At 40.0% G+C, this 64,847-nt stretch overlaps 1 protein-coding gene across 1 annotated transcript; it reads right to left on the bottom strand.

The window, feature by feature from the left end:
* Positions 1-4,147: 4,147 nt before the first annotated feature.
* On the bottom strand, positions 4,148-49,288 carry LOC110175846 (insulin-like growth factor-binding protein 5). Its single transcript, XM_020942065.2, has 4 exons — positions 48,766-49,288; positions 6,564-6,772; positions 5,805-5,924; positions 4,148-5,006 (listed from the first exon to the last, which is right to left on the bottom strand). Exons 1-4 carry the CDS (start codon positions 49,097-49,099, stop codon positions 4,866-4,868), a joined length of 804 nt encoding a protein of 267 aa, XP_020797724.1. The 5' UTR covers positions 49,100-49,288; the 3' UTR covers positions 4,148-4,865.
* Between the last annotated feature and the right edge of the window lie 15,559 nt (positions 49,289-64,847).

The following is a 64,847-nucleotide window of genomic DNA, read 5'->3' as shown; positions in this document are numbered from 1 at the left end:
ATTTTGGTCTTAAAATGTTCTTATTAACCTGCTCTACATGATCCTGGTGTTTTTATTTCACTTTTTTGGCATAATTAAATTCCTTTTCCTAATATGGAACTGCCTCTAAATTCCCTCATATAACTGCTAGCACAGGGTGACAAGAATAAAAAAAAAAAAAAACAGAAAAAAAAACTGGGACATCCCTGTTTTTTTCATGGTTGGTAATAATAAAATTGTGAAACGAGTGTGTAATAAAGGAAAACTGTTATGCAGAGATTATTCAGGACTAACATGTGAGTCAGTATAGTCACATTTTCTTTATGTTTTGGTCGTTTTTACGTAGATTTTTGGCATTTTACCTAAACAAATGACAATTTATGCCTCTTTTTACTGGTGGCAGAGATCAAATTGGTCAAAAATAGGGACACCTGGTACATCTCTTGTAAAAAACTGGGACAAATCATTGGTTTTGGATAAATCCACTGGGACGGGGGACACAGGACTCAAAACTGAGACTGTCCCGGAGAAATAGGAATGTCTCGCCCCCCTACGCGGCACAGTGAGCTTCATTTGACTGTAGGCCAGACATGTCAAACTAAATTTGGCCCACGATATCATATTAAATATGTATTAGATGCTTGTTCTGAATTCACTGTTTAAGGAAAACTATTATTAAACATTTATTTGAATAAGAAAATGTTAATCGTTATATATCTCGAAAGAAGAGAAGAAGAGAAAACATGCAGATGTTGTTGAAATGTTTCAATAAATATTTAGTTTGGCCCACAACTTAGTCCCAGTTTTTAGTTTTGGCTTCTGTGAAATTGAGTTTGACACTCCTGCTGTAGGCAATCACTGAGGGTGAGGTTACATGTCCTGAGTCCACTTTTTTAGAACAGGATGAGACCTTTGTGTTAGAATATGAAAATTACAATCATAAAATCTATACACCACGTACTAGTATTTCATTAGTACCTTGCCGTCAGAGGGTGAAGATGTACCCATGTTGCTGCTGCCTCCTACTTAATGTGTAAGGATCTATTTATATCTGACAAGAATTTTCTCATTTTGCTTATCTGATATGATTATAAACGATAAACTTCTGTGCCGTCTTTATCATTATTATTAATTTGTACGACCATAGTATGACATTTATTTTACTATATCTAAATATTTGCAAAGGTCCTTGATCAATGTACATAAGATACTGTGTAATTTTTGAAACTATGTCATGATCAGGGTTGGGGTAATATATATTATATGTTTTTTCTTTTTCCCACGCCTTTTCGAGAAATGTGCTTTTCTGTTGTTTACAATGTATATATCTTGGCACAAACTCAAAATAAAAATCAAATCTCATGCATTTCAGAACATGTTGTAGATCTAAACTGACACACTTTTGCCACATTTCAAATTATTATTCCATTTTCTATTTTCGCGTAACTTCTGGTAATACCAAGCCCAGGTCATAACCACATTTTCGAACACTGTTGTGCGTCGGTTTCAAGAGTAACTGAGATAAGTGCAAGCAGCTTTTTCGAAAGTGGAGTTTGGTGTTGAAAAAGAGGGGCTAAAGAAATCCACAACCGGTCGCCATCTTGGATCCAATCGACATCCAACGGGCCGGTAGCCTTTTTGGATCCAACTGAAAATCCTACGGCTTCCCCTTTCCCTGGCATCAAATGCATTGGCAATCACAAAAAACGTCATAGCTTATCCGAGAATGAAGAAGTGTCTCTAAAAGTGGTTTATCGTCCATTTTCCGGTCATTTTTTTGCCCCAGAATCGACAAAAATTTTATGATTTAAAAAGAAGAGCACCCGAGAAATAGCCCCATTGTATCCAAGTCACTTTCACGTCGCGATTGTGGAGTTCGTATTTGGATGTGAGAAGGCTACGGTGGCCGGGAAGGACAAAATAAATTTACAAAAAATAGGAAACAACTGTACATATTTACATTTTGTTTTCTACAGGGTAAAACATACACGTATTTAACATCGTGAAGCCAGAAAAGTGACAATGGCGAGTTGCAGAAGAACAGAAAAACAAGATTCAAGGTTTACCAAAAATGAACAGTGAACAGTCCATTTCATTTCATGTGTTTTTGTTTTGTTTGTGGCATCTTAAAGTTTTTTTTTGTAAAATTCTGTATATTGTTCAGCAGCCGGTTTCTCGTGAAATCTGAGTTTTCAAATTCACAGAAATCCATCTTGTCCCTTAAAAAAACGAAATAAAAATGAACCAAATGTATGAATTCATGATTTCTACGGAGATAAGTTTGGTTGTGGTTCTGAATTGAGCGGGTTAGTCAAAGATGCACACATTTTTGGACTTTTTTTTTGTTTTTTTGTATGTGATGTAAAACAGGGTAAAAAAAAAAAAAAAAAAAAAAGTGGAAAGAAATCAAAAATAAAATATAAGTTGAGCTTAAGGTTTTGTTGCATGCTACTGCTAATTTTGCAATAACATGTCCCTGCAAGGCTTCCGTAGTTGCCTGTAGTTAAGGGATGTAACAATATCCAACTCTCTCGATACGATATTATCACGATATGCATGTCACGATACGATATTTATTGCGATATTTTGGAGAAGACTCTTTTTTTTTTTGCTTTTCAACTACCATGACAAGATTTTGTCGTGAATTATTTCCGTCATAATCCCAAGAATTCAAGTAAAAACATATTTCTTTGTGTTGTTTGCACTGAAATGAATCATGGGATGCGTAGTTTCCGATGTTCATAAGGTGTTGTTACTGCTGACAAGATTTTGGTGTGAATTATTTCCATCATAATCCCAAGAATTCAAGTAAAAACAAATTTCTTCATGTTGTTTTTACTGAAATGAATCATGGGATATGAAGTTTCTGATGTTCATAAGCTGTTGCAGCTATAAAACCACGCATTTAAACAAAGGAACTTGTAATTCGATATATTGCGACAGCCCACGATATTATTTTGAGACTTTTGACGATACGATATCGCGATATTTCGGTTATCGTTACATCCCTGCTGTAGATATGATGAAATTCCATCTCAAACTCTTACGCCTTTTCAAACCGCACCTACCCTTTTTATATTTACATTTTCTATCTTGCGAAAATTCTCATGCAGGTTTTGTAGACTCGTTTTGCCCTTCCAGGCCACCGTAGAAGGCACACAGAGAGATTTGATTGACAGACCCTGTTCAGACCTTATTTAACAGTTGTGGACGGTTTTGCTTTCTTAACACAGCCGAAAAACAGATTCAAAAAACTAAAATTTGTCCACACATAGATTTCTACGACGATCGGTAATATAAAAAAGTTACAGCTGTACTTTTGAAGGGACACAACTTGAAGCCTTGATGCCAGAAGTATTTAAAACTACTGATACTTTGCAGTCATCGATATTCCTAACTAGAGGCACTGCTCCGTCTGAAGCTCTGCACTGCAAAAAAGCAACATCTGTGTCAGTTAAAATGACTTAAATTAAAAGCGTTTTTACTTTATTTGTGTAGATTCAACTTGACAATTCAAGAAACAGATTTAATTTCTTATTTTAAATACAAAGAGTTGCTGTTTTTTCTGATTTTAACTGTCGTAAAATGTGTTTTCATATTTTAATTGGACTTGTCAAGTGAAATTTCCTCAAATCATCGTAAAACTCTCTTAATTCTTGGTTAGATTTTAGTTTCTGCAGTGCGTTACTCGAGTTGGACTTAAATCTGAGCGATTTTAACACAATCTGACCATAAAGAATTGACTCAGTCGGGACTACAACCGTTTTTTTGGCAGTGTTTTGTCCATAGACACACACGCAGACCCCGCCGGCACGATGTCAATGCAAAGTATCAGTACGTCACACAAATTTGCTAAGTCAATAGAAGGCTAGACACTCAAAAAGGAGGTTACCAGTTTGAGTTTTTCTTAAGTTTGGACAAATAGAGCCACCGTAGAACCGCATATCTCCCTGCATGGTAAGTCGTTGAGAGGCACAATTGGCAAATCAGGCTAGCTACATTGTCAAAAGAGCCCCTTCACATGTATATTTTATTATTTTCAATCCGTAGACGGAGATCAGGTTTAGAAGACCAAGCGCAAAAGAAAAAAAAAAAAAAGACATTCATTTAAAATAGGCTCATTCCACGCAATACAAACCCATAGTAAAGACTTTTTAAGTGCTCTGGCTAAACCGCAAAATTCTTAATATTTTTTCTCTCTAGATTTCTTTTTAAATGTTTTTTGATAAACCCAAATCACGATGGAATCCTACAGTGTTTGTGACTAGCCTGGGTTGCCATAAGCATTCAGTTTCAGAATCATTTTTGTTCTTTGTTTCCAATTCCAATGTTGTTAAAAAAATAAATGCGGTTTGACAAAAATGGTTCAAATTCACCAAAAAAAAAGATATTTGCTGTTTGGTTTTATGCCGTTTCAGTTGCGTTAAAGGATCCAGTTGGAAAAATTCATCAAACCAAGAAGCTGATTTCACTGATGGCTGACCAGGCTAGTCCAGTATTTTTTTTTTTCAAAAGATTTGTCCAATACTTGACATTTTTGTTGTTTTTGTCGCAGTTTCAGAATCACAAAATCCAAACTGTTGCTTGAAAAAAAAAGGCCCCAGCGTTCCAAAACATATCCAAAGTGTGCGGGAAAGTCCAGTCGGCTCATTCCGTCGCGATGAGTGCTTGGTCGACCACAAACGAATAAAGAAAAAAAAAAAAAAAAAGACAACAAAAAAGAAAAAAAATCACAACTTTTTCAGCCTGATGCCATCGTTTTGAGACTTCCGGGTTCCTGTAGGGAGGTCTGGCGGAGGACTGGGGGCTTGGAGGTGTGAGTTTGTGGGCAGAGCTGTGGGTCAGGTGGGTCTTGGGTCCATAAGTCTGTTTGAGTCCCGTGTCCGTCACTCGTTGTTGTTCGTGCTGCTGCTCTCCAGGTCTTTGCACTGGATGTCCCCGCCGCTGTAGTCCGTCCCCGGGAGCTGGACGCCGTATTTGTCCACGCACCAGCAGATCCCCCGCTTACGACCACGGGAAGGTTTGCACTAGAGGGAGAACACGGGGGCTGGTTAGTGTGCGTCATAAGGGTCCCGTATAACGCAGCTGGTGAGCTTTAAGCCCTTTTAGAATGTTGTTGCTTCTCTAAAACGTACCTGGAGTTGTGTTTTGTTTCATTCACACATTTGTCATTCCGTACTACTCCGTCTACATCTCCAAAGCTCTATATTCTCTGTTCTACCTTGTGATGTCATGAAGTGGTAGTTTTCAAGTTAGCAGTCTTTATCTTTACAGCATTTTCAGGACTGAAATGATCTAAATCAGGAGTCTCCAACGTTTTTTCCTCCAGTGAGCTACTTTTACAAAATGAAAATGCCAGAGAGCTTCCTATTTTAGCCGTCGCAAAGAAATTGAGATTATATAAGAGCCTCAGCATGTCTTAGATGTGGAACAGTTAGATGACTATAAAACCATTATCCATTTATCAGTGCGCAAAGTTAGGCCTGAAAAATAATGTAGTTACAATGATAATTAATCCAATTGTACCTGTTCAGCACAATAAATAGAATTCAAAAATCTTTTGGAGTGAAGTGGGTGGAGAGCTACAGGTAAATCCCGAGCTACAAGTTGGAGACTCCCTGATCTAAATGAAGATGTATGGAGTTTAAAAACCAAGTAGAGCACTTCCTGAATTATCACATGACGTCACAAGGTTGACCAGAAGAGGTCAACTTACATATGCAGGATTTATGTGTTAAACATGTGTGAATGAAACAAAACACGACTCCAGTGATGTTTTTGACGAGGAAACAACATTCTATCAAAGATCAGACAGTGTTTCTCACCTGTTTGCGTTTGAAGAAGCCCCTGCGGTCACAGTTGGGCAGATACAGAGACAGAGAAAAGACCCGAGATGTGTCCTTCATGCCCTGAATGATGCCGTCTAACTTCCTCCTGCACGGGCCCTAAAGCACACACAGAGAAACAGGACGGTTAGACAACTGTAGCCCTACACAACCTACACACACAGAGAGAGGGGGAGGACACACTGGGATTTTTTGGGGGTTGCCTTGTCATGATCTAATTATTTTATTGACTATTTTGTTTCAATATTGGTGGTTAAGTTGAATGTTGAAAAGAAAAATAAATGTTCTACAGTTAAAGTCCAAATAGGCGACTTGTGGATCCTATTATTGTTGCTTCAATGACTGTTTTTCATTGTTTAAAACTTGAGTAATACAACTGTTCAGAGACACGATCACTCAGTCAGCAATAAAATATCCTCATTAATGTTCAACTATACTCAAATCCACCTTTATTTTGTGATTTACGAATAACGTCTGTTGACTTGGGTCAAAAGTTTGTGACTTTTAAACTATGGATCCCCAGAAAAAAAGTCTGGGAAACACTGGGTTAGAGCACTGTAACCCTACACACCATACACACATAAACACACATGTAAAGAGGAAAGTAAGACGACTGTAGCACACACACACACACACACACACACACACACAGAGGAGGGTAAGGGGGGGTAGGGACCACAGACAGGGACACACAGGTTCAATCCAGGCGGCAGAGACAGAAGTGAAGTGTGGACTCACAAACTCGGGCTCGTGCTTGTCGATGGGCAGAGGGGAGTAGTCCATGGGAGTGCCCATAGACCTCTGCTTCCCCAGCTTCCGCTTCTGTTCCTTGCGCAGAGCGTGGACCTTTTTACTGTTGACGATGGGCAGCAGGGGGACTTTGGCCGGGGCCAGTTCCTCTGTGACCTCGGGGCCCATGGTCTCCTCGTGCTCTCTGGACTCACGATCTGCAGATACACAACAGAAGCACGGTCAGGGTCAGGGAGAGCATGTTACATCACAAATATATTTTACTACATGCATTGATGAAAAGCACTGGGAAAACAAAATGACTTATAAATTAAATGTACACTGTCAGTTTTTTCCAGTGGAGGTTCTTGTCTCTATTAAGCCTGATTCATCAGCCGGCTTCACCGTCTGACCTCGCAGCATTAGGATTCGTTCGCTTGACGGTAGGTGGGTACTTTTTTTTTTATTTAACCAGACGCTGCTATTTGGTCGTGACGTATGTAATGCACCAAAGGGGAAGGGCAATAACGTCTTTTCACCAAACATTCTCTTTGTTCCGACTTTAAATCCTCGATCTCGGGAATTGTTGCCATCACAGAATGTCTGTGATGTGTCGGTGACGCAAAGGTCTGCGTAAGATCAGGGATGGGCAATTTTATTTTTATTTATTTTTTCCTATGGGGCCACATGAGAAACAGAAAATACTGTTGAGGCCAAAACGCTTAATTCAGTTCTGCATAATATTAATTATATTTCTTTATAAAGCATAAAGGTCATCGTTTTGATGAGCTGGTCAGACTGGGAAGAGTTTATGTCATGACTAAACAATGAAAAAGTGAGGTTGCCTTACAAGAAATATCATAAAAAACACCTCTAAAATAAAAGTAATGTTGCTTTACTTCATGCATGAGGTCAAATGATAAAATATGTTTATTTTGTAATTCCAAATGTGCTTAAATGGGCTGGTCAGAGTCGAACCAAAGGACAGTTTATGGCTCGGGAGCTGTACATTGCCCATGTCTGGAGTATGGTAGTAAACTTCACTGAAAATATATATATATATATATATATATATATATATATATATATATATATATATATATATATATATTATATATCTAGGTAAATTAAATGAATTAATTAATTTGACTTAAATTAAGTGCCTTTTACTTTATTTGAGTTGATATAATTTGACAAGTAAAATGATCTACCAATGGAGTAAGTGTGTTTTTCTTAATTCAAGCAACATTTGATTTGTTTCTGCAAAAAATGTGTTGTTTTTCTTATTTCAAGTGTAGGAAGATGTATTTTCATATTTTAAGTACAAAACATTTTATTCCACTGGCAGATCATTTGACTTCATGATCATGATAAAACTTTCTTAATTCAAGTCATCTCAACTTGGCTGGATTTAGTTTTTTTTTTTGCAGTGAGTAAGTAGCACCGATGTTTCAGGACATTGTTGCAGAAAAGTCGAATTTCATTAAAAACAGAAGAAAAAAAAAGGAAGTCTGTATAGTGTTTTAATTGAGGGCAATAGTATGGATTTCTGAAACAAGGATAGAACCACATGTTTAGTTTGTCACGTGAAGGTCTCTACTGACATGAATAGTTGGAAATCTGGTTGGAAATTGCAAACTTTCAGGAGAAAAAACCCCAAAACAAAACAAAAAACATAAACCAGGACTAAACCAAAACTTAACATCGGCTGACACCTCATATTCCCATCGAAATCCACCTAAAGTTAAGCATTAGATCCCTGACTACAACCAAGACGAGTTACAGCACGAGTACAGGCCCCACAGTTTAAGAAACACTGGACTAGAACATTATTATTAAAACAGACAATAGGGGGCAATGTTGTCAAACCATACAAGCCACAACAGCAGCCAAACATGCAAACTAACACTTCCACACTACACTAGCACTGTCAAAGATATGATTCTAAAAACATCTGATCCGGTATCGTATTTCATTAGTTGAATTTCAGTCTTTTACGATACATTAAAGGTCCCATATTATGCAACATTTACTCTTGTGAGATTTAAAACAGACCTGGAATTGCGTTTTGTTTGATTTACATGTGTTTGAGTAACTCTTTATTAATTGTCTGTACAACTCCAAAGCTGAAAACGCTCTGCTCCACCTCGTGATGTCGTGAAGTGGTGGTTTTCAAGTGAACAGCTCCTTTAGCTTTTCTATTTTTTCAGTGGAGATTGGAAATTCGTGGACTGAAGTTTCACCAAATGATTCTGGTGAAGCTGCGTGGAGTTTAAAAACACAGTAGAGCACTTCCTGTACTGCCGCATGACATCACAAGGTGGAACAGTGTTTAGGTCGAGAGAAGACGCTCAGGTTTTGTGTTAAAAATGTTTGAATCGGAAAAAAAAAACACAACTCTAGATCAAAAAACTAGTGTAAAATGTGCCTTTTAACCAAGAGACACTGGTACATTTAAATGGCCTGGAGAAATCAGATAACCAGAGTAATCAGATAACCCAAGAGTGAGATCTGATTTTTGGTTTCACTTTACAGCGCGAGAGAAATCTGATCTTCAAAAATGCCCGGTGACACGTGCGAGTGGGTTTTTAGAAAGATAATTCACTTTCACTTTTGTTTTTAAGCTTTGCCATTCCAAATCTGATTATAATGAGATTTTTTTTGGAGTTTTATGTTTCAGTTAAGCAAAATCAGTTCCAATACGGGTCGCTCACGTCAGGTTTGCCATTTCCGTGTCATAGAAATCATCTTAAAGGTGCAGAAATCAGATTATAATCAGATTTTGAGTGTGCACGTGAGCCAGCCAGTGTTTAAGTCCAGAAATCGGATTACAATCGGATTTTTGGTGCGCTTTTAAACACAGCAAGTGTATGATGATTGGGAATGTTTAGGAGAGGAGATAGAGTAGCCATTGGACTCAAGTAAGAGTATACTGGGGGAAAAAACAAACAACAAACAAAAAACAAAAAAAACGACGTCTCAGTAAATTAAATTGATTTAAATTAAGAACATTTTACTTTATGTGAGTAGATTCAATTTGACAAGTTGGAATGGAATAAATGTGTTTTTCTTAATTCAAACAACATTTCATTTCTTCTTTTAACTGAAGCAAGATGTATTTTTATATTTAAGTACAAAAAGTCTTGTTCCACTGGCAGATATTTTTAATTGTCGAGTGAAATTTACTCAAATCATGATAAAACTTTCTTAATTCAAGTCATCTTAACTTGACGAGATTTAGTTTTTTGCATAATGCTACTTCAAAATAATGTTACATAAGTGGAAGTACAAAGTAGTGGTCCAAGAAATGACTCAAGTAAGACTAAAAAGTAAGTGGGGAAAGTACTACTCAAGTACTATAGCGTCTGATTTATCATTTGAAGTGTCACAAAAATCTAGTATTTTCAAAGCACGGACACAAAAATGAGACAAACAAAAGCATTTCTGAAGGAGAAACACAAGAAACACAAATGTTCAAATAATTTCAGATTGTCACATGAAGCTTTTGACTCTTTTACTCAAGTAAGAGTACTGTTACTTCAATAAAACTATGACCCAAGTAGGAGTAAAAGCATGCAGCTAAAAGTACTCTGAAATGAAGTTAAGATGACGAAAACTCAAGTAAATGTAACAAGTACTGCTCACGACTGATGCTTACAACTGCGGGTACTTCCTATATAAGTATAACTAGCTCCTGTATTGTAGTAGTAGTAGTATTTGCAGTAGTAATCTATAAACGGTCACATTTATATACAGCGCTTTTCCAAAACCTTCAAGTCACTCAAAGCTCTTTCCGTCAAGAAACCACTCACAACTCACTCACCACTCGCGTTTACACACCAGTGTACGCAGACACTAGAGGTGGAGTGGGAAGTGTCTTGCCCAAGGACACAACGACAGTATAGTATAGTACCGTGGGAGCTGGAATCGCACCGCCAACTTTCAAACGAGCGGACAGTGCGCCGAGCCCTCCTCCTCCTCCTCCTCCTCCAGCTGAGAGCGAGCCCGAGCTGCTTTCTCTCGTCGCTCGTAAAAAAAAAAAAAAAAAACGGAGGGGCAGGTGCGGTTCTCGGGCTCCAAATGTGAACTTCTGTTTGTTTACGCAGGGGCCACAGTGACAAGGGGAAGAGAGAGGGAAGGAGGGAGGAAGAGAAGAAGGAATGGAAGAAGTGATGGAGAGAGAAGATCTTGGGTGAGGAGGACAGAGAGAGAAGAGAGAGGAGAGGGGTGAGGATCGGAGAAAGGGAAGGGAAAGGTCGTAGAGGTGGAGACAGAAGGGAAAGGAAGAGGGAAAAAGAGGGAGAGCAGAGGAGAGAGGAGAGAGAGGAGAGGAGGGGGAGGGGTGGTGACAGCTGTGGTGAAGCTGCTCTGACAAACTACACTTTTAAAACACGCTCACTGTTTTTACACATGTGAAACCGAGACGCAACAGGTGCAAAAGATTTAATTATGTTTTCTTTTTTTTTCTTTCTGTTTTTTTTTTTTTTTAGTTTTATCTCATTAGAAGGGGGAGGGGCGCCACTTCACAGAGGTGGGGATTTGCGAGTCGTGACTTGGACCCGAGTCAGGCCTGAGTCACTATTTTAAGGACTTGAGACTTGACTTAATAAAATGGACGAAGACTTGGGACTTGACTTGGACTCACTCGGGACTTGACTCGGACTTGAGGCCTGTGACTTAAGAAGACTTGATGCTTCTTCTAAAAAAATATATATATGTTTTTAGAAAATACTTTTCTCTTTACAGTTGATAAATGTGGTGCTTAACTTTTTTCATTTGTTACTATGGCAACAGTAACTGAAGTACTGTGATGTGGTATCTTCAAATGTACTACAGTAATATACAGTATAATACAGTAAAACAGAAGGAATTACATAGAACTTGATCCATCCATTTCAGTGCAGATTACACGACAAATTAACTGTTATTAATCTGAATTCTTTCTGTTCTGACCGTCATGATTCACACTAAGATCTTGTCAAGACATTAAAAAAAGAAAATGCATTTCTATAACTCTTATATAAATACTCATGCATAAATTTACCATGATTTTTCAGGAAATTTAGCTTAAAATTCATATAACTTGCAAAAATCTAAACCAAAGTACTTAGTAGCTTAAAGACTTGAAATGACTTGAAGCTCAAAGCAGACGACTTGGACTTGACTTGGACTTGACTTGGACTTATGGGCCAGTGACTCGAGACTTGACTTGGACTTAGGACTTGACTCGGACTTGAGGTCAAAGACTTGAGACTTGCAAAACAACGACTTGGTCCCACCTCTGCCACTTCAAAGCAACAAAACAACTCTCGTGTATGTTTTGAACTGACCAAAGAGGTACAACGCAAACTAAACTAAAAGCTAACGTTATTAACCCAATTTGTGTTGTATTTGAGCAAAACATGCCCCCAGTACAGATATACAGTACAGATATATTGTATAAACCGCTCCTGAGGTCAAAATAAGTCTGCTGTGTACTGTTTGCATCTACTTATCAAGAGTTTCATTGTCAGGTAATCAGGAGGTGTGGGTTAGCATGCTAGTTGTTGTTAGTTTTACCACTACAGCTCATCATGGTGAATAATTAGGATGCTCTGAATGCATAAGGTAAGTGAGGAAGAACTTCGGGACACTGCAAACTGTTTCACGTCAGTATTTTCACGTTTTTAAGACGGTAAAAATCAGGTACAGCGCCTTTACGTTTTAAGGGAGTTTAGAACATTTTCAGCCCCGAAATGGAAACCAACGTCAAAGTGCAAGTCCGTAATAAGTTATTCCGTAAAAAAATCCGCCTGTGGACCTTTGGTGATTTGTAATCATTGCGGAGGATTCCTGAGATCTTAATCCCGTACGAATGCACCATATCTGTAATTTGTAAAGTAAAAATTACGCCGCAAAGGACCTACTATATTTCGCCAAACACAGACGTCCGGTGATAATACTAGTCCCGTGTGAATCTGCATCTCAGTGTTTTCTATCCTTCTGGCTTGAATATGGAGGCTGCGGTAGAAATATTAATTAGCAGTTTTGAGCTTTTTAGGGGCAAATTCTAATACGGCCCCATATTGCATTATATGTGAACCGATCTGCAGAAAAAGGGAAGAGGTCCAAGAACAGAGCCAATTCTCGCTGGATGACATGTGTAGCAGCAAGTGGTAAGGAACATTTTAAATAATATAACTATCTAATAACAAGCTTGGCTACATCCTCCATATCGGGGGGGGCGATCTAGTGACCGCGAGATCGACACTGAGAACCGAGGGAGGGGAGCGATCCGCGCAACTCGGCCGCTAGATTGACACTGGTTTAGTCCTGGTTAAGTCCTGGTTTAGTCTTGATTCAGTTCTATACCAGTCCTGGATTAGCCCCGGTCCAGTCCTGACCCAGTCCTGGTTTAGACCTGGTTTAGTCCTGGTTCAGTCCTGGTCTAGTCCTGGTCCAGTCGCCTTTATACTAACTTCCCTTCCTATTTTTATAGCTGACGTTATGGCATATCCGGTCGTAATATCAGTAAAACAGAGTCATTTACCGACTTCGCTTATCCCGTGCGACGTGGGGCGGTAATTTACAAATTACCACACATCCCCAGGTTGTACTTATCCCGTGTGAATAGAGCTACAGACCTACAAAACTACAGTTGGATTTGTTGGGAAGTCCTACGTCACACAAAACAGATTCTTGTGAGCTTTAAAACTTAATGTTGTTACCTCCCAAAAACATACAGGAGTTAAGTTTTGTTTCATTCAGATGTTTGCGTAATCCTTTATTTTTAGTCTGTCTACATCTCCAAAACTCAAGATGCTCCGTTCCACCTTATGATGTCATGAAAGATTTCAAAAACTCAACTCCAGGTTTGTTTGTGATGAGGAAACTACATTAGAACATGGATCAGAAAATAGCGTCATATGGAACCTTTAATCTATTGAATCATCATTAGATCTTTGAATTTCCCTTCGCAAACCCAAAACGTCTTATGTCAAAGCTTCAGTTAAACCAAGATAAGAAGAAACCTGCGGAACTTCAATCGCCTCGTAAGAATTCACAGACATTTCTCCGGCTATTTTGATCTGCACGCCGTTCCGAACCTCAAACACGAGACCAAATATAGAAAAGTACCGAGGCCGAGGTGTGACCGCAGAAAAATGTTGCTAATTTGCGCGTAAAGGACAAGGACAGCGGGAAGATCAGCAGGACTCGCACCAGACCACGCAACGAAAACAAGGCCGAGCTAGTCAGACGTGAAAAGAGGTATCGTGTTTCTGACGTGAAAAGAAACTGGATCAGAGACATAAAGGGTATTCAGGCGTTTGACAGCAGTTTAGACACCTTGGCCCAGTGATGGAAGAAAGGTTGAAAGGTCTGTAGAACTCAAGCTTTTATGAGAATCTTGAATAATTTAACTTGTTGTCTTCTGCTCAAGTCAATCTTCAATAAAAAAAACTACTCTGTGTAAATGTGGAAAGCAACTCACAACAGTTAAGTCTCTTTCTGCAGAAATCACTCGCCTCACTATAGAAGATTCTCTCAGGCAGATTGGGTCTTTCGGGGAACAAACCTTATTCCAACGAACCGCCACCCGACATTCTGTCATTCCGACAACCCTCCAAACCAGGACTAAACCAGGACTAAAATCAGGTCTAAACCAGAAGAACCATGTCTAAACCAGGTCTAAATCAGGTCTAAACCAGGACTAAACAAGGATCAAAATCAGGAATAAAACCAAGTCTAAACCAGGATTTAACCAGGACTAAACCAGGACTAAAATCTAGACTAAGACCAGGTCTAAACCAATACTAAAATCAGGTCCAAACCAGAAGAACTAAGTCTAAACCAGGACTAAATTCTAGACTAAAACCAGGTCTAAACCAGGTCTAAACCAGGACTAAATCAAGTCTAAACCAGGTCTAAACAAGGATCAAAATCAGGAATAAAACCAGGTGTAAACCAGGATTTAACCAGGTCTAAACCAGGACTAAACCAAGGACTAAACCAGGAGTAATATGAGGACTAAAACCAGGTCTAAACAAGGATCAAAATCAGGAATAAAACCAGGTCTAAACCAGGATTTAACCAGGACTAAACAATTTCTCTTAAAATTTCTGGACAAACCTTAATCCAAAGAATCCAAAACATTTAAAAGTGCTACTTAAAAAACAGTTATTTCTTCATGTAGTCTGCACTGAAACGGAGCAAAGGATCATGGTCTATGTAGTTCCACCTGTTTTTATTCAGCTATTTTTTGCAGCATAACAATGAATTTAAGCAAAGAGACTTGTAATTCCATATATTATGATGGTCCACGATATTATTACGAGACTTTTGACGATGCAATGACGATATTTCGGTTATTGTTTACATCTCTAGACAAGATGCAACACATTGTAGAGTAGTTTCAACTGATGCTGTGCAGAAACGCCATGTATTTAGTTTTATTTCTACGGTGGAATCAGTTACACATTAGCAATAACTACCATAAAAGTTTTTAGATAGTTTGTAAGATCCACCACCCACATTTTCAGGAGATCAGGAGTTTGATTTTCAACCAAAAGGTGAGAGTGACGAAACTGAAAAACTGTTGGCTGATGCTTATGTTAAAAGAAAACTCAGATTCAAGTCTATCTTAAGTAACAGAGGTCCAGACAGAGCAGAGTCTACAGTGCGTCGACAGTTTCAGATTCGATTTGTATCTGGGCGTCAAATAAACCTGACCCACCTCCCCCCCGTCCCCTTGTCCCAGGACGGTGAGGTTGCGTGAGGCCACAGTTCTCTCCCGGTTGGCGCGGGGATCTGGGTGATTATAGCTTCAGTGCCCGCTCCGTGATGCCAGGGGATGACCCGCGTATTTTTATCTGACAGGGAAACCACACGCAGGAATGTGGACCAGCGCAGGGCCAAAACCTCCACACTGCAGCAGACGGAGGGGACATACTTCAACTGGTTTGAACTTCTCACAGCAGCACCGTCGAAAACGGATGCAGGACCGTCATAATGCCGCCGCAGATTACGCTACTTAACGTAAAGGTGCACTGTGTAACTTTTCTGGTGGAGGGTCCGTCAAAGGCTTTTCTCTGTGGAGACAGTACGGTATTAAACCTTTCTATCTTCATGGAGAACAAACCAGATCAAGATCACAGTCAGAGTGTCTGTTTTTCTAGGTATGTTTGAGCTATAAAACTGATAAGTGTAAGGTAGAGCTATTTAATGTCACACTGTGGAACATTTCAGGCACAGCAATGACATCTCCATAGAAACAAGCAGGTGATGGACCCCCAACCAAAAAGTTCCTAAAAAAATACTATACTATGTATGGTACACAAAAATCACGGTCATCGGTTTTGAGGTCACGGTTCAGTTCATTTTCAGGTACAGTTTGCGAAAAAAAATGCAAAACCATTTGTGTGTTCATTAAACCAGTGATTCTTAACCATAGGGCAGGGGCCCAAAGTAGGGCCGGGACCACCTCCTTGGGGGCCCCACAGTCAGTACAATATAGGAGATACGAGATAGGGCCCGAGGTTACTTTGTTCGGAAAAATTTGGGCGCCAAGATTGAAACGTTTAAGAACCCCTGTATTAAACCAACAATGTGTTTGAACATTATACAAACGGGAAAATAAAAGAAATGCCACGTGCTGCTTGGCAAAACTAATAAGTTCAATAAAATATTCTCAAATAAGAAACCACCTGTAACTGAATAAGTGTAAGGTAGAAATGTTTAATGTCACACTGTGGAACATTTCAGGCACAGCAATGACATCTCCATAGAAACAAGCAGGCGACGGACTCCCAACCAAAAAGTTACTAAAAAAACTATACTATGTAACGGTACAAAAAAGTCACGGTTCGGTATGTACATCGGTTTTGAGGTCACGGTTCAGTTCATTTTGGGTACAGTTTGGGAAAAAAATGTAAAACTGTTTGTGTGTTTATTAAACCAGTGATTCTTAGCCACCAGGCCGGGACCACCTCCTTGGGGGCCCCACAATCAGTACAATATAATACATTTAATACGAGATAGGGCTCCAGGTTACCTTGTTCAGAAAAAAATGGGCCCCAAGATTGAAAACCCCTGTATTAAACCAACAATTTGTTTGAACATTATACAAATGGGAAAATAAACTAAATGCAAAGTGCTGCTTGGCAAAACTAACAAGTTAAATAAAATATTCTCAAATAAGCAAGAAATGTATGAAAAAATGAAAGATAAATAAATTCCTTGTAAACAGTAAACAAAACTTTTCAAAAAGTCAACCGCAGCACTAACAGTTCCAGCAAGAACTTTTGCTCAATCTTCATATTTCTGGCCAGAAAAACCAACTTGTCCACATTGTGTGTTGATGTTACAATGTCCGCAGAGGTTGAAAATACACTTTTGCCAGGGGTCGCGGGTATGTGGGGGAGCCGTGACGGTCGTAGTGTTGCAAGGATTCATGTGGTTTGGAGGGACGTGGTCAAGGCGGGGGGCAATTGTTGTCAAGGTGGTCGCCCTAACTATAAAGCGCTGCGGGAAACACTGTCACCACAATCACGGATGAGTTCCCTTGAGAATATTAAAGAGCCAAACCTCCCGTGTAGCTGCACATGTAATGGCGGAATGTAAACACACACAAATTGCACAAAGTCACTAGTGCGCAGTCCTGCACCGAACTCAATGAATGCATGTACTCAGTGTTGGAAAGGTGACTTTTAAAATGTATTCCCCTACAGATTACAGATTACATACCCCAAAATGTAGTTTGTAACGTAATCTATTAAATTACTTAAAGTGAGTAACGTAATCTGAATACTTTGGATTACTTGATTTGCTGAAGAGAAGCAAAGATGACCTGATTTAGTCCTGGTTTAGAACTGGTTTAGTCCTGGTTTTAGTCTTGGTTAAGTCCTGGTTTAGACCTGGTTTAGACCTGATTTAGACCTGGTTTGGACCTGGTTTTAGACCTGGTTTAGATCAGGTTTGGACCTGGGTTTAGACCTGGTTTAGATCTAGTTTAGTTTGGTTTCCGGCAATGAGTGGAATTACTGAAAAAAAAGGGAATTAATAGTCCAAAATGTGAAAACAGGAAAATACCTCTGTGTAATCCATTTATTTCAACCAAGTAACTGTAATCCAATTACCACTCGCTGAAACAGTAACTGTAACTGAATACAGTTACTCATAATTTGTACTCTGATTATGTAACTCTGGTACATGTAATCTGTTACTCCCCAACACTGCATGTCCTGTTACACCTCTATTCACATGTGTTTATAACTTACAATTTCATTTCACTTTTCACTTTTGGCCCTCTCCCCTCGCTTTGCTCCCTGCACTAAGTCACCCCCCCTTCAGAGCACCATCACAACACAGTCAGCATGCGTCCCACTAATGAAACAACCGCACGTCGAATCATGTTTGTCAAGTTGCCGCGTTCGGTTTTGTGTCGTGTTTTTGTGTATTGATGGAGAAACGCTGTGAAAAGTGAACTGCACCATTTCTGCTGTAGTTAGAACAAAAGGAGGACAAAAAAAGTCGATGAAATTAACTTTACAAAATTGTCCAAGTCCTGCCTGAAGGAGCTCGTGGACCATAGTTTGAGAAATACTGGCTTAGACTCTGCATTTGGTCCTTGATCATGTAACAGTTTTTATACTTAAAAACACATGAGGTTGAATAAACGCTAAATGCAGAACGCACAATGCAAAGTAATCTTATCCACCAGAAAAGTTCCAACCTGATGCTTTAAATAGTCTGTTTTTTGTTCTGCTTTAAGTACATTCTTTTGCATGTTTTTGAAGTTGCATAATACCAAAGCCAATGCTGATTCTAGCTGTCCACAAGTCGAAAAACAGAGTAACGCACAAGGTAAAACTTTTTTTTTTTTTTTTTGGAAAAGGACTGAAAAGTAAAAGTATTTGTATTACAGTTTGAGACCTGCAGAAAAGACTGAGGGTTTATTTTCAACACACTGACAGTCAAACAAACAAAAATATACAAATAAAAACAGCTAAAAATCAAATCAAAATCAATATATTTTAAGTTTTATTAGATCCCACAATCTGCACGAGATACTTTTGCTTTTTACTCTTTAAGTACATTTTTACACAGGTACTTTCATGTAATACTGCTACTTTTACTTGAGTGTTTTTGTTTGGTTTTGTGTTGGGTTTTTTTGTACTCTTGTAGCTGTACTTTTACTTAAGTACCCAAATCGAGTACTTCTTCCACCACTGACTTTTAACTTTTAACTTCAGTGTACAGTAAAGCGTTCTCTCACACTCAGAGTTGTATGTCGAGTGATTCCTGCGTGCTTGACAAATACTACACAGCAAAAACTGGAGGGTTAAAATTTCAGGGTGACATATTTCAGAGTTGTTTTTAACACAAAAAGTGTTATTTTAACTATTGGAAAGTTAAATAGGGGTTTGAGTTGGGGTTATTTATCAGAGTTCATATGGCTGAAGAACATTCAACTTCCTCTAGTGTTAATTCAACTTCCCCTAGAGTTCATCCAACTTCCCCTAGTGTTAATTCAACTTCCCCTAGTGTTAATTCAACTTCCCTAGTGTTAATTCAACTTCTCTTAGGGTTAATTTGGCTCCTCCCACCCACCACTTCAAACTCCCGCGAGAGTAGACCAGTTTGAACCAGTTTTGTTCATAATTCCATCTTAAATCAACTAAAAAAAGTGTAAAAACAAAACACCTCTGTGTGCTGTAAATCAGAATAACCCTACAAAGTGTTATCTGTTTACTCTCAAAACATTAATATAACGTTTGACTTTGGGGTTAAACAGGAACTTTGGTCCAGTGTTACTTAATGAACATTTCCAAAAATGTTAAATTAACTCTAGAACAGATTGGACTCTTGGACTAAACCCTTAGAAAATGTTAAAATTAACACTCCACTTTTTGCCGTGTATTCTAGTATTGTCCTGAATTTGAGGCTTGAGAAAATTCATGTTTTCACTTACCCTCTAACTCCACCCACTTTTTAATTATGATTATGATTATCTTTATTTCAACATTTGGAACTCCAGGTCACACATGTAGGGTTCAAAAGTGTTATGTAACATTTTTATTCCTTTTTCTTTCCTGTTGTTTCTTAGTTGAGTGAAATTCTACAATGAAGAATCAGCCAATCAGCTCAGTTTTAGATCAGAATCAACGTTTGCGATGAACAAAAAAATAAGAACTTAATCTAATCGTAAAGACGCGTTGTGTAACTTTTCTTTTGGAGGGTCCGTCAAACGCTTTTCTCCCTGAAGATGCCATTGCTTTACCTGGAATGTTTCAGAGTATGGCATTAAACCTTTCTATCTTCATGGAAACCAAACCAGACCAAGTTACGGGTCAGATCTGTGGAGAGGCGACCCCGCTCACAGTCAGAATGTTGTTTTTCTGGGTATTTTTGAGCTCTAAAACCACCTGTAACTGAAAAAAATGTAAAGTATTCCAGGCAGAGCAATGACATCTCCATAGAAACAAGAACTTAACAGACTCTTAACCAAAAAAGTTCCACACTGTTGCATCATTAAAACTAAACACTTGAAGAAAAGTATAATCTGCGTTCGTTAACTTTGGTCCGTAGATCACATTTTAAACAGCGCTCGGTCTCCAGACGCAGACGCCGCTCCGGCTCTCTCTCTCTCGCTCACTCTCTGTCCCTGCGAGCTTTTTTTCATGACATTATTTTCAGTTTGTTCATTTAAAATCCACATGAAAGGCCGCTCCATAAAAGCGCTGTGTCCACGGCCACTAAAATGTCCCTGAATAAAGCTTTATGTGGCGTTGAATCTGCTGTGAAAACCTTAAAGTCGTGTATTTATAGCGCTGGTCGTCTGAGTGTCTGACAGATCCATTTCAGACACACATCCAAGAGGCAACGCTGCAGCTAATATCGCTCTACTCCTCTATCTCTCTCACTCTCTCATCCCTCTATCTGTCCTCCCTCTCTCCCTCTCTCCTCTCTTCTCTTTATATGTTGTGTCGTTTTATGTCTATATGTTAAATTGTGTTTCTCGAGCCCGGTGTCCAATCAGAAAGCAGAATGAGCTCCGCACGTTGGGTTGCCAGATCCTGCGATTAAACCCAACTATTAGGTTTAAAGCTGCATTATGTAACTTTTCTGGTGGAATGATTCTCTTTTCTGGCTTTAAACGTATCTAGATTCATGAAATTTTGAGGATTTTTTTTTACAATCAAAGGATATAAACTTTTATTTTGAATGTTTAAGTCTATGGCCGAGCAAGAGTCTCCAATCTTTTTCTTCTGGTGAGCAAAGTTTATGAAAAAAATAAAAATAAAATGCCAGAGAGCGACTCATTTTAGCAGCAGAAAGAAATTGAGAATAGACAGAAGAAGAGCTTTAGAGAGGGAACAGTTAAGTGCAGATTAAACATAAACCTTTATCCTTTTATTAGTGCAGAAGTTAGGCATCAAAATGACACTTTTACATCGCGAATTAATCACATTTTATTCATGAAGTCTAATACATAGAATTCAGAAGTTCTTTGGCGAGCTGCACAGAAAAAACAGGAGGTTTCAGGGTCTGTTTACACGAGAATACTTGCGGGTAAAAACGACAAACTATGGTCCGTGGGCCAAATGCGGCCCTCAAACATATTTTTCTTGGCCCTCAGGCTACCATGAGAATTGGCCCAAATGACCTTGCATCAATGAAACATTAACTTTTTATTGCAAGTTTTTTTTTGAAAATCTACCTTAATAAAGCTATTATTTAATATTTAGTGTGTGGTTTTAAGGATCTTAGCGTGAATAAAGTCTGATGGCTCATTCTAACCTTTTAAACATGCACATATTTCAATTAGTCAGTGTAATGAGCATCAGTCTACGGCCCTCGATCGGCCCTCTGCTTCATCTGTGTTTAAATACGTGGCCCTTGATGAAAAAAGTTTGGACACCCTTGGTTTAGACAGTGATGGCGTTTTTGGGGCTTAAAAACGTGAAAATCTGAAACCATCCTCCAGAGTGGAAAAGTTGAATCCGTTCCGTCGTAGTGTTTCCGTCTACACTGCCCAAGACGCAAAACTCTGGTCAGATCTGCTCAGGTTGTGCACGAGTTTTACGTCACATACATCATCACCGAACGTCACCACCGAGCCGCCTGACATGCATACACAATCCAATTCCACACACTTTTGCGTCACCATATGCACACGGATTTATTCCTGCAAACGCTTGACTAAAGACGGAATACAAAGTGAAGACACGACGCCACTTTTGCGTCTTCTGCTCAGACCATCATCATATAAACGTAGACTAAAATTTCAGAGTAAAATACTGAGTTATAGAGTTGTTTTTAACACAAAAAAGTGTTATTTTAGCTATTTGAAAGTTAAATGGAGGTTTGAGTTGGGGTTATTTGCCAGAGCTGATATAGATGGAGTTCATTCATTTTCCCTTAGTATTTGGCACTTCCCACCCACCACTTCAAACTCCCATGAGAGAAGACCAGTTTGAACCAGTTTTGTTCATAATTTCATTTTAAATTAACTCAAATAAAGTGTAAAAACAAAACACCTCTGTGTGTTTAGCTAAATCAGGATAATCCTACAAAGTGTTATCTGTTTACTGTCAAAAAATTCTTATAACTCTTGATTTTGAGGTTAAACAGGAACTTTGGTCCAGTGTTACTTAATTAACGTTTCCAAAAATGTTAAATTAACTCTAAAAGAGATTGGACTCATATAAACTCTGAGAAAATGTTAACATTTCATCTGTGCACTGGAAAAAACAATATCTAGGTAAGTTCAAATGACTTAAATTAAGAACATTTGACTATTTGAGTAGTAAAATTATCTACGAATGGGATAAGTGTGTTTTTCTTAATTCAAGCAACATTCGATTTTGTTCATTTTAAGTGCAAAAAGTTGTTATTTTTCTTATTTTAAGTGTAGCAAGATGTATTTTCATATTTTACGTACAAAAAATCTTGTTGCACTGGCGGATATTTTTACTTGTCAAGTGAAATTTACTCAAATCATGATAAAACTTTCTTAATTTAAGTCATCGTAACTTGACTAGATTTTGTTTTTTTTGCAGTGTGAGAGTCAATTTAACACTGCACTTTTTGCTGTGTACTGTGTAATTAATGTCTTAATTTTTCACCATTCTTAAACATATCAAGAGACCATACCACCAGGTCAAGTTACGGGTCAGATCTGCGGAGAGGCAACCCTGCTCACAATAAGAATGCATGTTTTTCAACACCTGTAATAGAATAAATGCAAACTAGATTTGTTCTAACTAGATCTGTTCTTTGTCATGTTGTGGGACATTCTAGGCAAGGCGATATCTCCATGGAGACGAGCCGGTGGCAGAGGCTCCATTAGGAAAGTTCCTGAGTGCAGCTTTAGTGTCCAGAGTGTGTAATTGTGCATGTAATCGTCGCTTTAAGTGTCTGCGCTCGAAACACAATGGCGTCTGCTCTTCTTGCAAACTCATCAGATGACAACTCCCCAGTCACTTTTTCCAGTCTCTCGTAAAACCGGGTTAGAGACTCGCTGTTAAAGTCCTGACACTGAGCCAGAAGTCCAGACCAGAGACCAGACCAGAGACTAGAGACCAGACCAGACTAGAGACCAGACCACCAGAGACCAGAGACCAGACCAGACTAGAGACCAGACGAAAGACCAGAGACCAGACCAGAGACCAAAACTAGAGATCAGACCAGAGGCCAAACCAGAGACCAGACCAGAAACCAGACCAGACACCAGACTAGACCAGAGACCAAACCAGAGACCAGATCAGGACCCGACCAGAGACCAGACCAGAAACCAGACCAGAGATCAGACCAGAGACTAGAGACCAGACCAGCCTAGAGACCAGACGAAAGACCAGATTAGGGACCAGACCAGAGACCAGAGACCAGACCAGACCAGAGATCAGACTAGACCAGAGACCAGACCAGAGACTAGAGACCAGACCAGAGACCAGACTAGACCAGAGACCAGACTAAACCAGAGATCAGACTAGAGAGCAGACCAGAGACCAGACCAGAGACCGCACAGACACCAGGCCAGAGACTACAACAGACCAGACTAGAGACCAGACCACAGACCAGAAAGAGGAGAGAGTGAGGGGGAGAGAAAGAGGGGGAGAGGAGAGAGAGAAAGAGTCAAGAGGGATGAAAGAGAGAGGAGAGAGTGAGAGAGAGAGAGAGAGAGAGTGAGAGAGAGAGAGTGAGAGAGAGAGAGAGAGAGTGAGAGAGAGAGAGAGTGAGAGAGAGAGAGAGAGAGAGAGAGAGAGAGAAAAGAAAAAGAGCAAAGGAGAGACAGAGGAGAGGAAAGAGTGAGAGAAGGTGCACCTGATACCCACTTGTTTAAAAATTCATGTTTGAAAACAATGAAGCTTCATGAATATCCCAGACCTGAGGAGGCTTCAGAGCGGACAGTCCTCCTAAGGTATGAACTGTACACACACTGCTTTAGGCTACAAACCGGACAGAAAGATGATCCTCTTAAGGTACAAACTGTACATGCTCTGGTTTAGACTACAAACAGGACACAAAGATGATCCTCCTAAGGTATGAACTGTACATGCACTGCTGTAGGCTACAACCCAGACAGAAAGATAATCTGCCTAAGGTACGAACTGTACATGCACTGGTTTTTAGCTACAAACTAGACTGAAAGATTATCCACCTAAGGTATTAACTGTGCACGCACTGGTTTAGGCTACAAACCAGACAGAAAGATGATCCACATAAGGTACGGACTGTACATGCACTGGTTTAAGCTACGAACAGGGCAGAAAGATGATCCTCCTAATGTATGAACTGTGTACACACATGTTTTTGCTACAAACCAAACAGAAAGATGATCCTCCCAAAGTATGAACTCTACATGCATTGGTTTAGACTACAAACCACTACAAACGGGACAGAGAGATTATCCTCCAAAGGTATGAACTGTACATGCACTGTTTTTTAGATACAAACTAGACAGAAAGATTATCCACCGAAGACATTAACTGTACTGTACTGGTTTAGGCTACAAACCGGGCAGAAAAATTATCATCCTAAGGTATGAACTGTGTACACACATGTTTTGGCTACAGACCAGACAGAAAGATGATTCTCCTAAGGTATTAACTGTATATGCATTGGTTTACACTACAAATAGGGCAAAGAGATGATCCTCCAAAGGTATGAACTGTACATACATTGGTTTAGATTACAAACCTGACAGAAAGATTATCTTCCTAAAGTATGATAATCTTTCTGGTTTAAACTACAAACAGGTCAGAGAGATGAACCTCCAGAGGTATGAACTATGCATGCATTGGTTTAGACTACAAACCGGACAGAAAGATTATCTTCCTAAGGTATGACCTCAATTTGCAATGGTTTAGACTACAAACAGGACAGAAAGATGTTCCACCTAAGGTATGAACTGTACATGCACTGGTTTAGACAACAAACCAGAAAGAAATATGATCAATCTAAGGTATGAACTTGCATGCACTGGTTTAAACTACAAACCGGACAGAAAAAAATATCCTCCTAAGGTATTAACTGTGCACGCACTGGTTTAGGCCACACACAAGACAGCAAGATGATTCTCCTAAGGTATGGATTGTACACACATTGGTTTAGGCTACCAACCGAACTGAAAGATGATCCTCCTAAGGTATGAACTGCACATGCATTGGTTTAGACTACAAACAGGGCAGAAAGATGATCCATCTAAGGTATGAACTGTACACACACTGGTTTAAGCTACAAACTGGAGAGAATGATGATCCTCCTAAGGTATGAACTGTGCACACAAACAGGACAGAGATGTCACTGGGCTATAGTGTATTTAAATGTCAAAGCTCATGTTATGTTTTTTGCCACATAATTCAGCCCATCTCTTAACCCCAAAACACTCTGTTCCACCTGCTGATGTCATGAAGTGGTAATGCTCCTCCATGTTTTCAAAATCCACACACCTAAACCAGAGCCACAGCTGCAACCCTGCTTAGCTCCAGAGATCCGAGGAGACACATTTTATGCTTAATTTACAGCTTTATTTGCTAAATTCACTCTATTCCTCAAAACCCCATACACTCTGATCCACAAGATGATGTCATAAAGTGGTACCCGCCTTCTCCAACTTCCATTGATTATTCACTGATGTATAACTGATACAACATGTAATACCAATACGAGGACAGTGTTTCAAAAAGTCGAATTACTGCATGCTTTATTCAAGACGCCATGACTCAGAAAATTCCAGTTTCCCCCTACCCCCTATACACACCCACTGCTTTATTTTCCTCTAGTTTCAGATCAATATTGAGATTAAACTGTGCAAAATGTACAATAATGATCCGTGGAGGCCATAGATTGTAACTACTCAGCAGACAAAAAGTAAAAAAGGCTTAGAACCAGGGTTGTCAAAAATCGAAATTGAAAACCAGATCCTCATCGATACAAAATCTCGAAATTTGTTTGAGCAGGTATTGATACTACAAAAGTCCAATCCACAGGACAGAAATGAAACACTACTTAGACCAAACCAAGTCTTTATTGGGACTAAACCAGAACCTTGGCGAGGTGAGGGTCAGTGCCTCGGCTGTGGTCCGGTCTGTCCTTGATCGTGACACTTGCTCGGAGTGTGTCGCGAGCAGGAGGTGGAGCAGAGGGCAAAAAAGGAGCTGTATCAGACTCTTAAACTGTGCGAGGAGCATGAATATTTGAAACTGGGCTCTGATCTCGGTGAAGTCACCAGAGCACGGAGGAGGTCACATGGTCAGGTGGAACTCAAGGACAAGTGAAGCCAGAGAAAGAAGAAATTAGAAAGGGTGTTTGGGTAACCTTTGTCAAGCTTTAAGTGGAACAAAACACTGTGGATATGGTGTTTTGAATGCATTATCTACTGCTCCAAGTCATTTTTTTTTTCACAAACTTTAGTGCAAACTAGGTGCGTGTGTGCTGCCTCTAGTGATCTCTGCAGTTTCAAGTACTATGTGACATCACGCAAGACTTACAGCCAGGTGTTTCTGATCACAAATATCTGGCCTTTGAAATGTGGATACCTGTTGGACCAATCACACTGTTCCTTATATCTCCAGACCCCACTCGTCTTCCTCCTCTCTCATCACTCTCACCTTTTAGTCCTTCAGACCCTGCCCCTCCTCTTCTCCCCTCACTCTCCCCTTTAGTCCTCCAGACCCTACTCCTCCTTCTCCCCTCATCACTCTCCCCTTTGGTCCTTCAGAGACTGTTCCTACTCCATACTCATCACTCTCCCCTTTAGTCCTCCAGACCTCGCCCCTTCCCCTTTAGTCCTTCAGTTACTGCCCTGTTTAGCGATGTGATTGTGGAAGGAGTTTAGGTGTTTCTCCCAGAAAGCCACAGACCAAATTACAGGTCAGATCTGTGGAGAGGAGAGCCCACGCCCAATAAGAATACTTTTTTTTTTTTTTTTTCAACAAAACTAAAAACAAAAGTAACAAAACTGAATAAATGCCAGATAGATATGCTAAAAGCCATACTGTGTAGAACATTGTTTTCTAAAGACTGGGTCGCGACCCTCAGGTGGGTCGCAAGAGATTTTTTTTTTTTTTTTTTTTGGGGTCACCTTGTCACGATCTGCATGTACCTCTGCAATACACAGGGCTACATTGAATGTCCAAATAGGCGACGTATGGATCCTTTTATTGTTGGTTCAATGAGTAATACTAATTGTTCAAAGACAGGATCACTCATTCAACAATAAAATATCCTCATTAATTATCAATAATGCTCAAATCCACCTTTAATGGGTCGTGAAGGTCTGTGATCTTTAAAATATGGGTTCCCAGAAAAAAAAAAAACACTGGTGTAGAACATCTCCAATAACTCTAACATCTCCAAAGAAACAAGTAGGCGACTCCACAAAAAAAAGTTACACAGTGCCCCTTTAACCTAAAATGCAAACTTAAAGACTCTGTACACAATTTTTTCTCATGTATTTCGGTAAATTATGTTTTGTTCCAGCAGCTCTTGAGGTCAAAATAAGTCCACTGTGTACTGTCTGGATAAAGCATTCTCTGATAATCAGGAAGTGCACTGTTAGCATGGTAGTACTCCACTCTGGTCTCTGAAAGTTGTGTATAAACTCATCACGGTGAATAATGAGGACGCTCAGAACGTATAAGGTAAGTGAGGAAGAACTTTGGAGCACTGCAGACTGTTTAAGGTGGACTAGTTCTGTTTTTCACACTTTTAAGGCGGTAAAAATCAGCTACAGCGAATTTAAGTTACGATTTGTGAATAATTCATAACTCCACAGAGCGTCATTTCAGTTCTTTTTCGCTGGAATGCCTTCGCCTGGCCCGGTTCCCATAGCCGCTTTGTGTATGGACATATTCTTTGCAATCAAAAAGTTTCCTGTGTTTCTGCTTGCGTCGTATAAATAGGCCCCAGAACAATTAAAGGATCAAAAGTCCAAACAGAGAGTGGTGCATTCGAGGGATCTGCGGGTTTAGGCTTCCTCTGCGTGACCGGCCAAACACGCCACAGCCCAGAGACTATTTGGGCGAAAGGGGAGAGTTTGGACCAGAGCGGAGCCACACTGCAAAACTCAATACAAACTCCGCTTAAAGCCGTATTAGGAGACTTTTCTGGTGCGATCTTACTGACGTTTTTGTTTTATAACTTTCATTTCTGCTTTAGATGCTCTGAGGGGGGTCTCTTTGCTCTCCACACTGAGACACTCCCCCTTCAGAGAGCAACATCAGCGTGCATAAGGTGTACCGTTTTAATCTGTGTGTCATTCGTTTATTCGTTTTTCAAAATAAAACCAAAAATAAGAAATAATAAAAAAAAAAAGTAAAACTATTTTCTTCATTATTTGTCTCCAAAATCAAAAGGAAAAAACAGATGACGATTCATTTTTTTCATTTTTCGATTTTGTGTTTTAATGAAAAATGGAAAAAACTGCAATGCTGGACTGAACCAGGATTGAACCAGGACTAAACCAGGACTAAACCAGGACTGAATCAGGACTGAACCAGGACTGAGCCAGGACTGAACCAGGATTGAACCAGGACTGAAAAAGGACTGAGTGTCGAGGATGGGCCCATGCACACTGTCGGGTGATAAAGACTGAGACCGGAACCAGACTGGGACCAGACTGGGACTGAAAGCAGGATCAGATCGGGACCAGGACCAGGACTGAGACCGGGACTGAGACCAGGACTGAGAACAGGACTGAGACCGGGACTGAGACCAGGACTGAGAACAGGACTGAGACCGGGACCAGACCAGGACTGAGATTTGTTTAGACCTGGTTTAGTCCTGGTTTAGACATGTTTTTGTCCTGGTTGAGTTCTGCTTCAGTTCTGTTTTAGTCCTGGTTTAGACCTGGTTCAGTTCTGGATCAGTCCTGGTTTAGACCTGATTTAGTCCTAGTTCAGTCCGTATGCAGCACAGAAGTCCTGCATTGCAGTTTAAGTCACCTTTTTTCACTTTGGTTTTAGAGACATATAATGAAGAAAATAGTTGTTTTTTCATTTTCTTATATTTGGTTTTATTTTAAAAACTAATTAACGAATGATACACTGATTAGTTTTGTATCATATTCTTAGTTTTAGTTTAGTTTTTTGACAGCTTTTGCATACTATCCCCTTTTTAAACGTATCACACAATTCAGCGAACAAAACTCCCAAATAAAGAAATTGCACTGGCGATACAGTGCAACATTAAACAACAAATAAAAAGAGGAAAGTTGTGATAAATTAAAAATAAGGAAAATTAAAAAGACTGAATATAGACAAAATGTATAGTATAGTTTATCAGTCTCCATGGAAACAATCAATTCTTTAAGACATCTATGTTTATTGACATACTGTGAAACATTCCAGGCAAAGCAGTAGCTGGAAAAGTTACATAGTGCATCTTTAAAATCAGGTCAATTCAGATGTTTTTTGGAGAGATGCACAGTTTGGTTTTCTTTGCACGTTTAACCCAGTCACACTGCAGGATGGGTCAAATGCAGAGGACGGAGAGAACTTCCAAGGACGATAAATTCTAGCCTAAACTTATGTGAATAATTCATGGTTTGGGGATAGTTTTACAGTGCAGCTGCTGTGTCCCTCGGTCAAGAGCAAGAGACACGATTCTGAACGGAAGGGGACGGGAGGGCATCTGATGCACAAGGATATGAGTGCACGGGAGGGCATCTGACGCACTTGGAAACAGCAGAAAGGGAAGGTATCTGACAGAGGGATGTAGGTGCATGGGAGGGTATCTGACACACTAAAATATTACAGGTTGGTAGGGCATCTGACACTGGAATATAGACAGTTGGGAGGGCATCTGACAGGAATTTAGAAAGGAATGGGAGGGCATCTGACACACAGTGATATAAGACAATGGGAGGGCATCTGACATAGATACAAGCGGTTGGGAGGGCATCTGACACACAAGAATATTAGAAGTTGAGAGGGCATCTGACACACTGAAATATATGAGGAAGGCATCTGATGCACAAGAATATAAGCAGACAGGAGGGCATCTGACACATAAGAGCATGGGAGGGCATCTGACATAGGGACATAGGAGCATAGGAGGGCATCTGACACACTGGAATATTAGAATTTGGGAGGGCATCTGAGGCACAAGAATATAGAAAAGGACGGGAGGGCATCTGACACAGGGACACAGGAGGTTGGGAGCAGAGGCGGCGCTACCATTAGGCAAAAGTAGTCTGCCACCTAGGGCCCCAAAACCTGGAGGGGCCCCCAACCAACTAATTACCCTGAGTTTGATTTTCTCTCAATATGACATTAAATGAGAGTAGTTTTACTTTTAAACAATAATAATGAGAAAAAAAATAAATAATAATAATAATAATAATAATAATATCATCATCATCATCATCATCATCATCATCATAATAATATGTAATGAATATAAACAAAAAACAGCAAAAAAAAACAAAAAAACCCCAAAACTTTCAGCTCTGGTTTTCCAGTAGGCGACCAAATAATAAGATAAGTTTCCAATCCAACATAATTCAAAATAAATATAGATGTGCATGTCTCAAGAACAATTAAAAAAAAAAAAAAAAAAAAAGTGAGGGCCCCAAACTCAAGTTCACTTAGGGCCCTCATTTTTCTAATTACGCCACTGGTCGTGAGGGCATCTGACACACTGGAGTATTAGAGGGTGGGAGGGCATCTGACACAGGGACGCAGGATTACGGGAGGGCATCTGACTCGGTGATATAGGAGCTCGAGTGTACATGTGTAATTTGGCTGCGGTCGGGTGCCACATGTATGTTTGGGTTTGGGACGCGCGCTGCCCCCTTGTGGTCACCCGCTCCGCTCCTGAATTGCCGGGTGTGTCCGGGTCGGGAGTCTTCGGCGGTCGGAGTTCCTATTTTGGCGCGCTCCCCCGAACGCAGCGCGCTACAAAAACATCCCAGCGCGCCGCCACCGAGCACGCTGCCCATTTAGGTTTAACACTTTGGATCTGGATTACCACGTCCAAATACGGGTCCGCTTTGGTTTTTCTGCGTTTGAGAGTTAAAGGTGCACTGTGGGACTTTTCTGGTGGGAGATACGGCACTTGCTTCTCCGTGGAGATGTTGATGTTTGCTCTGAATATTCCACAGTACAGTATTTAACTTATAACTACTGTATATATCATGGCAAAAGGAGAAATTCAACTTGTCAACTGGACCCAAGTTTATTTTGGTTGAGTATGTTTCGCAGCTTTGCAGGTCAAAATGCTGGAGGAGCTACCTACAATGAAACTACTCTGAAACTAACACTCCTACTTAGTGGTGTAATAGTAAGTAGATTTGTTAGTTTCAGAGTATAAGGCGCACTTAAAATCCTTTAATTTTCTCAAAATTCGACAGTGTGCCTTTAATCCGGTGCACCTTATGTATTAATTCTGGTTGTGTTTACTGACCTTGAACCGATTTTATGTGGTGCACGGCACTCAAAAATGTGTCAAAATGTTTTAGTACGACTTTGGTAAACTACGAAGCCGCACCACTTAATGGATTGTCGGAACATTAGGGCCGCTGTAGTCAGGAGCCTCATGGAGTCCGACAGAAGCTGAACCACATCAGCGCACAAGGAGCGAGCAGTTTTTTCAGAGCTTGTATTTTATGCAAATGAGCCATGTGGTTTTAAGTCTTGTTTCTGTAAAATGTAAACAAATGTGTACAAAGCTGCATTAAACACATTATTACTCAATGTATATTTGAGTCATCCTCAAAGGAAATAAAAAAGCAAACTTAAATGATCCACCCACCCTCCGTTTGTTTCGCTTAATGCGTTTTATAATCCGGTGCACCTTATAGTCTGAAAAATACGGTAGTTTCAGTGTAGTTAGCTCCTCCCTTATGGCACATATAAGGCACTATCCATCAGCATTTTAGACCAGAACTGAAGCAGTTAAGATGAGCTGCGAAACATATTCACCCAAATAAACTTTTGTCCAGTTGACCAATTGAATTTCTTATTTTATTGTGGATTCTTCCTAAACCACTGAGGGATTTTACACACATCTACTGTATATATCATGCATTTATTGAATTCTCCTCTTTTTGCCAACACATACCTGCCATTGCCCTCTACGCCAGTTAAAAGTAGCCAAAAAATGTACCAGGAGTAACATTACTTCCAAATAATATTACTCAAATAGAATTACAAAGTAGTGTTCCAAGTACTGCACTGCACAACTGCATAAATCATTCAATAATGAACAAAATCTGGAATATTCAAAGGACTGAGACAAAAGGGAAAATAAATCTTATCTGAAGGAGCGGTTCAAGGAGCGGAAACACAAATGTTCAAATCATTTCAGATTGTCAACGTGACACTCAGTCAGTGCTAGTGTGGCTTCTGCAGCTCAGGGAGGGAATTCTGGAGGTTCTGACATAAGGCCTGAACATAAACTGAGCATGAGACATATTTGAATGTGTTTAAGCCTCTGGAGACACAGGGTCAGAGATTACGGTGTTTTTCAGATGATAAGTTGCACCAGACAAAAATGCATAATGAAGAAGGAAAAACATATATAAGTCACAGCAGACTATAAGTCGCACTTTTTGGGGGAAATGTATTTTATAAAATCAGAGACCAGGAACCGACATTTCCTGTGTAAAGTCAAGTTGTAGTAATAACAATAGAAGAGAGAACAACAGACTGTTAACGTCACATATGAACAGTTCTTCAAATAAACTATAACATAAACAACAGAACAGAACAAGTTTAACAAACTCTCCATCTCACTCCAAATCACTAAATCCATTCAGTTCTTCATCCTCGGTGTCACTTCTGAACAACTCCTCGACCTCCGGAGGTAAACAGAGCGTCACTTCCTCTTCTGTGTCGCTGTCGTCAGACTCAGCATCAGTTCCAGTTAGAATTATTCGGGTCTTTTCTGAATCCCGACAGGATGGTTTCAGTGTCACTGAAGTTCAGACTTTGTCCATCCATCCAGTGACTTCAGGAAAGTTTCATGGTGCATCCTCCCAGTGTCACAAGTTTCTTGCTCACTCCAAACTTTCTTTCTGCTGCTTGATTACCATTTTCAGCTGCAAATTTCACGACTTGCAGTTTGTAATCTGCAAAATCTGATTTTGTTTTTTGGGTTCATTTGTGTTCAGTTTTCTCTGTCGTCTTTATAAGTTTGTTTAAATGTTCAATTGTTCAGTGGTGCAGAAGTAATGGTGCGATCGACTGACATGATACAGACAGAACAGAGGCTCTTTCTGCAGGAGACATGTGCAGTAGAGTGAAGTGACAGTGGTACAGGAGGAACAAGAGCAGCAGATACTCACACACAAGACTATTTAGAACCCCTCTACGCTTCACTGTGAACATTTTAATATATAAGTCACACTGGACACACCCAAACCATGAAAAAAAGTGCCACTTACAGTCTGAAAAATACGTTACACTTTTTTAAACTGCAGACTACAGAGAGTTATTTTAAGTCAAAGTAACTAGCAGCTCTCTCCGTCTTCACCTGACCTGCTCTTTCCAGATAAACGAATGCATTTGTTCCGTGCTGCAGACCTTAATGTGACTTGGCTCGGCCTCGGACAGAATTCCCATTAAACGCCTGATGTGCTGCAGAGAGCTCCTCAAACACTGCGCTCCATTGTTCGCGCACAGCTCCAAACATGTCCATTTGGTTTTCCTCGGCGCGCTCTCAAACTCCCCGCGGAGCCGTACAATGGCGCGGCCCGCTCCACGCTTTGGGAGAGCGGAGGAATTGTACCGGGAAGGCCCAGAGGTTTTGTGTCCGGGAGCTCATGTGCTCATCGCGGTCACATGTTTGAGAAGAGACGGGTGAAAAGTGGAGTTCTTTCACAGCTGTTAGTCCGAGCTGTGAGGAGTCAGCTGTGAAGAGGAAGCACACACGGATTAACGCTCAAGACTCCAGTAACTTTCACCTTATACACGAACACCGGCGGAAGGTACGAAGTAAAAGTAGTAAAGTACTGTATGGAGATGTCATTGCTTCACCCGAATGTTCTACTTTACATTTACTCAAGTGGTTTTATAGTGTAGAAAAACTGGTGACTCGCCTCACAGATCTGACCTTGACCAATTTTTTCAGTGTTCCTGGATTAAATCTGCATTTGGTCACCAAGTACTAGGACTAAACCAGATCTAAACCAGGACTAAATCTGGACTGAACCAGGATTGGACCAGGTCTGAACCAAGACTAAACCAGGACTGAACCAGGGCTGAACCAAGACTGAACCAGAACTAAACCAAGACTAAACCAGGGCCAAATCTGGACTGAACTAGGGCTAAACCAGATCTAACCAGGACTAAATCTGGACTGAACCAGGATTGGACCAAGTCTGAACCAAGACTAAACCAGGACTAAACCAAGACTGAACCACTACTGAACCAAAACTTAACCAGGACTAAACTAAGTCTGAACCAGGACTGTACCAAGACTAAACCAGGTCTGAATCAGGACTAAAGCACGACTGAAGCACAACTGAACCAGGACTAAAGAAGGAGTGAACCTGGACTGGACCAGGTTTGAACCAAGACTGAACCAGGACTAAACTGGGACTGAACCAGGAAACCTGGAGTCAGCTGTGAAGAGGAAGCACACACGGATTAACACTCAAGACTCTTTCACTTTCAACCCTAACTTTCACCGTACACACTGACTCGATACTTATACACGAACACCGGCGGAAGGTACGAAGTAAAAGTAGTAAAGTACTGTATGGAGATGTCATTGCTTCACCCAGAATGTTCCACAGTGTGACATTAAACAGATCTACTTTACGTTTACTCAATCAAAAGTGGTTTTATACCTCAAAAAATTTAGAAAAACAGACATTCTGACTGTGAGCGGCGTTGCCTTTCCACAGATCTGACCTGTAACTTAGCCTGGTTTGGTCTCCGTGAAGACAGAAAGGTTTAATGCCATACTGTGAAACATTCCAGACATAGAGTAATAACATCTCCATGGCGATCTCCGAGCAGGTATCTGTACTTTCTACTCTTCTACGTTTGGAAAGTAAAAGTATTTTTGTCTGAGGGTTTATTTTGGACACATCTGACACACAAAGAAACGAGGAAGAGGAAGGAAGGAACAGAGAGGAAAAAAACTCATTCATTATTCAGTTGTTTCTTTTGAACATTATTGTAGAGAATGAATCATTTGTAGCACTCTCGCCTCAAAGCAAAAAGGCTCAACTCCTGGGTCAAATGCAGGTTTAACCCAGAGACACTGAAGGATGGGTCAAATGTAGGTTTAACCCAGAGACACTGAAGGTCGGGTCAAATGCAGGTTTAACCCAGAAATACTGAAAAAAAAAATTAAATGCAGGTTTAAATCCAGAGACAATGAAGTATGGGTCAAATGCAGGTTTAACCCAGAAATACCGAAGAATGGGTCAAATGCAGGTTTAACCCCAAGACACTGAAGTATGGGTCAAGTGAAAGTTTAAACTCAGAGACACTGAAAAATTGGTCAAATGCAGGTTTAACTCAGCAACACTTCAATGTGTAAAATGCAGGTTTAACCCAGAGACACTGAAAAATTGGTCAAATATAGATTTAACCCACAAACACTGAACAATGGGTCAAATGCAGGTTTAACCCAGAGACACTGAAAAATTGGTCAAATATAGGTTTAACCCTGAGATACTGAACAATGGGTCAAATGCAGGTTTAACCCAGAGACACTGAAGAATGGGTCAAATGCAGATTTAACCCAGAGGCACTGAAGGTTGGGTCAAATGCAGGTTTAACCAGAGATGCTAAAGGGCGGGTCAAACGCTGGTTAATCCCAGAGACACAGAAGGATGGGTCAAATGTAGGTTTAACTCAGCAACACTTCAATGGGTCACATACAGGTTTAACCCAGAGACACTGAACAATGGGTCAAATGCAGGTTCAACCCAGATGCACTTGAGAACGGGTCAAATGCAGAGGACATATTTCCCTACAGAGACAATAAAGCCTAGACTTGACCTGCTTGTCTCCATTTTTTACACCCTTCAGTGACGGTGAAATGTTCCACAGTATGGCATTAAACGTATTCATTCAAAACGTGCTTAGTCGGAGGTTGTGGGTTAGACTCCTGCTCTGTGAGTGGAGTGTTCCTGTGTGCAGAGGTGAACATATGAAGTCCATTACCTTTTAAAGTGTGAGTGTGAGTGAAAAATGTCTTCGCTGATCCGTATCTTTGTGCCTCCGTGCGTTGCCGCGGTGATGGACAGAGCAAAGCACTTTGGGTGAAATTTGTCCCACGTGTGCGATCGGCCGCACGCTAAAGTCTCACTGTCAAATGTTTACAGAAAGAACAGAGATTTACACACGTGACCCACAGGGACTGGACCAGGACTGGACCAGGACTGGACCTGGACTAAAGCAGGATTGAACCATCAGTGGACCAGGTCTGAGCCAAGACTCAAACAGGACTAAAGCAGGACTGAGCCAGGACTGAACCAGGACTAAACCAGGTTTGAACCAGGACAGGACAAAGATTGGACCAGGACTAAACCAGGACTAAAGTACGACCGAACCAGGACTGAGCCAGAACTGAACCAGGACTAAACCAGGACTGTATCAGGACTAAACAAGGACTAAAGCAGGACTAAAACAGGACTAAACTAGGTCTGAACCATTTCTGAACCAGGACTTAATCAGGACTAAACCAGGTTTGAACCACGACTAAACCAGGACTGAACCAAGACTGAACCAAGACTGAGCCAGGACTAAGGCAGGACTGAGCCAGAATGGAGCCAGTATTGAACAATGACTAAACCAGGATTATATCAGGACTAAACTAGGTCTGAACCAGGTCTGAACCAGGACTGAACCAGGACTGAACCAGGACTAAATCAGACAACGCAGACAATGCAAAAGAACAACTGCGGCTTTGCTTTTACACGAGCGACTATCCTGCAGATCACAAGTCAATAAACCCCTCCCACTCTGGAAACACTAGCCCCTCCTTTAGTTCCCTTTAGTCCTGGTTTAGTCCTGGTTTAGTCCTAGTTTACTCCTGTTTTAGTCCTTGTTTAGACCTGGTTCAGTCCTGGTTTAGACCTGGTTTAGTCCTGGTTCAGCTATGGTTTAGTCCTAGTTTAGTTCTGGTTTAGTCCTGGTTTAGACCTGGTTTAGTTCTGGTTTAGTCCATATACGGTGCAAAAGTTCAGCATCTTCACAGTTATTTTGGTGAGAGTAACTTAAAAGTGCTGCAATAGTCATGTAATGTTTTACATTTTAAATACAGTAATATTCCTCCTTCCTTCCTCCTTCCTTCCTCCTCCTTCCTCCCTCCCCCTCCTCCTCCCTCCTCCCTCCTTCACCCCTCCCTCTCTCTCCACACTCCGTTTCAAACAAGACAGCACAGAATCGCAGACACATTTCGGTTTACGACAGACGAAGAGAAGCATCTGTTTGACTGAAAGTGAATCTGCGACAGGTGACCCGACAGGTGCTCCTGACAGGTGCTACCGACGGGCGCTCCGGATCGTTTAGACTCTGCGGATTTAAAATTAGATCAGCTAAAGCAACAAGCGACAAGTGCGGGACAAATATTTAGACGACACGAGCAAATAGTAGCTGACCGATGCATTTCTTGGACTTAAAGGTGCACTGCGGAACTTTTTTGGTTGTTCGGTTTGGTCCGTCACCTGCTTGTTTCTATGGATACGTCATTGCTTTGCCTGGAATGTTCCACAGCGTGACATTAAACAGCTCTACTTTCGATTTATTCAACTACAAGTTTTTTTATCGCTCAAAAATACCTCGAAAAACAGTTTTGGTTTCCGTGAAGATCGAACGTTTTAATGCCATACCGCGAAACATTCCAGTCAACGAAGCATTTGATGGACCCTCCACCAGAAAAGTTACACAATGTACCTTTAGATAATACCAGCTTTTATATCTATAACAAGCCAAAACAAAAAAAGTCTTGAGTGGGCTCCAAACCGCAGTCTTTTCCTGACACTGGATTGGCTGTACACGTCTCCATTAAACACAAAGAGCTATTGTTTTTAGCCTCATTTAGACTGCTGCCCTCCTCCAAAGAGAAAGTTTGCCAAGATTATTAAATGTATCCACTAATGGGATCGCAATATAAGACGGTGAAATGTAGGGCACTAAAGGTATCTTATCGAATACCTTGAAAAACGCGCAGGTTTACTCAGAGAAAAATACACAATTCAATCTAAACGCTGAAAAACGACAAAAGTTAAGATGACTTCACTGGAAATAAACAATATCTAGATAAGTTAAAATGACTTCAATTAAAAACATTTGACTTTATTTGAGTCGGTTCAACTTGACAAGTAAAATGATCTACCAATGGAATAAGTGTGTTTTTGGGTTTGTGTTGCTTCAGAAGTGCTAAAAGTTGTTGGTTTTTTTCTTATTTTAAGTGTAGTAAGATGTATTTTCATATTTTAAGTACAAAAAGTCTTGTTCCACTAGCAGATCATTTTACTTATCAAGGGAAATTTACTCAAATCAGAATAAAACTTTCTTAATTCAAATCAACTTAACTTGGCTAGATTTTGTTTTTTGTGGTGTTGAATGTGAGTACAGTTCACTTAAAGTAAGTAAAAGTATCTACCAACGAAATGAAACAAGACTGTTTGTACTTAAGATATGAAAATACATCTTACTACAGTTAAAATAAGAAAAACAACAACTTTTTGCACTTAAAACTTAAATTTTCATACACCTTCACTAGAATCATTTGGGAATTTTCAGTCCACACTGCAAAAAAACTAAATCTAGTCAAGTTAAGATGACTTGAATTAAAATAAGTTTTATCATGATTTGAGTAAATTTCACTTGACAAGTAAAAATATGTACCAATGGAACAAGACTTTTTGTATTTAAAATATGAAAATACATCTTGCTACACTTAAAATAAGAAACAAAATCTGTTTAAGAAAAAGACACTTATTCCATTGGTCGATCATTTTACTTGTCAAGTTGAATCAACTCAAAAAAAGTCAAATTATCTTAATTTAAGTCATTTTAACTTGTCTAGATATTGTTTTTTCCCAGTGTAGAATCAAATTTGGAAAAATTCAGCCCTCATTGCAAAAAAACAAAATCTAGCCATGTACAGATGATTTGAATTTAGAAAGTTTTATTATAATTTGAGTAAATTTCACTTTACAAGTAAGTTACTAAATTAAGTTGACTTGAATTAAGAAAAATTTCACTTGACAAGAAAAAATATCTGACAGTGGAGGAAGACTTTTTGTACTTAAAATATAAAAATACATCTTGCTAAACTGAAAATAAGAAAAACAACAACTCTTTACACTTAACACTTAAATCTCCATACACTTTCACTAGAATCATTTGGAAAAATTCAGCTCTCACTGCAAAAAACAAAATCTAGCCAAGTTCAGATGACTTGAATTAAGAAAGTTTTATCATGATTTGAGTAAATTTCACATTATAAGTAAAAATATCTGCCAGTGGAGTAAGACTTTTTGTACTTAAAATATAAAAATACAACTTGCTACACTTAAAATAAGAAAAAATAACAACTCTTTGCACTAAAACTGAAAACTCAATACACCTTCACTAGAATCACTTGTTCAATTTCAATCTTCATTGCAAAAAACAAAATCTAGATGATTTGAATTAAGAAAGTTTTAACACTATTTGAGTAGATTTCACTATTTTCAAGTAAAAAATATTTGCCAGTGGAACAAGACTTCAAATACAAAAAATACATCTTGCTACACTAAAAAAATAAAATTAAAAAATAAACTTTTTGCACTTAAAATAACAAAAAAAATTGAATGTTGCTTTAAATTAAAAATAAAAAAAATACAAAATACAAAACGGTAGATGATTGCACTTGTCAAGTTGAATCTACTCAAAAAAACAAAATATTCTACACTTGCCAAGTTGAATCTACTCAGAAATCTAAATATTCTAAGTAGAAGTCGTTTTAACTTACCTAGATATTGTTTTTTGTTTGTGTTTTCTGTTTCTCAGTCTATATCTGCAGGGTTTAAATGAAACAAAACACAACTCCAGATCTGTTTGCGACGAGGAAACGTTAGAACATAGATCAGAACATCCCGTTGGAACCGTAATCTCGAGATCATGCAGCCCGTCGTCTGCGTGGTGAGTGCGACTGGGCCGTCCCCCCCCGTCATTATCAGTGCCATTGTTTGGGGCTATTGTCTTGAGCTAATGCCAGGCTGCGTGGCACTGGAATGCACCAAACAACACGGGCACATTCCTCCTGGCACCTTCAGAGACTCCACTAGGCACTGCGGTTTGGACTGTCTCCCACACACTCTAAAAAACACGCAGTACACGCTCGAGTTACACCGACTTAAAGATCCCGAGTTACGCAAAACAACGGACTCTTGTGAATTTGAAGTCATGTTGTTACCGCCTCAGAAACAGACCTGGAGTTGTGTTTCGTTTCATTCACATGTTTGAGTAATCCTGGTTTATTAGTCTGTGTACGTCTCCAAAATGCTCTGTTCCACCTTGTGATGTCACGTTTACACTGGACAAAAAAACAACATCTAGGTAAGTGAAAATGACTTTAATTAAGACTTTATTTGAGTCGATTCAACTTGACAAGTACGATGATCGACCATTGGATTAAGTGTGTTTTTCTTAGATTTTGATTTTTATTTTTAAGTGCAAAAAGTTGTTGTTTTTCTTATTTTAAGTGTAGCAAGATGTATTTTCATATTTTAAGTTCAAAAAATCTTGTTCTACTTTTTACTTGCAAAGTGAAATTGACTCAAATCATGATGAAACTTTCTTAATTCAAGTCAACTGAACTTGGCTGGATTGTGTTTTTTTTTGTTTTGTTTTGTTTTTATCGCAGTGTTATTTCAGGAGAGATTGTGTTTCGTTTCATTCACACATGTTTGAGTAATCCTGGTTTCCAAAATGCTCTGTTCCACTTTGTGATGTCACATTTACACTGGACAAAAAAACAATATCTAGGTACGTGAAAATGACTAAAATTAAGACTTTATTTGAGTAGATTCAACTTGACAAGTACGATGATCGACCAATAAGTGTGTTTTTCTTAGAGTTTGTTTCTTATTTGAAGTGCAAAAAGGTGTTGTTTTTCTTATTTTACATGTAACAAGTAGAATTTTTATATTTTAAGTTCAAAAAATCTTGTTCCACTTTTTACTTGCAAAGTGAAATTGACTCAAATCATAATAAAACTTTCAAAACTGAAGTCATCTGAACTTGGCTGGATTGTGTTTTTTTTTTTTGTTTTGTTTTTATCGCAGTGTTATTTCAGGAGAGATTAGCAACTCCAGCACTGGGGGAAAAAAAAAAACAAAAACAAAAAACAATATCTAGGTAAGTTAAAATGACTTGAATTAAGACAATTAAGAACATTTTACGTTATTTGAGTGGATTAAACTTGAAAAGAATGTTTTTCTTAATTTAAGCAACATTCAATTTTGTTTCTTATTTTAAGTGCAAAAAGTTGTTGTTGTTTTTTTCTTATTTTAAGTGTAGCAAGATGTATTTTCATGTTTTAAGTACAAAAAGTCATTGTTCCATTAGCAGATAATTTTATTTGTCAAGTGAAATTGACTCAAATCATGATAAAACTCAATTCAAGTCATCTGAACTTGGCTGGATTTAGTTTTTTTTTTTTTTTTTTTTTGTTTTTGTGTTTAGCTCAGGAGAGATTGACAACTCCAGCAATGAAAAAAATATATAAATAAATAAATCTAGGTAAGTTAAAATGACTTCAGTTAAGAACATTTGACTTGTGTTTTTCTTAATTCAAGCAGCATTTGATTTTGTTTCTTCTTTTAAGTGCAAAAAGTAGTAGTTGTTGTTGTTGTTGTTGTTTTTCTTATTTTAAGTGTAGTAAGATGTATTGTCATATTTTAACTACAAAAAGTCTTGTTCCACTGGCAGATCATTTTACTTGTCAAGTGAAATTTACTCAAATCATGATAAAACTTTTTTTTAATTCAAGTCATCTGAACTTGGCTAGATTTTTTTTTTTTTTTTTTTTTTTTTGCAGTGTTTAGTTCAGCAGAGATTGGCAACTCCTGCACTGGAAAAAATAAAATAAAATAAATAAATCTAGGTAAGTTAAAATGACTTCAGTTAAGAACATTTGACTTTATTTGAGTCGATTCAACTTGACAAGTTAAATTATCGACCAATGGAATAAGTTTGTTTTTCTTAATTCAAACAACATTCAATTTTGTTTCTTATTTTAAGTGTAAAAAGTTGTTGTTTTTCTTAATTTAAGTGTAGCCAGATGTATTTTCAAATTTTAAGTAGATACTTTTACTTACTTTACTGAAGTGAAATGTACTCAAATCATGATAAAAAAAATTCCGTTGGGCCTTGAAGTACATTTTTCATGTTTTGCAGTGCAGTAATAGATCCCCGCCCATTCTCCACTATTTCACCTTTTCCCCCTCTCTCCCTTTCTTCCCTCTCTTCTCTCTTTCTCTCCTCTCTGTCTCACTCCCAGCCTCTTCCCCTCTCTCTCTTTCTCTCCCTGTTTCCTCTCTCTCTCTTTCTCTCCCTATGTTCTCTCTATCCCCCTTTTTCTCTCTCTCTTCCTCTTCTCTCCCGCTGTTCTCTCTTCTTCACCTTCTCTCCTGTCTCTCTCTCTCTCTGTTCCTCTTTCTCTCTTCTCTCTCTCTTTCCTCTCTGTCTCCCACACCCCCTTTCTCTCCCTGTCTCCTCTCGTTCTTTCTCTCTCACTCCCACCCTCTCTCCCTGCCTCCCCTCTCTCTTCCCCTCTCTTCTCTCTCTCTTCCCTCTCTCCCTCTCCTCCTCTCTCTCTCTTACTCCCAACATTTCCCCCCGTCTCCCCTTTCTCCTCCTCTCTCTTTTTCTCTCCCTGTCTCCACTCTTCCTCCCTCTTCTCTCTTCCCCTTCTCTATCCCTTTGGTTTTCTCTCTTCCCCTCTCTCTCTTCCCTCTCTCCCCTCTCTCTTTTTCTCCCTTTATCTACTCTCTCTCCCCCTTTTTCCCTCTCCTCTCTCTATCTCTCTCTTTCTCTCTCTCTCTCTCTCTTCCTTTTTCCCGAGCTTCTCTCCAGCATTCCCGCTCATATCTCTCTCTTCCCATTCACTCCCCCCTCTCTCACCCCCACCCTTTCTTCCTCTCTCCTCTCTCCACCTCTCTCTTTCTCTCCCTGTCTCTCCACCACTCTCTCTTTCTCCTCTCCCTCCTCCTCTCTCTCTTTCTCTCCTTGTCTCTCCTCTCTCTCTTTCTCTCCCAGCCTCTTCTCTCTTTTTCTCTCCCTGTTTCTCCTCTCTCTCTTTCTCTCCTCCCTCCTCCTCTCTCTCTTTCTCTCCCTGTCCCTCCTCTCTCTCTTTCTCTCCCTGTCTCTCCTCTTTCTCTTTCTCTCCCAGTCTCTTCTCTCTCTTTCTTTCGCTGTCTCTCCTCTCTCTCTTTCTTTCGCTGTCTCTCCTCTCTCTCTTTCTCTCCCGTCCCTCCTCTCTCTCTTTCTTCTCCCTGTCTCTCCTCTCTCTCTTTCTCTCCTCCCTCCTCCTCTCTCTCTTTCTCTCCTGGTCTCCCCCTCTTACACCCTCTCTCTCTCTCTCTCTTCCCCCTCCCTCTCTTTGTGTTCTCTCTTTTACTCTCTCTCTTCCCTTTCCCCCAGTCTCTCTCTTCTCTCTTCTCTCTCTCTTCCCTTTCTCCTGTCCAGGTTTGCAGTTCTATTTTTAGCCCTTGCACACACACACACAGACACACACACAGACACACACACACACACACACACACACACACACACACACACACTCTGCCCTGAGGTGTGTGTTACCTCTGTGGTGTTTGCACAGAGTTAAACCCTGGAGTGTGTTTCTGCTGTTGGAGTCTGCGCCTCTCGCACGCTAACACTTTAACACAATCCACCAGCCCGACGGAGCAGACAGCCCCGATACCAGACCATACCAGACCATACGATACAATACCATACCAAACGATACCATACGATACCAGACCATACCAGACCATATGATACAATACCATACCAAACGATACCATACGATACCAGACCATACCAGACCATATGATACAATACCATACTAATACGATACCATACGATACCATACCATACCATACCATACCAGACCATACCAGACCATACCAGACCATACCATACATACAATACGATACCATACGATACCAGACCATACGATACAATACACACCTCGATACACATGCCACTATATGATACACACCTCAATATACATGATACCATACGATACCAGACCATACGATACCATACAAATACCATACCATATGATACAGTACTATACCATACCATACACACCTCGATACACACGATACAATACGATACACACCTAGATACACACGCCACGATACCATACGATACAATACTATACCATACCAGACCATACGATACCAGACAATGCCATACCATACCATATGATACAATACCATACCATACCATACACACCTCAATACACACGATACAATACGATACACACCTCGATGCACACACGATACCATACGATACCATACACACCTCGATACACACGATACCATACGATACCATACACACCTCGATGCACAGGATACGATACGATACCATAAACACCTCAATACACACGATACCATACGATAACATACACACCTCGATACACACGATACCATACGATACCATACACACCTCGATGCACAGGATACGATACGATACCATAAACACCTCGATACACAGGCCACGATACTGTACGCTACACACCTCGATACACATGCCACGATACTGTACGATACACACCTCGATACACATGCCACGATATGATACACACCTTGATACACAGGTCACGATACCATACAGATCCCGATACAGTGCACTTTTGATTTGATATGACATATTTCAAGTCACTTCAATACAGTTCAATAAAAATCATGGCTGTGATACTAAAAGTCTTTGTTCATATGAAACACAAACATTTTAACCCTTCCAGACCTAAGGGCAGTTTCAGTACATTTGTCCCCGGCTGTTGCTATTAAAACTGCCCCTTTTACCTCCCAATGAAGTGTCATACATCCTTTTTGTCACTACAACCTGTTATTTCACAGTCTGCTGCTGGAGTTGTGTCACTAAATGCTACAGGACCAGAAATACAAAAACTGAAAATGAAATTTACACAGTTTCATACAAAACACACAGCAAACATGTATAAACAGCTATTTGGACATTAGAAAATGCTCAATTTGGGGCCTTAGCTACAAAAGTTCAAAATATGAAGTCTGTAAATAAACTCAAAATCTCCTTATTGCATCAAAACAAAACAAAAAAGTGCAATGGCCCCATGACTTTCCTGGTGTCAGTCGTGGAAACAGCTGGTGTCAGGTCCAGGGCACAGAGCCACATCACTTCCTGTATTTCCATGATGTTTATTACATTTGGATTTGTACATTTTGACTGAAATAAACTTTTAATAGCAAGGGATGCACAATTACACAGACCAAGATGCGTAATTTGGCATTTATTTGAGAAATAACTGCACTTAGAGCAACTTTTTTCAGTTGTTATGAACACAGACGCTCAGAGCATCGACTATCTTGACTCACTACACTCTTTGGCAAAGTTTGGACCAATCAAAATAGACGGAGAGCATGAGTTTGGCAGAAAACAAAATTCCTATTGGACCCTCGTTTTCCCTACGTCCCTAAGGTAGGATAATACTGGAAATATGCTCGGAAAGACACAACTGTCAGTCTTTCAAAAAAAAAAAAAAGTAAGTTTCTATCTTTTATGGTTGGAAAGTTAAGTGCAGTTCTATAGGGTTAATCATCAGAACAGTGAAAATGTCAAATGTGATGAACAAGTTTCCATCCTGTGAACAAGCAACAAAACTGTAGCTGTAACAAAATAACTGAGTAAAATAAACCAAAAAATACTCTTGGCGATATATCGATACAGCAGCCCACGATATCAATACTGTATCATCACATTAAACAATACGATATATCTCAATATATTTCAATGTTTTTGCACAGTCACACAACACTAAAGACTAATGCTAATGTAAAGGTACACTGTGTCACTTTTCCAGTGGAGGGACCTGCCACCTGCTCGTCTCCATGGAGATGTTTTTGCATTGCTAGGAATGTTCCGTAGTATGACATTAAACGTATTCATCTTGCAGGTATTGAGCTACAGATTCAAGAGCCCATATTACGTTATTGTATGTATTATGCGGGGATGTAACGATACGTACGATTTTATAATGATATGCATCTCACTGTACGATATTTATTGCGATATTTTGGACAGGCTGATGTAATTTTATAGATAGGACGCGTTTTTGCTTTAAAATACCTCGACAAGATTTTGGTGTGAATTATTACCGTCATAATCCCAAGAATTCAAGTAAAAAACATTTCTTCATATTGTCTGTGCTGAAATGAATCATGGGATATGTAGTTCCCGATGTTTATTAGCCGTTTCTACTACTAAAAAGCGGCATTTAAGCAAAGGAACTTGTCATTCGATATATTGTGACAGACTTTTGACGATACAATATCACGATACTTCAGTTATTATGACATTCCTGTTATAATTGTTGTTACCTCTTCAAAAACAGACCTGGAGTTGTGTTTTGTTTCATTCACACTTTATTATTATTAGTCTGTTTACATCTCCAAAGCTCCAAACACTCTGTTCCACCTTGTGATGTCATGAAGTAGTTTTGTAAGTGAGCAGCTCCTTTCACCTTTTGTTTATTAGATTGGAAATTCCAGGGATGAAATGATCCGAATGATTCTCATGAAGGTGTGTGGAGTTTAAAGACACAGTGGAGCACTTCCTGTATCACCACATGACATCACAAAGGTGGAATTGAGTGTTTTCAGTTTGAGAGAAGATAAACATGTGTGAAAGAAACAAAACACAACTCCAGGTCTGTTTGTGATGAGGAAAACAACATTTGAACATAAATCTGTAAATAGCGCAACGTGGACGCTTTAAAATCCACACACTTTTACTAGAATCATTTGGAAAATTTCAAACCTGGAGCCATTTTCTGAACAAAGAAATCTCCCGGATGCGAGACTATACACGGCAGAAGTTCTCCCTCTTTATAACTTCAAATAGAAAGTGTAAAATTATTGTAAATACATTTCGAAGTCTCTAGATTCAAAGGTCCAAAGTTGGAAACATGATGCAATTCCAGTTACAGCCAGCAGGGGGCGTAGGGACAGTGGATATCATGCATTCCAATGGGGAAAAAAAATCCAACCCAAGCACTTCAGACTCCAGCCAAAAAGAAACTGCAGCAACATCACTCAAACATACTCAAATGTGGACTTTAAAAACACAGAGGAGTACCACCTGATGACATCACGCAGTGGAGTCAGGCATGGTGTAAATATGTGCGAACACGTGTAAATAAACTAAACGGTATGTTGTCGAGAGCATGTTTACAAGTTAAACTGTCACGTAACATAAAGATCCATTGTGGGACATTCCTCATGTTCGTCTCCATGGTGACGTTACCGTTTTGACAGTGTAGAATGTTCCGCAGCATGGCATTAAACCTATCCATCTTGCACGTATTAAGTAACGAGTTTCTACTGTAAGAAAGCATGCATTCATGCTGTGAGCAGACTCGCCTCTCCATAGATCATACCTGTAACTTGGTATCGCCTGCTTGTCTGGATGGAGATTGTCGAGTTTAATGCCATACCGGGGAACATTTCGAGCAAAAAAAGCGGTAATTTCCATGGAGACAAGCAGATCGTGGCGAATCTTACACCAGAAAAGTTACGTACAGTGCAGTTAAAGTTACCAATAGCAACCAGAGAGGCTCGATACAGCGCGCAACTCAATCTTAATCTTACGCTCTGCTGCAGGACCGTACGTGGTTACGAACGCACAAGGTTGGATTTCAAACGAGACACGAAAAAACGAGGAAGAGCTGAAGGGCGCGGGTTTAATAAGACTCATCTATCAGAGCAGATCAAAGCAGGTGCCAAGTCCCGACGAACCCCGCAGCGCGCACGAGCGACGCACCGCAGCACCAGCTCCAGCACCCGGATCTCCCGCACCCGGATCTCCACGGAGGTTTGGGGATTCTCAATTTGACGCTATATTTCTCTGACTCTGGGTTTCTTTCTCTAATCTTCATAAACGTGCTCTCTCTGCCAAAAAACTCCGCCGCGCCTGCCAAAAGAAACAAGGCGCTCTCCAAAGATGATAATCCGCGCTACTTTTCCGCAGGTCCACCAAACATGGGAACTAAAGAGAAGCATTTCAACAACTTTAACGAGCACTCCGCCGCCTCACGTGCGTCTGGAGAGCACGGAACACAGCTGCGCTTCTGGGTGCGCTCCAGTTTCAGTGCGTCTTGTGCCAATGTTTAGACTGAAGCGCGCACGCCACTCAAACCGGCGTGGAGACTTCAGAGAATACATTTAAATGAAAGAGCAAACGTGACCACGCAAACTGCACTGACATTTTCTCCACCTGCTTCGTGCACAGTGTGACAAAGCGCCATCCGAGCGCAGATCCGCGCGGAGGTGTGCTGCGCTCCACACTCCTCATCCCTGCGTGAGTGAAGACGAGTTTAGGAGCCACATCTCCTCACGGCTCTGCCTCTAAACAGGCTCCACTCAAAATAAACACAATCTAAAGCCACGAGGAGAATCATCTCCAGAACCTCTGACGTGAACTCCAGAATGCACCGTACATCCACCTGCCTTTCTCACACAGTGCAGTATTAAAGTGTGCGTCGTTACGCACGGAGCCGGTCCTACCTGGCGGAGGAGGAGCGGGTTTGTGGCCCTTCTCGTTGGTGCAAACGCCTCGGCCGTGGAGCAGCGCGTGCAGGGGCTTCTCCTCTCCGCTCCGGGGCAGACAGCGGAGACCCTTGGTGCACGTGCCCGTGTACACACCGCACGCCTGGCCCTCCGCGAGCGCGCACGTGAGGCAGCAGCCGCAGCCCGGCTCCTTCACGAGCTGGCAGGTCATGGGCACCGGCGGGCACATGGACAGCGTCTTCTCGTCGCACGGTTCACACGGGACGTAGGAGCCGAGGCAGCCGCTGAGCTGCAGCACGAGCGTGGCCAAGAGGGGCGCGCTCACTAACATGGTCCCGGGCAGTGTCGAGGAGAACGGGGCTCTATGGCACAATGCCGCTCAAAGATAATCCGATTGTTCAGACTAAAGCCAAAGTCTTTATCCGGAGCAGGGGCTCAGATGACACGCGTGTAGCGGCTTCAGCGCAGGTCCAGTCCGTTGCACGCTCCTCTGTCCTCGGTGTGTCTTTGCCTCTGTCTCCGCGGCACTTCCAGAGCGCACTGATCCAGCGCAGCGCTGCGAGCCTTTTTAAAAACAGCCCAAACCCTGAAAGAGCCGAGCAGCGGGAGGAGGGAGGGCGGGAGGGGGAGGGGAGGAGGGGAGGAGGGGAGGGGGGGGGGGGGGGGGGCACTTGTTCCACGGCTTGGCACAGAGCCAGACGTTTTTTTTTTTGTTTTTTTTTTTCCTTTGGGCAAGACGCGAGGAGCTCTCTCTCTCTCTCTCTCTCTCTCTCTCACACACACACACACACACACACACACACACACACACACACACACACACTCACGCACACTCTCTCTCTCTCTCTCTCTCTCTCTCTCTCTCTCTCTCTCTCTCTCTCTCTCTCACTGCTGCACAGATCTGTTCGGGGAGACACGGCGGAGAAACGCGCTCGGACCTCTGTGTTTACGCGGACACTTAGGCGGATTTGTGCTCTGAGTTATGTTGTGTATTTAAAAGTTTTCTGACACATGTGTTTAGAGACAGCGGCTCTGGGCTCATCTCCCGAAGTGGAAGCCTTTCGTTACTGTTGTAAACTTCAGCTGCGCAGCTCCTCTCCCACTCAGCGCCGCACACACGCACAAATATGCAGCCTGCCTTCTGCACGAGGAGAGGGGAAAAGGAGTCTCAAACTGCACCGGCCAACCAAGTGACGGTGCACGAGTGACCAGTAGGGGGAGCATGCACACAAAAGCATCAATGAGCAGCAGGAGCAATCGGTGCGTTTTTACTGTGGACCAGTTGCAGTGCGCAGTTTAAAGGTGAACTTTTAGACTCAAACAAAACAGACGCATGAAACAGCCTAAATGTTAAAATGCACCTTTTTCCTTTGACATCAAGTTGAAAGTTAAGAAAAAGACACTCGATATATATAATGTAGTTTGTAACGTAATCCATTAAATTACTTAAAGTGAGTAATGTAATCTGAATACTTTGGATTACTTGATTTGCTGTAGAGAAGCAAAGACGAGGAAATCTTCACATAAGATGTTTTGTCTGATAAAAGAAAATTTAAAAAAAGCCCAGACTTTACTTAAACAAATTAAAAATATTATTGATAGAAGACGAGGAGACACAGTCCATGCATCCTGTTAAATCCTGGTTTAGACCTGGTTTAGTCTTGGTTTAGTCCTGGTTTAGACCTGGTTTAGTCCTGGTTTAGTCTGGTTTAGGGTTTAGTCCTGGTTTAGTCCTGGTTTAGTCTGGTTTAGTCCTGGTTTAGTCCTGGTTTAGACCTGGTTTAGACCTGGTTTAGTTTAGTCACCTGGTTTAGACCTGGTTTAGTCCTGGTTTAGAGTCCTGGTTTAGTCCTGGTTTAGTTTTAGACCTGGTTTAGACCTGGTTAGTTCTGGTTTAGACCTGGTTTAGTCCTGGTTTAGTCTTGGTTTAGACCTGGTTTAGACCTGGTTTAAGACCAGGTTTAGTTCTGGTTTAGACCTGGTTTAGTCATGGTTTAAGTCTTGTTTAGTCTTTGGTTTAGTCCTGGTTTAGTCTTGGTTTAGTCCTGGTTTAGTCTTTGGTTTAGTAGACCTGGTTTAGTCCTGGTTTAGACCTGGTTAAGGTTACCAGGTTTAGTTCTGGTTTAGACCTTTTAGACCTGGTTTAGTCCTGGTTTAGTCTTGGTTTAGTCCTGGTTTAAGACCAGGTTTAGTTCTGGTTTAGACCTGGTTTTAGTTTAGTCCTGGTTTAGTCTTGGTTTAGTCCTGGTTTAGTCTTGGTTTAGACCTGGTTTAGACCTGGTTAAGACCTGGTTTAGTTCTGGTTTAGTCCTGGTTTAGTCTTGGTTTGTCTTGTTTAGTCCTGGTTTAGTCTTGGTTTAGTCCTGGTTTAGTCTTGGTTTAGACCTGGTTTTAGACCTGGTTTGGACCTGGTTTAGTGTCCGGCAACGAGTGGAATTACCGGAAAAAAAAAAAGGGGATTTAGCCCAAAATGTGAAAACAGGAAAATCCCTCTGTGTAATCCATTTATTTCAACAAAGTAACTGTAATCCAATTACCACTCACTGAAACAGTAACTGTAACTGAATACAGTTACTCATCATTAGTACTCTGATTACATAACTCCAGTACATGTAATCTGTTACTCCCCAACACTGTCTAAGAGTACAGAAAATAGACTCTTGTGAGCTTTAAGTCATGTTATTAATGATTTTATCTCCTCAAAAACAGACCTGGGTTTGTGTTTCGTTTCATTCACACGTGTTTGAGTAACTCTTTATTAGTTTGTCGACATCTCCAAAGCTCAAAATGCTCAGTTCCACCTCGTGATGTCACACAGCGGACGATTTCAGATTAGTTTGGAGTTTAAAAACACAGTGAAGCACTTCCTGTATGACCATATAATATTATTTTTTTTTAATTTATTGCTATTCTATGATTTTGCTCTTATTTTATTTGTACTGGTTTTATTATTTTAAGACGAGTATGATTATTTTTGTAGTTTATTTGATCATTTTATTATTGTTGTTATTATGTGTTTGTGCAGCGCTTTGGAAACTGTTTGTTTGTGAAATGTGTAAAAGAAATAAAGTGGATTGGATTGGACCACATGACATTATTTATTTATTTTTTATTAAGTATAAAAAGACGTTAATATTGCCACAAGATGGGAAAACAGTCAGTTATTTCATTATTCCATTTTATTACTTCATTTAGTGTCAAACAAAAAACAGATTTCGACCTCTAGTTCCAATATTTAATTCAAAGTTTAAAGTCTCGGTGATTGTTTTAATTTTGATATTTTATTTTCTCTGGTTTATTTGCCCCTGAAGTTCTGCTGCTCAACCATGAATCTATAATAAAACCTATTTTTATTATAGTTCTATGGTGTCAAATGAACAAAGTTTATCGCTGCTACTTGTTTCTCGTCATGGAGTTCAGCAATGACTTTTTAAAACGCAAAACTAAATGCGTCGCTATAACAGAAGACGACACGTTTGTCTATAAAATTGCAACGATTTTTCAGGTAAGTCCTTCTAGTAGCAGAACTTCCAAGACAAATAAACCAGAAAAAAAAACAAAAAAAAACAATAATAATATCAAAATTGAAATAGACACCATTTTCATTGGTGTTATTTGAAATAAATGTTAAATTAAATATTGGAAATAGAGGTCGAAATCAGTTTTTTTTTACACTAAAACTGAAAAATGAAAAAAAAAACTGTTTGTTGACCCATTTTATTGTTTTTCATTCTTAATTTAAATTGAAAAAGAATGAATTGTACATGGACCAGAAAGAAAAGAAGAACATTTCAAATCAGTACATTTCAGTTCAGTCACAAATATTAATCAATTGCAAAAAGAAATCTTCACTATTTTGCACAACAACTTAATTTTCTTTTCCAAACATACACATTTGCACTGGATTTGATGTGTTTTTTTTAAATGCCGTCATTGTATTTGATTCTTCTATATCTTTGTCAAGACTCTTTCATAAATAAACTCCTTTCACAGCGATGACACTGATTCTGAATCTGTTTTCCCTTTCAATTGTAGTGGCTTGTTTTCATCTCAGCCTTTGAATATTTACAGGTGACACTTTGTACTTTGCTTTATACATGACTTTGAGGAGAATTAAGTCGACAATATCCTACATTTTTAACACTTTAAGTTGAACAAATAATGGGTTTGATGGCTCTCTGTTGGTGATGATTCTCAAGGTCCTTTTCTGTAAAATAAATAATGTCTGTAGATAAGTTTAACATGTTAACCCCCATATTTCCACACACTACATCAGATCTGGTGCAATTCTAGACTTATACAAGGTACATTAAAAGGTGGAACAAAGTGTTTTTAGTTTAAGAGAAGAACTCAGCCTAAATATGCTGAGTTTAACATGTGAGAATGAAACAAAACACAACTCCAGGTCTGTTTGTGATGAGGAAATGTTAACATAGATCAGAAATAGTGTCATACGGAACCTTTAAAAAAGATACTACAGTCAAACGGAACCTGTGTCTCAAGAGTTTTAACCTGCATATCCAAGTTTGTGTCAGTCTCAGTTCATGGCATGAGTCTCCAACCTTTTTTTCGTCTGGTCTTTATCTTTAGAAAACAGAAACGGCAGAGAGCTCCTAATGGAAAGAAACTGAGAAAGTAGAAGAACCATGGTGAGTCTTTAATGGACAGTGTTGGGAAGGTTACTTTTCAAATGTATTCCCCTACAGATTACAGATTACATACACCAAAATGTAGTTTGTAATGGAATCCATTAAATTACTTAAAGTGAGTAACGTAATCTGAATACTTTGGATTAGTTGATATTGTCATGCTTTTTAAAACGACATGAATGTAACAACCACATCCTGAAAATTCTTGTTTGTTTTCTTCAAATTTGTTTGTTGAGCCCAAGTCTCCATGAACAGACAATTGTTTACTGTAGGCGAGTTTCAGATGACGTCATTGTTATTAAAAGCCCGCGTTGCATGCTGGGAAATATTTTGGTCGGAGGCAAGAAACAGGATAGCGGTCAAACACAGTGCGTAACCTCGCGTATTTATCCCCGATAATGGTAAATTCCTGCTGCATTATCGGATGCACAAATAGAAGCACGGAAGAAGGAAAATGTCTTTTTCGTATTCTGAGTGAAAAGAACCACTAACGATGAATTAAATGACTTTCAAACATTCACAGAGCAAACGTAGAAGATCCTAACAAACCGTGGACTCCAACAAGTTCAACAACACATCGAGACTCTTGGAGGTTTTCATCTTTTCTGCTGTGAATGGCCCAGGAGTTTCCACCAAGTCATTGTGGATATCGTCAAGTGAATATTTGTCCAGGTAGTTGGTGATTCTGACCAGAAATTTGGTTTGGTTCTTCTTCTGTAGGGGTTGAAAAGGGTGATTGGTCTTGGGTCCTCTGCCGTTAGAGTGGATAAATAACCGGGATCAATACCCTTTACGTGCTTTCTCGCTCCGTCCGTCATGTTGAATTAGTGTTTCTTGCCGCCGACCAAAATAATTCCCAGCATGCAACGCGCGCTTTTGTCAACAATGAAACTCGCCTATAGAGAAGCAAAGACGAGGATCTTAACATAAGATGTTTTGTTTTATCTACTAAAAGAAAATAAAAAGCCCATTCTTTACTTAAACATATAAAAATATTATTGATAGAGAAATTATTTTTATATGAGATGCTGCTGCCTGAAACTTATGTCAACCTACTGTTAGTGTCATACAGTTTAGTCCTGGTTTAGTCCTGGTTTTGTCCTGGTTTTAGTCCTGGTTTTAGTCCTGGTTTTAGTCCTGGTTTTAGTCCTGGTTTTACTCCTGGTTTTAGTCCTGGTTTTACTCCTGGTTTTACTCCTGGTTTAGTCCTGGTTTTACTCTGGTTTAGTGGTTTTCCTGGTTTAGTCCTGGTTTAGTCCTGGTTTAGTCCTGGTTTTACTCCTGGTTTTAGTCCTGGTTTTACTCCTGGTTTTAGTCCTGGTTTAGTCCTGGTTTTAGTCCTGGTTTTAGTCCTGGTTTTAGTCCTGGTTTTACTTCTGGTTTTACTACTGGTTTTAGTACTGGTTTAGTCCTGGTTTTGTTCTGGTTTTAGTCCAAAATGTGAAAACAGGAAAGTACCACCATGTAATCCATTTATTTCAACAAAGTAACTGTAATCCAATTACCACTCATGGAAACAGTAAATGTAACTGAATACAGTTACTCATAATTTGTACTCTGATTACGTAACTCCGGTACATGTAATCTGTTACTCCCCCAACACTGTTAATGGAGTACAGTTCGATGCCTATAAAACATAAACCTTTATCCATTTATTAGAGCAGAAATTAGGAATCAAAATGGCACATGTACAATGGTAAATAATCAGATTTGAGTTATTAAGCACTATACATATAATTCAGAAATCCTTTGGCGAGCGACTTGGAGGTGGGTGAAGACCAATCAGTGGCTCCTGAGCGAAAGGTTGGAGACCCCGGGTATTTGTTCAGGCCTCATGTGAAGCTCAGAACCTCTAGAATCCCCTCCCTGAGCTGCAGAGGCCCGGTCAAGCAGAAGTAAACAGCCAGGCTAAATATTCAAGTTAATGCATCTGATATAAAAATGTATTGAACAGATACATATGTACTCTAGTTTATGAAACTGTTGACCTTTTTTCTGTACCATTTTTGGTTCTAAAGTTCCATATGTTTTAAACAGACCATGTATGAAACATGGAACAAAAATTATTTCCCAAATTTCAAAGACCTGAAAATCATGTCAATAAATGGATGTATTTCATCATATCTTGTGTTATTCCATCTTTGAACTGTTGATGAAGGGACATGATTTATTTATTTTTTATTTATTTAAAATGATAAATATTTGCTTGGAAGGACTGACATATTTTATAGAAATAGTTTCCTTTCATTTTGAAGTAATATTAAAGTATTCAGAAGAAAAAAGCGACAAATGATGTAAAATCCTGCACCTTCTACTTGTTTGTACAATTTTCCCTCCGTTACTTTTCCCTCCGTTACCATGACCTTTCTTAATAAAAAATCTCATTAGTCAAAAAGTAAGAGGTTTTTCAACCTAATCTTGTACCATATGGTAGAAAACTATATGAAGCAAATATTCAAACCAGTTGTTAAGGATATGGAAGTGAGAACCAAGAGTTATCACTGTTTGGATTTATTGACCAAAAAGTGCTGCATATTTCATTCCCTCCGTTACCAACATGAGTTTTTAAATTTTTTGTCAACAACTTGAAAGAATATCACAGGTTTAACTTGACCCTGTTGGAGTGTAACTCTTTCCTACATTCTGATACTTTACTTATTTCAATAGTCCCTCTAGTTTCTGAATAAGACACATTTGAATGTTAAAAATCTGCCCGTTTCCCTCCGTTACCACTTGACCAGACCCATTAGCACTGACTCATGACTGGTGCAGGTTCTGGGGTGACCATTTACATTAGAAAGAGACATTTTAGGTTTAAAACAACTGGATTTCAGCATCAAAACTGGCTATGTCAATGAGCGAATCATGTGAGGCTCATTCTGTTTGGACTGGATAATCATCTTGAACCAAAACACCAAATTGTAACATAAATAAATCGACCACCATGTCCAATGTTTTTGTAATTAAGAATAAATCAGCGTTAGAAATGTTATCAGTAAAAGTTTGTATTTCATTCGCACACATTTATCAGACAACAGAATCTGCACGAGATCCTGGCTCCTCCCAAACGTGGATGGAGGATGGAGCTCGTCAGACATAGCGCGAGAAGTTTTGAAACACTGCCCCCTGGAGACGAGCCCCTGTTGGAGAGTATGACAGGTTCGGTTCAGATTCTTTTTTCCCAGATTCATTTCCAAGATTAATCCCAAATTTGATGTATGTGTGAATTTTTTTAAGTGTGAACACAGCCAAACTTCACTTCACGGGTCTCATGGTTTACTAGACTCAAGGCATTTACACGGATTTTCCCACATTTACTTTTTTCAGCGCTTTTATTCACTTGTCTTTTGAACAGGTTTTATTGTGACTTTTAGCTCAGTGTGGGTCATTATTTGTGCCACGAAAACATTTTGCTGTGGAGCTCTGGACAGGTTCATATATGTGCCTCTCTGAATCACGTTCTATCTATACATTATCAACCTCGCTGAAAGAGAACGGCTCAAGTGACCGGTGCGTTCAAATAATACTTCACACTGATTGGTTGAAGTGTCAGCAGAACAAGCCGAAAAATCAAACTTTAGTTACGTCCAGTTCAGAGAAAAGCACAGACTTCCCTCTGCATGTTTTTTCACAAACTGATCAGTCTGTATTTTCACTGAACCTAACATAATGAAATTCTCTCAAAAAGAAAACACTCTCTTCCACCTTGTGATGTCATGTGGTAATACAGGAAGTGCTCCACTGTGTTTTTAAACTCCATAACATTTGAATAATTTCATCCCTGGAATTGCTAACCTCTACTGAACAAAAGGTAAACTTGAACTACGGCTTCATGATCACAAAGAACAGAGTATTTTGAGTTTTGTTTTAATAATAAAGTGACTCAAACATGAGTGAATGAAACAAAACACAACATAACAACAAAAATAATAATACATTTAATTTACTCCTCCACTTGAGCGTCGGCAGTGATGCGATCGCTGTATTGGACCGTTGTGGTGAAGAGGGAGCTGAGCCTAAAAGCAAAGCTCTCAGTTTACTGCTAAATCTATGTTCCTCCCCTCAACTATGTTCATGAGCTCTGGGTAATGACCGAAAGAACGAGATCTTGGATACAAGTGGTCGAAATGAGTTTCCTCTGCAGGGTGTCTGGGCGCTCCCTTAGAGATAGAGTGAGGAGCTCAGTCACACGGGAGGAGCTCGGAGTAGAGCCGCTGCTCCTCCACATCGAGAGGAGCAATTGAGGTGGCTTGGGGATCTTTTCTAGATGCCTCCTGGACGCCTTCCTAGGGAGGTGTTCTGGGCATGTCCCACAGGGAGGAGGCCCCGGGGAAGACCCAGGACACGCTGGAGGAACTATGTCTCTGGTCTGGCCTGGGAACACCTCGGGGTCCCCCCAGAGGAGCTGGAGGAAGTGTCAAGGGTAAAGGAAGTCTGGGAGTCCCTGCTCAGACTGCTGCCGCAACAACCCCGGATAGGCAGAAGAAAATGGATAAATGAATATAATTTATAATGCTACATTTGAAGGGAAATCTCAAAGTGCTACCATGCAAAACAATAATAAGATCAGAAAGAAACAGATACAACCGAGCAGAGATATGCTTTTTTTTTTAAACAGGGACATGTTTTAATCCTTTTTTTAAACTATGGTCTGTAGGGGATTAAACAGACAGTCAGCCCTGAGGTCTGTGAGGTAAGTGTGGGCATCACTGTGGACACAGCGGTGGGTGTGGTCTGTCTGTGAGGGCATCGCCGTGGAGACAGCGGTGGGTGTGGTCTGTCTGTGGGGACATCGCCGTGGAGACAGCGGCGGGTGTGGTCTGTCTGTGGGGACATCGCCGTGGAGACAGCGGCGGGTGTGGTCTGTCTGTGGGGGCATCGCCGTGGAGACAGCGGCGGGTGTGGTCTGTCTGTGGGGGCATCGCCGTGGAGACAGCGGTGGGTGTGGTCTGTCTGTGAGGGCATCGCCGTGGAGACAGCGGCGGGTGTGGTCTGTGGGGACATCGCCGTGGAGACAGCGGCGGGTGTGGTCTGTCTGTGGGGGCATCGCCGTGGAGACAGCGGCGGGTGTGGTCTGTCTGTGGGGACATCGCTGTGGAGACAGCGGTGGGTGTGGTCTGTCTGTGGGACATCGCGTGGAGACAGCGGTGGTGTCTGTCTGTGGGGACATCGCTGTGGAGACAGCGGTGGGTGTGGTCTGTCTGTGGGGACATCGCCGTGGAGACAGCGGTGGGTGTGGTCTGTGGGGACATCGCCGTGGAGACAGCGGTGGGTGTGGTCTGTCTGTGGGGACATCGCCGTGGAGACAGCGGTGGGTGTGGTCTGTCTGTGGGACATCGCCGTGGACACAGCGGTGGGTGTGGTCTGTCTGTGGGGACATCGCCGTGGAGACAGCAGTGGGTGTGGTCTGTCTGTGGGGGCATCGCCGTGGAGACAGCGGTGGGTGTGGTCTGTGGGGACATCGCCGTGGAGACAGCGGTGGGTAGATCGGACCTGTAACTTGGTCTGGTTTGGTCTCCATGAAGACAGAAATGTTTAATGCCACACTGTGAAACACTCCAGACAAATCGATAACATCTCCATGACGGACCCTCCACCAGAAAAGTTACACAATGCATCTTTAATGTTCACAAGAGTCGGTTTTGCGTAATCTTGCACCTTTAACCCGGTACAATGTGAAATTCCACACCTCCAGAAGAGCCTGAATTCTGCACTTGATTTGATCTCTTCTGGTTTTGTTCCTGTTGGACTGGGGCTGGAGCGTCTCCCGCTGTGCTCACTTCCTCTGACTCCACTTTAATCTGAGTGGAACATTTTCTTTATAATTCAACCACGTGAGTCTTCTCCACACACAGAGGCTGCTGTGAGTCAGAGCGCCACACACGTCTGAGGAAAAACACTGGACAATGCTACACCTTTAGTTTAATCTCATTATGACATTAGATTTACGCACTTAAAGGCGCAGTGTGCAACTTTTCTTACGGCTTTCAAAGTGCACTGTGTAACATTTCGCTTGTGGGTTTGTCACCTGCTTGTTTCTATGGCCTTTGCTCTGTCTGGAATGTTCCACAGTGTGACATTAAACAGCTCTGCTTAGCATTTATTGAGGTGGTTTTAGAGCTCAAAAACACCTTGAAAAACAACATTCTGACTGTGAGCGGGGTCGCCTCTCCACAGAACTGACTTGTAACTAAATAGAAATGTGTAATGCCATACTGTCAGTGTTGGGGAGTAACAGATTACATGTACTGGAGTTACGTAATCAGATTACAAATTATGAGTAACTGTATTCGGTTACAGTTAGTGTTTCAGTGAGTGGTAATTGGATTACAGTTACTTTGTTGAAATAAATGGATTACACAGAGGTATTTCCTGTTTTCACATTTGGACTAAAACCAGGACTAAACCAGGACTAAACCAGGTCTAAACCAGGACTAAAACCAGGACTAAACCAGGTCTAAACCAGGACTAAAACCAGGACTAAACCAGGTCTAAACCAGGACTAAAACCAGGACTAAACCAGGTCTAAACAGGACTAAACCAGGACTAAACCAGGTCTAAACCAGGACTAAAACCAGGACTAAACCAGGTCTAAACCAGGACTAAAACCAGGACTAAACCAGGTCTAAACCAGGACTAAAACCAGGACTAAAACCAGGACTAAACCAGGTCTAAACCAGGACTAAAACCAGGACTAAAACCAGGACTAAACCAGGTCTAAACCAGGACTAAAACCAGGACTAAAACCAGGACTAAACCAGGTCTAAACCAGGACTAAAACCAGGACTAAACCAGGTCTAAACAATACGACATTAACAGTAGTGTGGGCATAATTGAAGGCAGCAGTTATCTTATATAAAAATAATTTCTCTATCAATAATATTTTTAATACCGTTAAGTAAAAACTTTTATTGACTTTAAGCAGATTTATCTTATGTTAACATTTCCTCGTCTTTGCTTCTCTACAGCAAACAACTTCCTGTTCATGGAGACTTGGGCTCAGCCAGTTTGAAGAGAACAAACAAGAACTTTCAGGATGTGGTTGGTACATTCATGTCTCTTTAAAAAGCACGACAATATCAAGTAATCCAAAGTATTCCGATTACGTTACTCACTTTAAGTAATTGAATGGATTATGTTACAAACTATATTTTAAAAGTCACCTTCCCAACACTGCATACTGTGAAACATTCCAGACAGAGCTAGAACATCTCCAAAAAGCATTTAGTTCAGTTTAGTTTAGTTTCTTCAGTCTGTTAACATAATCATACATCATATTACAATGATTTTACACAGAAATTATGCATTTTATGAATATTACTAAAGTTATTCTACACACCAAATGGGTTTTAGGATGAAGTTTTATACTTATTTTGTCAAACTCTATTAACATATAGAAGGGGATACAAGACGGCACAACTATTTACCAGAGGTGGGACCAAGTTATTGTTTTGCAAGTCTCAAGTCAAATACAGGCAAGTCCAAGTCAAGTCCAAGTCATCTGCTTTGAGCTTCAAGTCATTTCAAGTCTTTAAACCAAAGTACCAAATATAGGTTAAATTTTTGCCATTTGTATTTAATTATTGTAATTTTAAACTAAACTGTCCTTAAAAAGTGATGGTATATTTATATATGAGTATTTATATAAGAGTTGTAGAAATGCTTTTTTTTTCCTTTTTAAATGTCTTGACAAGATCTTAGTGTGAATCATTACCAGTGTTGGGGAGTAACAGATTACATGTACTGGAGTTACGTAATCAGAGTACAAATTATGAGTAACTGTGTTTGGTTACAGTTACTGTTTCAATGAGTGGTAATTGGATTACAGTTACTTTGTTGAAATAAATTGATTACACAGGGGTATTTTCCTGTTTTCACATTTTGGGCTATATATGGGTCTAAACCAGGTCTAAACCAGGTCTAAACCAGGTCTAAACCCAGGTCCAAACCAGGTCTAAACCTAAAACCAGGTCTAAACCAGGTCTAAACCAGGTCTAAACCCAGGTCCAAACCAGGTCTAAACCCAGGTCAAAACCAGGGCTAAACCAGGTCTAAACCAGGTCTAAACCCAGGTCCAAACCAGGTCTAAACCAGGTCTAAAACCAGGTCTAAACCAGGTCCAAACCAGGTCTAAACCAGGTCTAAACCAGAACTAAACCAGGACTAAAACCAGGTCTAAACTATGTCTCAAACAGGATTAAACAGGACTAAATCATACCGTGTGGACCATGTTTCCTCCTCTTCTATCAATAATATTTTTAATTTGGTTAAGTAAAGTCTGGGCTTTTTATTTTCTTTTATCAGATAAAACATCTTATGTTACGATTTCCTCGTCTTTGCTTCTCTACAACAAACCAAGTAATCCAAAGTATTCAGATTACATTACTCACCTTAAGTATCTTAATGGATTCATTTACCAACTACATTTTGGGGTACGTAATCTGTAATCTAAAAATGTTGTCATAAAATAGAAGGATCATGTTCTATGTAGTTCCCTCTGTTTTACTGCGTTGTACTGTATATTACTGTATATTACTGTAGTACATTTGAGGATACCACATCACAGTACTTCAATTACATCCAAAGTAACAAACAGAAGTGGGAGGGACGTGTTGCAGTTTGTTAGTGTAAAATTAATCATCGCATTTATCAACTGTAAAGAGAAAAAGTATTTTCTAAAAACATATTTTTTTAGGAGAAGCATCAAGTCTTCTCAAGTCACAGGCCTCACGTCAGAGTTAAATTCCAAGTCATTGACCTTAAAGTCCAAGTTGAGTCCCAAGTCTTAGTCCATTTTATCACGTCAAGTCTCAAGTCCTAAAAATAGTGACTCAAGTCTGACTCGAGTCCAAGGCACGACTCGCAGGTCCCACCTCTGCTATTTACAGAAAACAACACAAAACTCGTCTTTTATGAGTGCAGGAAAGAATAACTCCTTAATTCTTTTGGTATACGCACATACACACACACGCACACACGCACACACACACACACACACACACACACGCACACACACACACACACACACACACACACACACACACACACACGCACACACACACACACACACACCCAAGTGCATGTTAGTATTCATACTTATTGTTATATAAATACGCAGACACTTTGTATAATTGAGGGTTACAGTTAATGTGTTCCAAGTTCCATGAGGTAAAATATGATTTATTGTATTTTTCTATTTCTGGACTTATACGTTTGTTTTTTATGTGTAAATTGTTTTAGAGCCAGTTAATGTTTCATCCAGATTGTTCCACAGATTAACATTTGATGGATGCACTAACAGAAAGGTTATGCAATGCACCTTTAAACATTTGTTTAACTACAAGTATTTATGGCTACAGCACAAAGTGGAGTGTTAATATTGACTCTCACAGAATCAATTTTTACATTTTCTCAGGGTTTATATGAGTCTAATCTGTTCTAGAGAGTTAATTTAACATTTTTTGGAAATGTTAATTAAATAACACTGGACCAAAAACCAAAGCCTTAACCCGAAATTAAGAGTTATATGAATGTTTTGAGAGTAAACAGATAACACTTTGTAGGGTTATTCTGATTTAGCTAAAAACATACAGAGGAGTATTGTTTTTACACTTTATTTAAGTTAATATAACATTTCAGGGAGTAGTAACTACACACTGGAAAGATGTAAATTAATGTGGACTATAAAAAAAACATTCAGTGCATGTAAAGCCCCTTTTTTTTTAACATTGTAAAAGATGAAATTCTGTACAAAACTGGTTCAAACTGGTCTTCTCTCATGTGAGTTTGAAGTGTTGGGAGGCGCCAAATTAACACTAAGGGAAGTTGAATGAACTTCCATATCAACTCTGGCAAATAACCCCAACTCCAACCCCCATTTAACTTTGAAATGATTAAAATAACTCTTTTTGTGTTAAAAACAACTCTGAAATATTTAACCCTGAAATTTTAACCCTCCAGTTTTGGCTGTGTACCTTGAAAAACATGCATTCTTACTGGGAGTTGGCTCGCCTGTCCACAGATCTGAACTGTAACTACTGTAAAGTTGTCACAAGAATAACATTTCAAACTTGATTTCGATACTAAAGAATAAACTCGAAACTAAATACCGATTCTGGTACCACAATGATAATAAAAACAAAAGAATGTGATTTTCAACTTTAAACTTTAGTACGATTTTTAATATTGATACCAGCAAAAATTAAGATCTAGTTTTAATATGAGTTTTATTGTGGATTAGTGTCTGATTTTCGATACTTACGACAATACTTCCTGTAACCCAGGTATTTTTCTGTCCTGGCCGCCATTGTTCTCAACTATCGCGAGACTTCGCGCACGTATCGCAAAACTAAGTGCGTCAAGCTCTTTAAACATGGCCGCGCGCACGCTCCCATTCAGTGGTGTGTTGTGTCGGTCCCGGGTGTGACTGAGCTGCTGCAGGTAGAAGATTATCACTGTTAAAACTCACTCTAAAAATATATTAAAGTAACTCTTATGTCATCAACTTCCCTAGATGCCTCTTGCCTTAACGACGAAGTGCTGTCATGATCCTATGTGGATAAACTAAGTGGAACTGGTGAGTTCACTTTGTTTGTTGCTGTGCGGAACTAATGCTAATGCTAATGCTAATGCTAGCGCTCCAAATAATCCACTGTATACGGATCTGTGAGCGCGTGCTGGCGCTAGCTGCTCGTTCACATTCATTTATATGACCGCTTTTGATATATATATGTATTGATCAATGCAATTTATTGACATTTTGTGCTAATATGGACAATGAATTATGATTATTATATGACCCTGTTAAATTGTTAATTTAAGTAATTTAAAATGACATATTACCTGTTGTTGGAAATATTTTACAGTGGAGTACTCTTGATATTGACTATACTGGTACATGTACATGGATGGATGAATATTATGATTCTGATTTATTATGACAAAATGTTATGATGTTTGGAAAAATGTTTTATAGTGACTTAGTTGTATTAAATAATTGTATTACTCACTGCTGGTCCTGTTCTGCACAGGCCAGGTTCCACAAACTGAACTCTCCCGAAACTGGACTCTCAGACACTGGCTGGCGAGCTAAGGTCTAGAGCCCGAACCAAACTAAGAGTGCAAGCATCTGCCAGTACAGTAGGAGGCGTAGCAGCCGCTCAACCCCACACACACACACACACACTCACATACCCACTACCCCCTGCTGTGGGCACTGGGCCCCTCATTGACTCTGCTGGGAATCACCCACCTTACCATAACCATCTCCGGAACTCTCTTTTTTGACTTTTACATAACTCCGTGTGGATTATATTAACTTTTGCTGCTGCTCATTTGCACTTGGACTAAGGACTATAACGTGTTGAACTCCTCAGACTCTGAACTTAATCACATGAATGTGCACACCTGTAAATATTGTAAATACTGTCT

The sequence above is a fragment of the Boleophthalmus pectinirostris genome, unplaced genomic scaffold (genome assembly GCF_026225935.1).
Source record: "Boleophthalmus pectinirostris isolate CB_2022bp ecotype Guang Dong unplaced genomic scaffold, ASM2622593v1 HiC_scaffold_1, whole genome shotgun sequence".
NCBI classification, from domain to species: Eukaryota; Metazoa; Chordata; class Actinopteri; order Gobiiformes; family Gobiidae; genus Boleophthalmus; species Boleophthalmus pectinirostris.
Note: the sequence above shows the minus strand (reverse complement) of the source record. Positions and strands in the feature narration are given on the sequence as shown.

Bases quoted from the DNA above. Each gene is read 5' to 3' on its own strand.
- LOC110175846 (XM_020942065.2), bottom strand. From the start codon at position 49,099: ATGTTAGTGAGCGCGCCCCTCTTGGCCACGCTCGTGCTGCAGCTCAGC. The intron at 6,773-48,765 runs GTAGGACCGGCT...GTGTATCTGCAG, and splicing joins ACCCGCTCCTCCTCCGCCAG to ATCGTGAGTCCAGAGAGCAC. The intron at 5,925-6,563 runs GTGAGTCCACAC...TGTGTGCTTTAG, and splicing joins ACAAGCACGAGCCCGAGTTT to GGCCCGTGCAGGAGGAAGTT.